The sequence below is a fragment of the Impatiens glandulifera genome, chromosome 1 (genome assembly GCF_907164915.1).
Source record: "Impatiens glandulifera chromosome 1, dImpGla2.1, whole genome shotgun sequence".
NCBI classification, from domain to species: Eukaryota; Viridiplantae; Streptophyta; class Magnoliopsida; order Ericales; family Balsaminaceae; genus Impatiens; species Impatiens glandulifera.
In genome coordinates, this window is record NC_061862.1 from 43,473,904 (window position 1) to 43,545,992 (window position 72,089).

General features: G+C 30.3%; 6 protein-coding genes and 1 long non-coding RNA gene across 7 annotated transcripts; 2 read left to right on the forward strand and 5 right to left on the reverse strand.

The window, feature by feature from the left end:
- The first annotated feature begins 20,166 nt into the window (after positions 1 to 20,166).
- Positions 20,167 to 24,358, forward strand: LOC124922684 (tubby-like F-box protein 11). The gene is made up of 6 exons (XM_047463401.1): positions 20,167 to 20,260; positions 20,441 to 20,926; positions 22,067 to 22,154; positions 22,237 to 22,366; positions 22,458 to 22,637; positions 23,831 to 24,358. The coding sequence occupies exons 2-6, from the start codon at positions 20,621 to 20,623 to the stop codon at positions 24,312 to 24,314; spliced, it is 1,188 nt and encodes a 395-aa protein (XP_047319357.1). The 5' UTR covers positions 20,167 to 20,260; positions 20,441 to 20,620; the 3' UTR covers positions 24,315 to 24,358.
- A 5,894-nt stretch (positions 24,359 to 30,252) lies between these two features.
- Positions 30,253 to 30,697, reverse strand: LOC124922707. Its single transcript, XR_007097857.1, has 3 exons — positions 30,584 to 30,697; positions 30,442 to 30,474; positions 30,253 to 30,349 (listed from the first exon to the last, which is right to left on the reverse strand). It is a non-coding gene; the product is annotated as an uncharacterized LOC124922707 (long non-coding RNA).
- A 142-nt stretch (positions 30,698 to 30,839) lies between these two features.
- LOC124926138 (putative receptor-like protein kinase At5g39000) lies at positions 30,840 to 33,752 on the reverse strand. The gene has a single exon (XM_047466316.1). It carries the CDS (start codon positions 33,744 to 33,746, stop codon positions 30,840 to 30,842), a length of 2,907 nt encoding a protein of 968 aa, XP_047322272.1. The 5' UTR covers positions 33,747 to 33,752.
- Positions 33,753 to 33,758: 6 nt separating this feature from the next.
- On the reverse strand, positions 33,759 to 34,532 carry LOC124926148 (receptor-like protein kinase FERONIA; the record flags this gene model as incomplete). Its single annotated transcript, XM_047466327.1, has 1 exon — positions 33,759 to 34,532. A coding segment is annotated over exon 1 (774 nt), but the record flags the coding sequence as incomplete, so codon positions are not given.
- Positions 34,533 to 36,319: 1,787 nt separating this feature from the next.
- Positions 36,320 to 39,282, reverse strand: LOC124926157 (lipase-like). Its single transcript, XM_047466339.1, has 10 exons — positions 39,058 to 39,282; positions 38,782 to 38,851; positions 38,248 to 38,342; positions 37,957 to 38,022; positions 37,802 to 37,849; positions 37,645 to 37,712; positions 37,454 to 37,526; positions 37,089 to 37,250; positions 36,609 to 36,892; positions 36,320 to 36,536 (listed from the first exon to the last, which is right to left on the reverse strand). The coding sequence occupies exons 2-10, from the start codon at positions 38,846 to 38,848 to the stop codon at positions 36,320 to 36,322; spliced, it is 1,080 nt and encodes a 359-aa protein (XP_047322295.1). The 5' UTR covers positions 38,849 to 38,851; positions 39,058 to 39,282.
- Positions 39,283 to 59,509: 20,227 nt separating this feature from the next.
- Positions 59,510 to 66,958, forward strand: LOC124922687 (ISWI chromatin-remodeling complex ATPase CHR11-like). The gene is made up of 24 exons (XM_047463403.1): positions 59,510 to 59,821; positions 60,149 to 60,280; positions 60,378 to 60,481; positions 60,626 to 60,738; positions 61,188 to 61,285; positions 61,368 to 61,547; positions 61,666 to 61,887; positions 61,976 to 62,110; positions 62,560 to 62,842; positions 62,921 to 62,994; positions 63,868 to 64,088; positions 64,173 to 64,260; positions 64,340 to 64,433; positions 64,543 to 64,731; positions 64,812 to 64,843; positions 64,924 to 64,997; positions 65,080 to 65,169; positions 65,242 to 65,311; positions 65,402 to 65,459; positions 65,547 to 65,605; positions 65,771 to 65,936; positions 66,008 to 66,186; positions 66,292 to 66,507; positions 66,605 to 66,958. The coding sequence occupies exons 1-24, from the start codon at positions 59,591 to 59,593 to the stop codon at positions 66,695 to 66,697; spliced, it is 3,201 nt and encodes a 1,066-aa protein (XP_047319359.1). The 5' UTR covers positions 59,510 to 59,590; the 3' UTR covers positions 66,698 to 66,958.
- A 503-nt stretch (positions 66,959 to 67,461) lies between these two features.
- LOC124926167 (probable serine/threonine-protein kinase PBL7) lies at positions 67,462 to 69,902 on the reverse strand. Its single transcript, XM_047466350.1, has 5 exons — positions 69,788 to 69,902; positions 69,094 to 69,311; positions 68,821 to 69,010; positions 68,050 to 68,441; positions 67,462 to 67,974 (listed from the first exon to the last, which is right to left on the reverse strand). The coding sequence occupies exons 1-5, from the start codon at positions 69,900 to 69,902 to the stop codon at positions 67,462 to 67,464; spliced, it is 1,428 nt and encodes a 475-aa protein (XP_047322306.1).
- Between the last annotated feature and the right edge of the window lie 2,187 nt (positions 69,903 to 72,089).

Genomic DNA, 72,089 nt, shown 5'->3' on the forward strand with positions numbered 1-72,089 from the left:
TTTATACACAAATTATTTTTTATCTCAATTCATAATTTCTCTCTCTTAATTAACTCTATAAATTACTCTACTTTTTAATTTTTTTTTTTTTTATATATTTGACTATCTTTCTTAATCTAATTATTAAATATATTTTTTTCTTATTTTTACTATATAGATATTTATATTTTTTCACACTAATAATATAAAATATTTTTTATATTAAAATATATAATATTACATAACATATTTATTTATATATATATAATAATTAATTAACTCTATAAATTACTCTACTTTTTTTTTATATATTTGACTATCTTTCTTAATCTAATTATTAAATATATTTTTTTCTTACTTTTACTATATAGATATTTATATTTTTTCACACTAATAATATAAAATATTTTTTATATTAAAATATATAATATTACATAACATATTTATTTATATATATATAATAACAATATATAATAATGTTTAATAGATGAATATGAATGTTTATACACAAATTCATTATAATTTTTATGTCAATTCATTATTTTATATTCAAGAATTTTTTCATTTCATAATTTATCTTTCTAATTAATTCCTAATATTACTCTTTTTTTTAATTAATTTTTTTTCACTTTTTACTTATCATAATATATAAAAATTTAAAATTATATATATATTAGGTAAGTTAAGACTATTTAAATAGGTGGTTATATATAAATAAATATTTTAAATAACAATATTAAATATTTCTCTCAACTAAAATCTATATATATATTAATTTCGTATCTAACTTTTTTTATCTCTAATCTTTATATATATATATATATATATATATATATATATATATTTTTTGCTGAGAATTTTTTTAATTTAGTTGTTCAAGAAATTATTTATTTGTGGACAATATTATTTTTTTATATCACGGTTTTTATTATTTGGTAATTTTCTACATTTTTCTTAAATATTATGGTGATCACTCTACTAAAGCGTGGTTTCATCTCTAAAATGATCGAGTGTGATGTAAACTTTTTAACAAAGTTTTATCTCTAAAATATTTTTATTTTTATCTTGACTCTTGTATATCTACACTATCTCACTTTATTAAAAATACAAAGGTCTAAAGAGAATTTGATTGAGCCAACTTATTTTTTCTTTAAATAATACTATTATTTTAGTTTGAATTGTTTTAAGAGAATTTTCTTAATTTGGTTGTTGAAGAAACTATTTATTTGGGACAATATTTTTTTTATATCACAATTTTTATTATTTAGTAATTTTCTGCATTTTTTTTAATGTTATTAATACCGGTAATCACTCTACTACACTACTACAGTGGTTTCATCTCCACAATGACCGAGTGTGATTTAAACTTTCAAACAAAGTTCTATCTCTAAAATATTCTTTTTTTTGTCCTGATTCTTGTATATCAATATTATCCCACTTTATAAAAAATAAAAATGTCTCAAGAAAATTTGATTGAGCCAACTTATTTTTTCTTTAAATAATACTATTTTTTTAGTTTGAATTTTTTCAAGAGAATTTTCTTAATTTGGTTGTTTAAGAAACTATTTATTTGTGGACAATATTTTTTTATTACAGTTTCTTATTATTTGATAATTTTTCTACATTTTTCTTAAATGTTATCAATACTGGTATTTATACTACAGTGTAATTTCATCTTCACAGTGACCGATTGTGATCTATCTCTAAAATATATATATATATATATATATATATATATATATATATATATATATATATATATATATTTTTGTCTTGACTCTTGTATATCTACACCTTCTAACTCTATGAAAAATACAAAGGTCTCAACAATTCTTTTACTAAATTTATTGAAACTCATTGCAAAAAATTGATGCAGTCAACCTTAAGAACTAAAAATAATTAATATACATATGATCGAAAAATATTTTATATTATATAAAAATATATCTTACTTTTAAGTTAATATTATTATTAGAATTAAGTTACTATTAGTAGTGATATATTTTTTATTGAACAAAATATATTAATACTCACTTAATCTTTGATTATAAATATATAATTTGTATCATTTGGTTAATCTTCTTTTTTACAAGATACTATTCAAGAGATTTTTTTTTTATAATTTAGTGAAGGAGTTTTATTAATCTAAATTTACCATGACCTACTTTCAAATTTTTTGGACTAGGTTGGTCTTAGAAAAAAGAGATTTTTTGAAAATTGGTTATAAATACTTATTTAAATGCTGAATTATAATATCAAACTATATCAATGATTGGTAATACCAAATGATAGGTAAAATGTGTTATATACTATTATATCATTCATCCCGTATGAGTTTATCCACTCTCTTATCTTCGAGTAAATTACTTCGTTTCTTTTGTGATGAAAATTTTTCTAACAAAAATTAACCTTTTATTAAAAAAGGATTCTAATTTTTTAATTACATTTAGAAATATATAAAAATAAAAAATATATTTAATAAAATAGTTTAGAAGTCTAATAACAATCCTCTTTTTTCCTACATCATTCAAAAGATAAATTAAGTTTTAAGCCAATATAATTTATTTATATTTATTCATTTTTTAAGTTAAAATCGGGTATTGACTATTGAATTATGTTAGTTTTTTTTTATAAAATGAATTCTAATTTCGTTTTTTATGAAGTTCGTAAAATGAAGAGTAATGTTATCTTCATTTGATTATGAATTTGTTTTTATTATTGTATAACAATAATTTATAAAATAAAATATTTTTTAAAAAACAATCAACAAAATTATATAAAAATTCAAAGGATTCGCATAGCACTTTGACACAAGAAATTAAGACGAAAAAAAAGTAACTAAAAATTAGAGTCAATAATCTCATATTTAAGAATTAAGAACCATCCAGTAAATCTACAAATGTCTATAAATTAAATTAGAGTTGAGATATTTAATTTAATATAAGAAAAATAATAATATATACTTTATTTATTCTACATAAAAAAAGATTAATTATTTTTTTAAAGTGAGATTTAATTTTTTATGTTTTTGTTAATAGTACATTTTTATATGGGTATAATAATTTTTATAATTAAAATTACAAATTTATAAAATATTTTTTATTTAAAAAATTTATATAATGTAAAAAAATGATATGAAATGATATAACCTTTATTTATATAATAATAATAATAATGTAATTTAAATTTTATCTTTCTTCTTCAATCAAATTTTCTCAATTTTTATTTTAAGTTTAAATAACTTAAATAAAAATAAATTATTTTTAAAATTATAGTTATAAACTCATAATATTATTTATTTATTTAATTATATATATATATATTAAATTTAAATGTTATTATCTCATATAAAATAATATTTAATATAAAAAAATCAAAAAATTTATATGATTTAAAAAAAATGACATAAGATAATATAACTTTTATTTGATTATATCTAAATTAAGTTTAAATATTTTCAAACATTTATTATATAATAATAATAATAATAATGTAATTTTAAATTTGATTTACCAAATTTGTATTTTTTTATTTTTATCAAAATTTCTTAAATATTATTTTAAGTTTAATTTATTTTTTTATTCACTTTTTGTTTTCTATCTTATAATTTAATTATATTTTTTGATTCATTATGTATATAAATATATGAATTATATTTTTTCTTGAATTTAGAATTGAATAATAAATAGGTAGATAATGAATCTAAAATAAATATTATATCATTAAAAGTTAATTAGAAAATTACATTAATTTTGAAATTTTTATAACTTTATTTTATGTTTCTAAAAATATTTAGATTAACCTTTTAAAAGAACTTATTTTTTTTCAAATAGTTTGATAATGTAGTTTGTATTTTGTAAGCAAAACTTATTAGTTAATTTTTATTGTTTTATTTTTTTTATATAAAAAAGTGCCTAAAGATCATATTTTTTTATAACTATGATATTTTTTATATTATAATCTTTGATTTAAGATATTTAAAAATATATTTTTATTTTTTTATAATAAAAACAATGCAAATATTTTCACATTTTATACAAATTATTCTAAGGATAAGAAGTAATTGTGAAGCTAAATTGTGCCACCTAAAAGTTGAGTAATATAATATAATGGTGTTATTTAAATTTTATATTAAATTTTTTTATTAATTCTAAAATTTGTTTGATTTATTTTTTATAATATGTCAAATTATAATATTTTTAGGTCAATAATAAAGTTTTTATATCTGAAATTGATCCTAATAATGAGGTGGACCGATTAAATATAAAAAAACGGATAAGCAATAGAGAAAAGGCCAGGAAAAGCTCGGATATATTCTTATGAATTACAGTAGGAACTGGACCAATCTATCTTGAAAGACTGCCATGTCTCGCTAACCTTCTAAAATGTAAGGTCATTAAAACAGCTCATAGATAGTAAAAGTTGGGTCTCACATAACTGGAGCGACTCCATGTGCTCTCCTCTCCTCTCCTTTAATTCTATAATTGTTATTTGTTTATTTTATTTATAAGATTTTTTTTTTATTATATTGTTAAATTTTTTTGATTATTTATTAATGATTAATTTCAGTTAATTTTTTTTTAAAACATTTTTTATATCTATAATTTGTCATATTTAAAGGTATTATATGAGTCTTCTCTTAAAAGTTTAAAATAAGATCTATTTATCTTTTAAAGTACTTAATATTATAAAAATGAGAAGAAATATTTAAAATATAATTTATTAGTATAAAAATATGTCATTTTTTTTTAAACTCACTCAATTTTGTTAATAATATTCATGAATGGTGGTGTGATTTATATAATATTATAATTTTAACGTTATAATGTAATTAATTTACACTTATCTTTTATCTTATTCTAAATTGTAATCAACAATATTTATCTTTAAAAAATTGTTTATCATGTGTAAAATGACCCCTACAATGTAGGGAAATAACTCTAGTTAATATATATATATATATATATATATATATATATATATATATATATATATATATATATATATATATATATATATAAATAAAGCAATCTAGATATTAAAAAAGGGTTGATTAAATGTAATAGTATTGAAATATATGATTTTTTTTTTATTGTGGATTAAAATATAATTTAGACACCAAACAATAGCACTGTGACGTTAATATGGTAGTAAGAAATTTTGTGAGAGACTTGTAGGACATTACAACTAAAATAAAAATAGTTAGAAAAATAATAATTAATTAACTTGAAAATTCTCGAGTGAATATGTTCCAAACGAATTAACATATTTTTTGAATTTAATATCTGATAGGATAATGATGATGACAATGTGAATAATTATAAATACATATTTTTGTGTTAAATGTTCTACTATTTTTTTCTAAACGTTCGTCCATTAGAAAATTATTGAAACAAAGATTATATTGTAATCTCACTCTTTCTTTTAACCGACTTGATTCATGATATTCAATAATAGTCTCCAACATAACATAACTATGTATAATAATTATTAAATGTGACAGTGTGATTTTAAGCAATACTGATCATTTTATAATTGTGAGAGGGTTCTTTATTTTTCGAAGTCCACTATTAAGGTATAATTTTTTATAAAATTAAGTTGTTATGCATTATTTATATTTTTTTATTAGACTTCATGGGTAATGGAAATGATAGTTACAACTTAGAAGTAAATGTGAAATCATTTGAAATTAGATTCAATTATTTCACAATATTTATAAGTTATATCCCACAATAGAGCAAATAACTCTCCCCTTAAAAAAATGTAATTGCAACAATGAGGTTCTAACTTAATTTGCATTAGGTTTCTAATTATTTTAGTAGCATTATAGACCCTTGCAACGGAATTTGCAACCTGTATAATCATTTATGAGTTTATTTTTAAGAGGATCTCAATTCTTAAAACTTGAATTATTCTTTTATGATTTTTTTTTTATAATTATAGTATAATTTTATGGGTAAATAAAATATTTTATTTCATTTATGAAGAGATGTATTAATAAATTATTATTATACAATAATAAATAATTAAAAAATTTATAATCAACCATGATAATGATAGTTAAAGAGACCAATGCGGTTAAAATTGAAAGTTTACGTGAAATCGTTAATTGTAAACTCGTAAAATATAGAGTTTACTTGAAATTGTAAGAGTTTAATTTAAAAAATTATAGTTATATATTATTATTTATATATATAATTAAGTATTTTATACTTAACAATTTAAAAATATATATATATATTTAAATATAAAATTAATTAAAAATTAACAATAAATAAATAACACTACAAAAAAAAATTATATTTACAAAATTAATTATATTAATTAATTGGTTTAATAAATAATAAAAAAAATTAATTTTATATATAATTTTTTTTAAAGTAAAATCGTATAAAATTGAAATTATTTATAAATTCGTAAAATCATAAAATTTTATTATCGTAAATTTAAATTCGTAAGAATTTATCTATTTAAGAGTTACTTAAAATTCGACTCGTTAATCTGATGTGAAATCGTATAATTTTAAGATTTTAAGAGTTAACTCGAGATCTTAACTGTTTTGAACTGTGAATGATTATTTGAGATTATTTAAAATTTTAATTAAATTTAAAAAATTTTAAATGAGAAATATATTCTTAATTTTCGTAATCTAATTTATATCACTTGAATTGAGTTAATAAAATTTAAAATTATTTGAAAAATTGAAACAAGTAAAGAAAGAAATACATTGCATGGGAGTACTTTTGCTGGTGGGTGAGGAAGAAAAAGGTGTGAAGCACAACCCACATCATGATTATGCAAACAATATATGTTTCATAAGTGATGGACAAGATCACCGGGATTCATATTAACCAAATCATTTTAAATTAATGGTCCGTCCACCCACCACAAAAATAAAAGTTAGCTAGCTAGATTCTTTTCGTCCAAAATCTCCTCTTCCTTTTCAAAAACTAACTTTCCATTTTAAATTATATATATATATATATATATATATATATATATATTTATTTATTATAGGTTAATTCCATTTAAATGTTTTATCTAAATTTTTTTTCATAATTTTAAACCCATTAAAATTAATTATTATCTGAACAACAAAACCACCTTCTAGAATGCGCGCATGATGATCATCGCAATGGGATCCACCGTGGCTGGGCTGAGGCAGCATTAATTATTTACAATTAATTAAAAATGAAGATCAATATCAATTGTACGAACATTGTTTTATTAATGCTGGCTTTAACAAAAATTAGAAGACACAAATTTAAGACAGACTTGACAGCTTTGCTTTGTTTTGCTCCTCCTGAGAATTTTTATGTGATCTTTTCTTAAAAAATGGATAAAAAAAATAATTTATTTGGATTTTTAATTGTTTTAATTATTAAAATTTTATTTTATATTTAAAATAAAATAAAAATATTTTAGTCTATTAAATGATTTATTTGATAGTTCTAATGAAATTGATGTGATAAAAATAAATTTTTAAAAAATGATAAAAAAAAAGCTTTTTTTACCAAATCTAACTCTTAGATCTGTAGAGCTTGTTTGATTTTGGGTTTTTTATGGGTTTAGGATAAATCTTTGTTTGATTTTTTTTTTTAAAATTGGATTTTTAGAATTTAATAATTATTCTACTCTTTAAATTACAGGAGATTGAAAAGTGAAAAAAATATTAAATAAAAATTAAAAAAAACTCAATATCAAACAAGTTCTTAGAAATTTATTTTTGTTGGGATTTTATGAGTTTTTTTTTAATAATTTGATTAAGAAAAGAGTTATTTGTGTTTTTGTGTAAGAAAAAATATATTTAAAATTTAATAAAAATAAAATAATTATTTTTTTTATTGTAGTTAATAAATTAGATAATTGCTACATAGAATATAGACGTGTGATAAAATGTTTTATTTTAAATTTAAAGCACTCTTCAATTTAAATTATTTAAATGACTAAAATTTATTATATCACTCATTTTAGTTAATTAATTAAAATATTAAAATATTTTATATTTTAAATAATTATTTTATATTTTATTAATATATATTAATACATTTTAAATCTTTTTATTAAAAAAAACTTTATATATTCAAAATAATCATCCTTCATTATTTTTCTTAAATTAACTGTACTAAAAGAATTTCGAACAAATCTAAAATAGCTTGAATCAAAATGGTTCTTCTGAATTGGGTACTATAGAATTTTAATTAAGAATAACAAATAAAATATTTAAGTTTATAATTGATTAAATTAATATTATATTATATTTTTATTTAAAATATTAAAGAAAAAATATAAAAAAAAAGGTGATACATAAGCCGTTGCACGTTCACTTCTTCGTCAGCGGCCACGCGTGTGCAGTGATCTCTCTTTGCTTTTCCCAACACCCTGAAACTAAACCATCATTACTTTGCATTATAGAAATAATATTTCTAATTACACAAATATATTAATATTAAATTCATTTTAAATAATACAACCAAGCCAACCATCGGGAATTCGAAAATTATAGCAATTAGACATCTTGTAATTAGTTAGGGAGAGTTATGTAAAATATTTATAAAAAGAAATCGAATAATATGAACGTGTTTATGCATAATATTAAATTATAAGATTAATATGGAATTGATTAATACATATTGGTGTAACTAATGCATTTCCAAATTAAACAAATAATATAAATGATTTTTAACTTTATATTAAATTACATTATTAAAATACGTAAATAATATAATTATAAAAATTATTATATATCACACTTATATAAATATAATCTCATCTAGAATAACTAAATCCACATCCTAGACAAGATATCTTAAATATTTAAATCCATGTTCATATATATTCTTATCACATACATCACCATTTTTAAAAAAATAATTGTTGTCAACATATATTGGTATCATTTAAAATATTTTTGTTTGTTTACAAAATTTTAGATTCAGAGACACAAATATAATTATTATTATTAAATAAAATTAATAATTGTTAATTAAACATTATAAAATATAAAATAAAACTATATTGTTATTTTAAAATTGTTAATTAGAATAAGTATAACAAAAAAAAAAAAAAGAAGAAGGGAATGTAGTTCAAATGATATAGCGTTCGCTTTGCATGCGAGAATTATATGGTTCGATCTATCACATCTCTAATTTTTGTGATGCATTCACAGCAGCTCTAATGTGAAATGCGCGCTTTACACGATAACTGATATACATCACTCTGTTGTGAAATTATTCACACCTTCATGTGAAACGTTAGTTTGAAGTTAGTTTACAACAACTCCTCTAATATAATGCAAACATTATATTAGAGTTGTTTTACCACATCAACTCTAATGTAATGCTCATATTACATTAGAGTTACTTACATAGTTTTGAAACTCGGCTCAGTCATCAATCCGATGAAGGAATTAGGTCATTATGTTACTAGTTCAACCGGTGTGTCAACTAGTTTAACAAGTGAGTTTCATATAAAAATAAAATACTACAAAAATAACTAAAATCTATCAAATTGTTTATATAATAATAGTCAAAATAGAAATCAAAATTCAAAATATTGTTTCAGTGTCTATAATTAGAAAACGATAATCTACCCACATTGAACTAAAAATAATTAAACTCAATAAGAACAAAAATAAAGGGGAGAAGGGAACTCAGAGAGTAAAAAGTGAGAAGGTAAAGAAGTGATTTATATTTTAAATAGGATAAATCTGGGTTGCCGAATTTCCGATCCAACCGGCGGGTTGACCGAATTTAACTAGTTGATTGCATTTCCGATTTTTTCATCAACCCAATCTGGTTTGATGACCAATTCACCGGGTTTACCGGTCCGACCGGTGGGTCGGGTTTCAAAACTATGGCAACTTACACAAGAGTTGTTTTACAACCGCTCTATTACATTAGAGTTGCTTTACAATAACTCCTCTAATGCAATGCTCACATTACATTATATCAATTTGCAGCAACCATTATTATTAACTTTGAAATATTAGAAACATAATATTAATGAAATACCTTATCCCATCATTATCATTGTATTAATACTCTGAGGTCATTGTTTGTTTCTAACAAAATATAACATTTCAGATGAACAAAAACAAAACCATGTTAGTTCTCAAAAGCGTACCATTTTCGAACTACAGAGTTTCTTTCCGCAAAGATTCATGAAGTTTCGACAAACTACTAAACTTGTTTCTAGCAAAGATTCATGTAATAGGTTCCTGACAAAGAAATTGTGAATGGTTTAGAAAGGAAAATCGTAAATAATAATAAAATTGTGAATTTGTAAGAGACGAGAACTGATGATAAAGATTGATGAAATGACGAAACTGAAAAAAGTAAATTTGGGTTACTAATGGATTGAAGAATGACAAAACGAGAAAATGAACAGGTCGGGCTTGGGTTTCGGATTTTATAATTATTTTTTAAACACAACTTAGTTTTAATAAAATAATATTTAAAAGCATTTTGATTGGTTGATAATAGGGGCACATAAAAGTTTCAACGAACTACTAAATTTATTTCCAACAAAGATTCGTGTAATATGTTTCGGACAAAGATATTGTGAATGGAATAGAGAGAGAAATCGTAAATAATAATAAAATTGTGAATTTGGAAGGGATGAGGGAAGTAATGAAGATCGATGAAGTGAAAAAGCGGAAAAAATAAATTTGTGATATTAACGGAATGGAGAATGATAGAACGAGAAAATAAACATGTCGGGCTTGGGTTTCAGATTCTTTTATTATTTTTTTTAAATCTAGGATAGTTGATAAGAAGCACATAAATGTTTGAGAATAGAAGATTCAGAAGGTGAACGAAGCATCACCAAAATATTGACCAGTAACAACAAATTTGACAACTTTTAAATAGTAAATAAGAATCTTTTAATAAATTTTCATTTAATTTAAGGTAGTAATTTTAGCAACTAAAGATAAAAGCAAAACCAACCTTACATCATTAGTTTGTGATTATTATAGTTAGGAAACTCATTTATATTAAACAGTTTTTATTGTAATTTTTTGTATATATATATAATAATGCTTATAGAAATTTGGGTCACTAGACCACACTTCACAACTCATCATGTGAGAGAAAAATAATTGGGTTAACAAATGGTTAATATATGAGTCAAATAACTTGAATGGTAACAATCTAGCAAATTATCATCTAGATAAAGAAAACTTGTAATATTGTAACTTGGTTTTCATATATAGTGGAGATAAAAAAGAAAAAATTAGTTATAAAGTAAACATTAACAAATAAGGTTATTAAACAATAATTAACAAAAAGAAATATAAGTTACCAAAAAAATTTAGTTCATTCTTAGGATGGGTATATGGGTTCATGATCATATCCGCAATGATGAGAGCACAATTTCAAATGCGGTTTCAACTTGGAAAAATAGGAAGATTACTAGAATATTGTAAAAAACGAAAAAAGTCTTAGAAGTCACGTTTCAAAACAACTCTCCTAATTCCAAAACAAACAGCTAGATATATGTGTAAGGACAGATCTATATATAAGGCTATCTGGGCTTTAGTAGCCCAAAGTATTTTAGATATAAATGACAATAACGACGAAAAATAAATAATGTCGTTATTAACAACTTTTCCGTTACTAAAAGGAAATAATGACAGTAAATAAGTTTATTTTTTTTGTTTGCTTATATTATTCTCATTCTAGCTTGGATAAATTTTGTGAAATTTTTTTAACCCGGGTTGATTTCTAATCCTATCTTCGTCCTTAAATATATGTGCAAACTTATCATTTGGGGATCCAAATATACATTAGCTCATTTGAAATGTTATGTTGATTTTACATTCTTTTTGCTTAATAACTTATAACTGTTTTTTTATATAAAAATTATGTTTATTTTGTCAATTTTATCTTCAAATCTGATAATAATGGGAAAATGTATCAAGTAAAAAAAATAATTCATTCTAAATTTCATAAGAATATATAAACATAATCAGAATTAATTTTAAAATAAATAAGTGATAAACTCATATTATGATTAAACTTGTCGTGTCAAAACTCATTTTCATCTATGTCGTGTCGTGTATTGACACACTCAAAATATAATGATTCACGGGTTCATTCGTGTCATTATAACTCGTGTCAACATGTTTATTTATGTCGTGATAACTCGTGTCAATATATTTATTTGTGTCGTGCTAACTCGTGTTCACACTCGTGTATCCTGTTACGTTTACTAGAGTTGGTCATGGTGTCAACACAATTCGTGTCTATTAATTTATTAATTAAACTAAACTAATTAAGTTAATATGTGATATGTTTTTAAACTATTAATATATTAAATTAATTAAATATAAAATTTTAGTTAAATATCACACGTAATTATTAGAAAATATATGATATTTAAGAGATATTTTTATTTATTATTATTTTGTAAGTGATTTAATTTTTCATTTAAATAAAAGAAAAAATTTAGAAAACTCACCTATATATTTTATTTATATAATCTATTTTTTTATGTTTATATAATGTATTTATTTTATTTTTATTACTTAAGTTACTTTTTATTTTTTTTAATTATTTGATTTAGTTGTTTCATTTTAATCATACATATTATATTTATAAAATTATTATTTAGAGAGATGTGAGTAATTTGAGAATGATAATATAAAGTGAGTAATTTAGAAAATAAAATAGGAAATCGTAAATATAAAAGGAATAAATTTAGAATTGACTTGTCATGATTATGACATATGACTAGTTGTGCTCATTTCAATTCGTTTGTAGACTCATTCTCATGTTTATGTTCGTGTTGTGTTCGTATTTGTGTTGTGCCCATTCGTGATTGTGTCATTATCGTGTCAATTTATAATCGTGCCGTGGTCGTTATATCTCGTGTCTTTGTCGTGTCCAACTCATACCCCGATTGAACTAATATTCTATCATCTTAGATTGTGCTGGTCATATTGACTCAACCCATTTCTTAACTCTAATCGTATTATTCTAAAAACAACAATTTCTACACTTTTCAAATTAAGAAAAATCGATTATCAATTGAAAATATGTACATAGAAGCATTAATAACCGAGATATTATTATCGACAATTAGATATTTAGATATTGATGAAAAAATATTGTATTTTTAAATTCATAAAAGTTTTTCTTGAGATCAAATATCCCATTAAAATCTCTCACTAATACCCACCTTAAATCCTTGTCGCTTCCTCTATCGCCACTCTGAGATGACTATCCATTTTCATTTCCCTCAGACCACCTTCTCAAATCCACTTAAATATCAAACTCTTTCCCTAAAATCCCTTCCTAAAACCAATCCATTATCTTCTCATGAAATTCACCCCCAAGTACTCGTCGTTCCAACTACACCATCTTGACTTACTGATCTCTTTCAATTCCACCATAAAGCACCTCTTCAACCTCCGTCTCCAAAGAGACATCAAAAGGGTATTTTCCCTTTGCTCCGCTAAAGCCAAAAACGTCACCTGTCGTACCAAAGATTTCATTAGCTTCGTCACCCATCGTAAAAGATCTTCGAGCAAATGATATCCGATTGCATCTTTTTATGTATATATTTTTCTATGTATGTAATTTTTTAAAATCTGTGAAAAATATAGGATTAATAAGAATATTGAAAGTTTATTAAAAAATATAGTAAGAAAAAGTAAAGTACAAAACTTTTATTAACTATCCTATCTAGATTGGGCATTGTGACTAGTCGTACTCAACTTGGGCAATTCGTATAAGAGTTTCAATCATGCCCGTGTTGAAACTCATTTTAATTTATGTCGTATCGTATATTGACTCGTTCAAAATATCATAATCCACAGACTCATTCGTGTCGTGATAACTCATATCAACATGTTTATTATTATAGTGATAAATCGTGTCAACATGTTTATTCGTGTCGTGTTAACTCGTGTTTACCCTCGTGTGTTGTGTTATATCTACAAGAGTTGATCATTATGTTGACACAATTCGTGTCTATTAATGTATTTTATTTAAATTATATTATTTAAGTTAATTTTTCATTTTTTAAAATTATTTAATTTTAATTATATATTATATTTATAAAGTTAATAGATTTAGTTGATATGTCATGCTTATGTTTGTGCTCATTTCGATTTGTTTGTAGACTCGTGATCATGTCGTGTCTATGCTCATGTTTTGTTCGTGTTTGTATTGTGCCGACTCATGATCGTGTTAATTTATAATCGTCTTTTGATCGTTCTATCTCATGTTTGATATTGACTTGAGGCTTATTTAAAGGTGCAATCGGACACTTAGAAAACTAAGTCTTTGTCTTGAGAGTATCACTTTCTTGTGAATTGTGTGAGATCTTTAATTGTGAGAGAATCATTATAATACTTTTATAATATTTTTGATAATAAAGTTGAGAGTCTTTTGTGTTTCGAAAGTGGATGTAGGCCCGTTTTGGTCAAATCACTATAAATATTGTGTTTGCATTTTTTAGTTGGTTTTTTCGTTTCCAAAATTGTTCGGTGTTGTTGTTGTTATTTCATTAATGAATACTTTATCTCTTGGTATTCCAACATGTGGTATCAAAGCAAGGTTGTTCGAGAGGGTTTTTGACAAGTTCTAGGGAAGTTTCTAAAAAATATTCAAGTCGTAGTTCTTGTTGATATTAATGAATTTCATGTTTGAGGTGTAAGAAGTACAAGGTATTTGATGTCCAATAACAAACCAAGAGGGTGATTATAGAAAAAACAACGAGGAAGGCGTATTTACAAAAGGTAAACAACATAATGAGAAAAAAGGAAAAGCAACACGACTTATAAGTCTATGTTGAAGACTAAAGAAAACATGAAGTGTTTTTGGTGTTAAGAGGAAGGACACTACAGAAGAGACTACCTAAAACTAAAGAAACATACTAGAAAATGTTATGTTTAGAAGGCAAGAGATGGCCCATTGCTAGTGAGAAAATTTACTTTAGTTGTCATAGAAGTAGTAAAGAAAATAGTGTGTATTCTCTAAAGGTAAATCATAAGTATGTTTAGTTATTATCTCTGTGGTCACTAAATATACATCAAGGTTTTGGCATCCGAGGCTTGGCCTCAAAGACTTGTAAGATTTTGAGTAAGAAAGTGTTGAGTTATGGAACATACACTTATAATAAACTCTACATTATTAATTAGAGTTTATTGGGTTTTCTTTTTGGTTTTGGGCTTGGGCCTGACCAAAGTTATTAGGTTTATTACCTGAATATTTACCCTATAAATATGTGATTATTAAGAGTTTACATTGTTAATATATAATTTTAGAGAGATAAAATGTGAGGCAAAAACTCTGTATTCCTTGTTCTTCTTCATAGTGAAATCTGGTGGTGGCTGAAGTGGACGTAGCTCAATTTGAGTGAACCACTATAAATCTGTGTCTTCTTGTGTTCTTCTTTCTTGCATTTTTACAGATTGTTTCAAGCTAATCGGATTTGGGAGATACAAATCCTAACAGAATGGAGTTCTTGGTGCAAGAATTTAACTTATAGTAATGCATGTTTTATGTTAGGGTTTAGGGTTGCTTCTTGCTTGCAAATGGTTCATGTGTGGTTTATGTTAGGGTTTATGGTAGGTTGCTTCTTGTTTGCAAATGGTTCATGCATGTTTTATGTTTAGGGTTGCATCTTGCGGTTGCGTCACTCAGTTTCGTCACTCAGTTTCGTCACGCAGTTGCGTCACGCATGTGACGGTTGTTTCTAGTTATTTTGACGGTTGCTTTGCTTCTTATTTGTTTATATTTATTGTGAAAGGTTTTCACAAACATTGTTATTTTTGTTTTCCTTTTTGTAGATGGCAGACTTCACGGTTTATGATTTTCCTAATAGGATTTCATTGAAATCTGTCCTAGCCCTAAAAAAGTATCTGATAGGTTTGAAGCGCTGGATCTTATGGAGAGGGCTCTAAATTCCCAATTTCAGTATTTATTGAAAGGAGTCCCAGACTTGTTGTTCTCAGGAACAATTTTACATTAGTTGCTGCTTCGGAAGGTTAAGGCCAATTTGAATAGGATGATTTTCAACTTGAATGGGGAGGAACATACTTTTGGTATGAAAGAGTACGCATTGATTACAGGCCTCAACTTCGACATATTGCCTGAATACAAAGATGAATGCCGAGGTTGTCCACCATTGCTGATAAAATATTTCAAAAGGAATACGACAATTCGAATGCAGGAGTTGGAATCTATTTTTATGAAATGCACCGATAAGGAAGACGCATGAAAGATCGGGCTGATCTGCTTGATTAAACAGTACCTCTTCTCATATGACCCAAAACGGATTTTAAAAGTCAAAATCATCCATAGGAAGGAGGAAGAATACCAGTAACAGCGGACATCTCCTTCGTTGGGATTCCGCCGTCTTCGTCGGGGATCGTTGTCGGGGGTGGTTTTTTTAGAGAGAAGGAGGAGAATGGGAAGTGAAGAAAGAGAACAAGAAAGAAAGAAATGAAAAGAAATGGAATTTTTTTGATTATATAGCAAGGGCATTGTGGACTTTTCACAATGCCCTCGGGTGCGTCACGCAACTAGAGGATGCGTGACGCAATAAGAGCATTTTCGTCAGAAAAAAAAGGGGGTCACCAGCGCTATTTAATTTACTCACCCTCACCAAACGCATTTCACCCTGTTTTTAGGGCCATTTGCTCAAATTTCCCTTCAAATTCTCTCCCCTATCACTCCTCATATTTAAATACAATTTTTTTATGTGTTAATGAAAACATAATTATTTCTGTAAAATCATTATAAACACTAATTTGGTTTGCTTTATAATTTTTATGATATGATTATTGAGTCAAAACTTGTTTGATGTGGGATTAATTTTTTATTTACATTATTCAACCCATTCATTAATAAAAATATATTATTTACTTCATACAAGTACTCTGTTCAAAACCAAAATTATACAAGGTATGGGGAGAACTCAAATCTAACAAGGATAAATTAAAACCTAAAAGAAATTAATAAGTGATTATTATATTACCATTTTCATATATTCTAATTAATTTCTTATAATAGACTAAGAAATTTTAAAAAAAATAAATCTTGCAATATATCAGTTAATAGAAGTATCTGCTCTTCACTAGGACCTTATTTGACAGATTTTTAGTAAATTATATATCTCTATAGAAGTCTTAATGATTTTTTTCCCCTCAATTCATTGTATATAACTAGCATATATATATATATACCCAATGAAAAGGCAAATTGTATGTGCCGAATCTTGGAGGCCCGTTAGAGAAGTGGTTGAATATTTGGGCCATCATTGGGCCTGAAGTATATCATAAGTTAAATAAATAAAAACAAAAAAAAACACACACAGTTAAGCAATAATGAGACTTTTAAGAGAGATTATTGAAAGGAATATCCATTTTTCAAAATGGGATATGCACATCTAAATTTCTAATATATAATTATTAAATTTATAAGGAAGATAACTAACCACTAAACTATCTCTTTTTTTTTAACATTAAATTATTTAGTTAATTCATCATGATGTGTATCTTTGGAGGTCAATAGTAATTTTATTCTAATTTTCACAAGGTGTATTTAAATAATAATATATATATATATAAATTGAAATGAGAAGGTGAAAATTATAGATAAGTGGTATAAAGTATATTTATTAATTATTATAAGAAACAAAAGATTAGCTAGCTGTGTATAAATGTGAATGTTAATGGGACCATTATTGAAGACCAACTCTTATCTATCCAGCTAACCATGTTGTTGGTGACAACCATGATTCCTTTGTAGAATAATTCCTCCATTTAGATATATCTTTATTATTTAAATCAAATTCATTTATAATAATTACCTACTTCATTATTTTTATTCCTATTCATAACTTATCTCATTTATTAATTATGAATTTGAACCTAATTTCCATAGAGATACAGATCTTGTGTTAATTGATTTTTATATTTGAATCAAACAAAATTCAAATTACATTAACCATTTCACACTTAGACCTTATTCATAGATTTAGAATACTTGAATAATTTTTAAACAATTCAATATCTTTTTAATCATATTATTATTAATCAAATATTATTTTTTATTATATATTAGTACTCTTATAATCTTTTCATAATATAATTCATTTTTTTCATAAACATAATTTGAACAAAGTTATTAATTAAATAAACTTAATCAAACAAGACCCTAACAAGAAATTTGACCCCAAAAAGTAAATGTTTACAAATGAAAAAAAATGTCAAGAAATATATAAAATAAATAAATGTCAACTAGACACTAATTATCTTTTTTTATTGATTCATGGTCAAAAGTTGTTAATATTATATGTATGAACCAAGACTTATTTATTTATTTAGGTAGATGTATTTCTTTATTGTAAGTATATATTTAAAACTTATTTTTTAAGAATAGATAAATCATCCATCTCCATATAATGTGTGTGAAACAATTTCATTATTTCAAGGAATAAATAAAACTATTTATAGTTTTAATTAAAGAAAATAATGATAATTATTAGGAATAGACTAATATCATTGAGAAACTCAGAACATGTATTACTTTCCTTGACTATGACTATTGCCTCAATGCCTTATCTTCATTATACAACCCCACTTCATTTCAAAAAATAGTTTAAAAAATAAATAATTACATAATTTAAACTTAGGCTCAAACTCTTTGAGATGTGAATATAATAAATTTTGAGGCTATAATCTTATATTTCTCAATTTTATTAAAAAATAAAATAATATATATATATATATATATATATATATATATATATATATATATATATAATAAAATCCCTTGAAGTATCCAACCCTCTTGACCATTGCCTTGATGTGAAATATTTCATTGACATTTGCATTTTGTTTTAACAATAGATTTGTCCATTTTTGCTTAAAGACACATTTGAATTAAATAAACTTGTTTTTAAAAAGTTGAATACTTATCTTGATGAAAACATTATTCTAAAGGTTAATTTGAGGTTGAGTATTTAAATTAAAAAATGAATATTGATGCAAAAATAGCAATATCTCTTTTCATTTTTATTTTTTTTGAACGAAGAAGGCTAGCATGATCCAGTAGTCATGACATTCACTCAACTTAAAGTGTTTTAAGTGAGAATCGAACATGTGACATTTGGTCTCTTAGAAATTATTATTGTCACTTGAGTTACCTTAGTGAGTTATTTCTCTTTTAAATTTTAGAATTTATCATTTTTCTATATGCAAAATGATCACGGAGCAGAACGTGCTTCTCTAGGCTTTGAGAATAAGAGTCAATTGACGCGCTTGATTTTAACTTCACGAAGATCTTCATTATCTTGTTCGATATTTGAATTAAGTCTCTCAACAATTCACTTGAAGGTATTATGGATCTATTTGAGGATTTTAGGGATAAGTAATGAGTTTCCTTTTTGAGACTCTCCATCACGATTTTTTTTTATTAATTTTCTTCCACTCTCATTTGAATTCCAAAAAATGTCTAGGTTTTACAATAGTTTTTACTAAATGGTTTTAATTATTATGATATTTTTCAAAAAATATTATATGTATTATTTTAAGATGTTGATTTCCTAAAACTCTACAAATATAAATTTTAATTTTTTAAAATACTTTAAAAATATAATATTCCAATAAAAAGTGTTCACACTTCACATCATACGTGCGGAGTGTATCATTAAACACCACTAATTGGACATATTAAGCCTATCACTGTAATGATTTATTGAAAATGAACCTATTGTAACTCCTAATCAAATAATATATCATACCATAAAAGTATCAACTTTTTAGAACCACCACATGTGTATATTTATAAGTAATTTTTTTTAAATAGAAGGTTGGGTTCCGCTTCTTCATTAGAGTGCGACTATTTCCTGTGGATTAAGTGTATATATAATTCACATACACACTTAACTATTTAACTAAACACAAAATTTGTCGTACGACGGATTTAAACCAGAACCTCAAGGAGGTTGGGACATCCCTAAAAGAGAAATTTTTATAACATTTAAGAATCCCGGTCTTATTACATTAGCCTCCAAGTTCGGAGTAATGATTAACATATACAGTTGGGATATTCGTATTTCATAGTTGGAGGTGAAATTCTTAAATTTTTAAAAATTTATGAGTTATTAAAATTAAAGAAAATATTTTTTTTTATAAACAACCCCATAAGAACTCGAAAAGGTATTTTCCCACGCAGAAAAGGAGGAGGAATAGAAGATTTCTATTGCTTGGCTCTCATGGAGCTTCTTCTTCTTCTTCTAGCCGGTAGCAGTTTCAGCTCATCAGGTTTATCTCTTTCTCTCTCATACATATATTATTATTATTATTATCTGTAATAATGATACAATACTAGTGATTTCCATCTATGCATCATGAAATTATAGTGGAAGACTAGTTCTCACCTCAATGATTCACGATTTTCTTCCGTTTCCCGTGTTCTTCACAATCCTTTTCTTATATTCTCAGTTAATTCAAGCTTTTTAAGGCGTTTCATCTCTGGCGGAAAGTGAAAAACGGTTGTAAATTTTGAAAAAACAAGAGAAAACATGTTCATCACCTTGAATATAGTCGAATTTCTCTTGTATTTGCATCGTTTAGGAGTTTAGGAACATCTAAGTTTGGAGAGTTTTAGTTGTTAGTTAGGATATGAAATTTGGCCGTGCGTATAGATCGAGGTCGCTCAAGGTTGTTCAGGATTGTTCTGTTTCACTGGCTCCTCCTCCACCTGATAAGGAGAAGGATGTAATTAGACAGAGTTGTTGGTCGAATATGCCGCAGGAGTTGTTGATTGAGGTATTAGCGAGGATAGAGGCGTCGGAAAACAGTTGGCCTCTGAGAAAGAATGTGGTTGCTTGTGCCGGAGTTTGCCGGAGTTGGAGAGAAGTTATGAAAGAGATTGTTAGAACACCGGAGATCTCTGGAAAGTTAACCTTCCCAATTTCCGTTAAGCAGGTAAGAATTCTTGCTCTTTCGTGGCACCAATTGACGGTTATTAGTTCTTCTGCCTGTCTAATACTTAAGATTTCTTATAGTTTATGAGAAAAAATTCAATTCAAAGTTGTGAAAGCAGCATAATAATTGATTTGTTTTCCATCCTTGTGCGTTTTCTAACAAATCATGCTTGAGCCTTGAGTCATTGGAGTTTGTCTGATAAATTGTTCTTGCTAATTTAATGTTTTGGATATGTATTATGTAGTCATCATTTGTTGGATTCGGTAGTACCATCTCAATAATTATTTCTCTGGGAAGTAATCATGGCTCCATCCAGATGAGGATACATATCCATTCTGGTTAACTAAACTGTGAGATTGTGATTGAAACCAAATTATTGACCACCTGAGGCCCCACTTGTTGTCCTGGATTTCTCTTGTTACACAAATATGGGGGAAACAACTTCATGTGCTTCCCACCTGATGTTATTGAAATGACTGCAAAATACCAACCCTCTTTAGGCAGGAAATACTGTTTTTTAAAGTACAGAATAAGAGGAAGCAGGGAAGATGTTCATGTATTGGATAGGTGGCCAAATCCTAACCATCTTCTTGACAGGGACCTGTTAAGGAATTGGAAAATTAACCCACATACTTGTATATGAGAATCTTAATAACTTCTTCAGTTTTGAGGGAATTTATGAAAGCGATATGAGTATAGAAGAGAAAATGTTCTGATCAACTTATGACTTAGATAGTTTAGCCACTCTTGAAGAGGATTCTATTTGTTGTTTACCACTGTTGTTTGTTAGGTGAATTCCTTCATTCATGTATTTCTTCTCTCCGAGGCTGTTTGATTAGAACCTTCATAATCACGACTCACTTGATTTATTGTAATTGAACAATCATGGCAAGAAGATCTTCTCCAAACTTCCAAAATGGGCTCTCAATTGCTGAAACTATTTTCATAGATGTCAATTGTTAATCAATTACTCTTGCTACTAAAGAATGAGAGCATTTTATCTCTTTCTGTCTTATTTATAATGATCTTTTTTTACAAGAAACCTTTAGTAACTTATGAACCTGTGTAGATTTTGGATCAGCTCCTTCCACATATATATATTTCAGTTTCTTCCCTTAATTGCTTGGTTTGATTTTTCAGCCTGGTCCAAGAGATTCTCTTTTCCAGTGTTTTATAAGACGGAATCCATCTACACAAACATTCCGTCTTTACCTTAACTTAACTCAAGGTGAGCGCATTGGCATCTGTAAAAGACTTTCTACTATTTATGTTTCTAGGCTATTTACATTATTTTTCTATCTCAATGGCAGCACTTGCAGATGATGGGAAATTCCTGCTGGCTTCTCGAAAATTCAGGCATGCCACCTGCACCGACTACTTCATCTCATTGAATACTAACGATATGTCAAGAGATAGTCGTGCTTATGTTGGGAAACTAAGGTAATAATCGTCTGTGGTTACTAGCTCACAATGTCTTGGTTTTCTTTTTCATGGGTGTTGCTGCTATATTTTATTCTTTATTTTTGGTTAGAGCCAATTTCCTGGGAACCAAGTTCACAATATATGATAGCGTTCCACCTCATGCGGGAGCAAAAATGTCAAAGAGTTGCTCTGCTAAGCTTGTAGGTTCAAAACAAGTGTCCCCCAGAGCTCCTGCAGGCAATTATCCAGTGGCTCACATCTCCTACGAGTTGAATATGTTGGGTTCCAGGTAAAAGTTAAAGACTTGCATGTGTTCTTCAGAATCCAAACTTGAAAAATCCTAGGTAATAGAGGACAGATAACCCTATTTTGAAACTCTGGATTTGGATCTGATAGAGAAACCGCCAATATATTTTTGAATTGGTAAGAATTTTACGTAAGAGACCAAAGATGTCCATGACTTTGGGGGTATTCCCCTTTCACCAAAATATGTTACAAATAAAACTTTGGCCTTATTTATCTTGGCTGGGTTGTTTGAAACTTTAAATAACCAAGTGGATATTTCCAATTAACCTTGTAAAGGTTTTTTTTTTTTTTTTTTAACTTTTACCTAAAACTCAATATTTTCCCAACTCTCACTTCTTCTGTCCCATCAATCCTCTTATCCATAAAATATTAAAATACTATTTATTTAATATATTCTCTCTCATCTTTTCATCTCATCTATTTAAATAGTAAAATAAATAATGATCACTAAATTTTAAAAAACTAGTTTTTAATTAAGTCAAACAAATATTTTGTCAAAATCCAAATAAAACCCAAGGTCAAACAAGCTCCAAATGTAAGTTATAAAATACCAGGTTATTATTTGTGTAGTTACATTTGTGGTTATAAATATATAATGATTTTTTTAAAAGGAAAATAGAGTTTGAAGACTTATTTTGGAATATTTATGTAATCTTAATCTTGAAAAATCCTAGTCAATAGAGGACAGATAACCCTATATTGGGAAACATTTAGATTCGGATCTGACAAAGAATCCATCTTCATATTGAGGAGTTGATTGTTTGATGTGGGATTATTTCCCCAAATAACCCAATCAACTAATGAATTAGATCATTCGATTAATGAAATAAAATCCTAGAATAAATAAATAAATTATTCATTATATATTTATACTCCTAATGTCTTTTTACTCAAATAACATGTTTTTATCATAATCTACCTATTAAAGGGGTTATTTGAAAATACCCACCAGATTATTCAAATAAACCAAGATCAAATCAAACAAGGCCTTAGTTTTCAAATACGATCCATCCGAATTCACACATGAGTTTCACGAGAATTATGCCAGAAATGGTGTTTCCAAATGAAGCTATATCGACTACTTTTGTAACAGACTATTATATTGATAGGATATTTATAACTTGTAAAAAGATATTGATTGATACCATATTGAATACATTTTGAAAACAACTACAGGGGTCCAAGAAGAATGAACTGCGTGGTGGATGCAATTCCTGCTTCAGCTATTGGACCTGAAGGAATGGCTCCTACTCAGACTGAGTTCCCTCATAGCAAAAACAATGATTCATTGACTCAACCATCTTCCCTATCAAAATCAATCTCTATGGAGAACTCCTCTTCTTCTAGTGGACATTACTTGAATCTTCTTGATAGAGACAATAACAAACCACTGGTACTGAGAAATAAGTCTCCAAGATGGCATGAACAGCTTCAGTGCTGGTGTCTGAATTTTCACGGAAGGGTAACAGTTGCTTCGGTTAAAAATTTCCAGTTGGTGGCTTCGGCTGATCAGAATGGTCCAGAACAAGAGAATGTAATCCTCCAGTTTGGAAAAGTTGGGAAAGATGTGTTTACTATGGACTACAGATACCCAATATCAGCATTCCAGGCGTTTGCAATTAGCCTTAGCAGTTTTGACACCAAGATTGCTTGTGAATGACACAAAATTCGCTGCTGTTGTCGTCACCTTCAGAGCAGGTTTGTCTGATTTTCATTAATAGTTTTATTAATCTTCAGATAGATATATCAATCATCTAGGCCTTGTTTTGATCTTGGGTTATTTAAAAAGTATAACCTTCTTTTGGTGTGTGCTCATTCAAATAACCTGGTTATTTGGGAGTTCTATTACCAAATTGCCCATTTAAATATTTGGTAAAGAAATAGAGCATGCTCTACAGTCAAACAACCTCCTACTAGTTTTTTCTATTTGCATTTGCAAGTGTTCTGTTACAATACCCAGATGTTTTGTGTCTCTCTTTAATGTGTAGATATCAGGAAGACATGAAGATGGCTGCATATATTATGGGGACCGAAGCAAATTAGTAGCTGTAGCCATAGCTAGTCCTCCTCGATCCTTCTCTCTCGATTAGGTGAGTGTTGTTGTTGTTGTTTTTTTTTATACATGGCGCAATTAATTGTGTGTACATAAAAGTGATAGAAATGGCAACAAAATTCGGTACTAGTGATTTCAACAACCTTCATTTGCGTGGCTTTGTGAAATTGCAATATAACTAAAAATCTCAATTCCCAGCACTTATAGAGAGCTGCTGCTGCTGCAACTATGAGATTATTGTCTTTGTCCCTTATAAGAGCAGATTCTTTTGTATATAGAAGTTCAAATTCACTATGATTATACCCTTCATTACCCTCCCTCCCACATTCTTCGGGATACCATTCTACTTCTTTCTCGAGATTGTCTTCAATCTTGTTAAAACTTACAAGATACTAGTCGAAAAGAAGAAGATGGCGAAGGGGAAAGGAGTTAGGACAGTCGTAAAAAAATGATTACATAGGGATGACAAAGTCGGGTAAATTGGGGTTCGTTGGGGTCAGGTAAACTGAATTGTTTAGTCCTTATTTGTTTGTGTTAATGTTTATGAAACTTTTTTCTTGAATTAAAAAATAAATAAAATATCTGTGTGACAAAATTATTGATACAAGGCAGCCGCTGTCTTTTCAAAAAAGAAATTCAATATTTATAAGTTTAACACTCAGTTTTAGGTCCAATTAATTGATATTTGAAGCACAATTTTGATTGTTTTCACTGAGGTTCCAACCGTCAAACTTAATAGACAAAACTTTAGTAATCTTATTTCAATATATCATTTTTGTTTTTCTATATCTTTTAATAAAAGTTAATGCAATATGATATAAATGATAGTTGTTTAAGCATGACAACAAAAACAATACAAAAAATACGAGTATTTATTTTGTCATCAAACACACTCAAAACATATCTGATGAAGAAAGTAAAAGAATAATTCATTCATGCCAAAGAAAATAGACAACCAAAACCAAACAAATCATTAGAAGGTAACCCTCCTGTCAGAAAATAGCAAGAATTGATGCCATGTTCAAGCCTGTTTCGAAATAAAACTATGATCTTTACTAAGTCTGAAATGAAACCATAAACAGGTAAACAAAGTTAGAAAGATACTATCAATCGACAGACACTGTAACAATGAAATTCAAGTACTCACTATAAATGGTCTGGGGTGCGTCACTCGGTTGCGTGACGCACCTGCGTGACGCACCCGCGTTACGCACCTGCATTCACGAGACGCACCCGGATTCCGCCGCAACGATGCCATTTATCTAATCAATCCCTAATCTCTAAACTTTAACCAACAATGCGTTCAAAAAAGAAATAAAGGAAGAAGTAAGCATACAGCAGACATCCTTCATTCGTTGGGATTATGACGTTTTCGTCGAGGGTCGTCGTTGGGGGTGGTCGTCTTTTTAGAGAGAAGGAGGAGAATGGGAGAAGGGGAAGTGAAGAGAGAGAACAAGGAAGAAAGAAATGAAAAGAAATGAGAAGAACTGAAAATTTTCTAATTATATATTAAGGGCATTGTGGACTTTTCACAATGCGCTCAGGTGCGTCACGCAACTGGAGGATGCGTGACGTAATAGGGACATTTTCGTCAGAAAAAAAAGAGGGTCACCAACGCTATTTAAATTATGCGCTCACACCTAACGCATTTAGGCCTGTTATTAGGGTCATTTCCTCAAATTTCCCCATTTAAGCCTATCAGTAGGGTCATTTCCTCAAATTTCTCCCAAATGTCAGGATAAACAAATTTAATTTAAGTTAAAAAGATTCAAAGGACATAAAAAAAATTAATAAATCAATACCATGTGAGATTAAAATTGAAAGTTGAATTATTTTTAATAAGAATTGACCATGAAAGACTTAAAGTTCTGCTCAAAGAAGAAGATAAGACTTCCAACACTGATCAACTTACATAGTTCGGTCTCAGATTTAGGAGTTTAAAAAAGTTTACTAATGTAATAAATTTAATTTGTCATTTTTTTACAGTCTGTCAAGCTAAGATACAGAGAAAAGGTCAAGTGAGAATATAGAAAGTGAATGATAATAATTAGGGGTGAGCAAACGGGTAAACTCAACCCGTATTACCCAACCCATATTCAACCCAAATTAAATTTACCCAACCCATAATTCAACCCATATTATTTACTAATATGAGTTGGGTTGAGTATGGGTTGGGTAACCCAAATTATTTTATTTTTATTTTTTTATTTAACATTTATTTGACTCATTTAACACATTTTTATTCGTTTAACACGTTTTTCATGTTTTTGACAATTTTAACACGTTTTTCATACATTTAACACGTTTTTGACACGTTTAACACGTTTTTGGCACGTTTAACACATTTTTGACACGTTGAACACGTTTTTCATTTTTTGACATGTTTAACACATTTTTAACACGTTTTGACACGTTTAACACGTTTTTGACACGTTTGACACGTTTTGACACGTTTTTTCACGTTTTCGACACATTTAACACATTTTGACACATTTTGGCACGTTTTAACACGTTTAACACGTTTTGACACGTTTTGACACATTTTTTCACGTTTTCGACACATTTAACACATTTTGACACATTTTGGCACGTTTAACACGTTTTGACACGTTTAACATATTTTTCACATTTTCGACACGTTTCACACGTTTTTGGCACGTTTTAACACGTTTAACACGTTTTCCACGTTTTTGACACGTTTTAACACGTTTAACACGTTTTCGACACGTTTAATACGTTTTTCACATTATTGACACGTTTCACACGTTTTTCACATTTTTGGCACGTTTTGACACGTTTAACACGTTTTCCACGTTTTGAGACGTTTAACACGTTTTTGACACGTTTTTTACGTTTCTCATGTTTTTGGCATGTTTAACACGTTTTTAACACGTTTAACACGTTTTTGACACGTTTGACACGTTTTGACATGTTTAACACGTTTTCGACACTTGTAATACGTTTTTCACATTATTGACACGTTTCACACGTTTTTCACATTTTTGGCACGTTTAACACGTTTTGACACGTTTAACACGTTTTGACACGTTTTCCACATTTTGAGACGTTTAACACGTTTTTTACACGTTTTCGACACATTTAATACGTTTTCGACACGTTTAATACGTTTTTCACACATTCAACACATTTAACACATTTGACACGTTGGACACTATTTTCATGTTTTGACATGTTTAACACGTTTTTAACATGTTTGACACATTTTTCACGATTATGACATATTTAACACATTTTGACACATTTTTCACGTTTTTGGCACGTTTAACACGTTTTGACATGTTTAACATGTTTTTCACGTTTTCACATTATTAACACGTTTAACACGTATGTAACACGTTTAACACGTTTGTAACATGTTTTCACACGTTTTTCACGTTTTTGACACGTTTAACACGTTTTGACACATATTCCACTTTTTTGGCACGTTTAACACGTTTTCCTCATTTTTGACATATTTTGATACGTTTAACACGTTTTGACACGTTTAATATGTTTTTCACATTTTTGACACGTTTAATACGTTTTCACACGTTTAATGTCAAACGTGTGAAAAACATATTAAACGTGTCAAAAATGCCAAAAACGTGGTAAACGTGACAAAACGTGTTAAAATTTATCAAACCGTGTTAACGTGCAAAATAATATGCTAAACATGTCAAAAATATGTTAAATGTGTAAAACGTGTTAAAATGTCAAAAACGTGTTAAACGTGCCAAAAACGTGAAAAATATGTTAAACATGTTACAAACATTTAAACATGTTAAGAATGTGGAAAACATGTTAAACATGTCAAAAACGTATTAAACGTACCAAAATGTGAAAAACGTGTTAATGTGTGAAAAACGTGTCAAATATGTCAAAAACGTGTTTAAAATGCCAGAAACGTGAAAAACATATTAAATGTGTGAAACACGTGTTAAACGTGTGAAAACGTGTTAAACATATCAAAAATGTGTTAAAATGTTAAAAACGTGTTAAACGTGCCAAAAACGTGAAAACAGTGTTAACGTGTTAGTTATGTTAAAAACGTGTTAAACGTGCCAAAAACGTAAAAAAACGTGTTTAATTTGTCAAAAACGCGTTAAACGTATTAAACATGTCAAAAACGTGTTAAACATGACAAAAACGTGTTATTAGTATGAAAACGTGTTAAACATGTCAAAATTTTGTTAAACGTGCCAAAAACATAAAAACGTATTAAACGTGTGAAAAACATGTTTTAAGTGTGAAACGTGATAAAAATATTAAAAACGTGTTAAACGTGTGAAAAACGTGTTAAATATATAAAAAAAACGTGTTACAATGTCAAAAACGTGGTAAACGTGCCAAAAACGTGAAAATCGTGTTAAACTTATCAAAAACGTGTTAAATATGTTTAAAACGTGTTAAACGTGCCAAAAACGTGAAAATCGTGTTAAACTTATCAAAAACGTGTTAACGTGTTAAATATGTTAAAAACGTGTTAAACGTGCAAAAACGTAAAAAACGTGTTAAACTTGTCAAAAACGTGTTAAACGTATTAAACATGTCAAAAACGTGTTCAACGTGACAAAAACGTAAAAAACGTGTTATTAGTGTGAAAATGTATTAAACATGTCAAAAACGTGAAAACATGTCAAAAACGTGAAAACGTGTTAAACGTGAAAACGTGTCAAAAACGTGAAAACGTGTGAAAAACGTATTAAACGTATGAAAAACGCGTTAAACGTGTGAAAAACGTGTTAAACATGTGAAAAACATGTTATAAGTGAAATGTGTTAAAAATATTAAAAACGTGTTAAATGTGTGCAAAACGTGTTAAACGTATGAAAAATATGTTAAACATGTCAAAAACGTGTTCGACTTAAAGTTGGAAGATGATTAGTTTATATTGGATTAATAATAGAGAATTAAACTAAATTTATATAATTTGAGTAACCCTAACCCAACCCAAATTAAACTCAACCCATACTCAACCCAACCCATACTCAACCCAACCCATATTAACCAACCCAAATTAATATTTTGGGTTTGGGTTAGGGTTGGGTTTAGATAAATCCATATTATGCTCAAAAGAAGAAGATAAGACCTCCAACACTGATCAACTTACATAGTTCGGTCTCAGATTTAGGAGTTTAAAAAAGTTTACTAATGTAATAAATTTAATTTGTCATTTTTTTACAGTCTGTCAAGCTGAGATACAGAGAAAAGGTCAAGTGAGAATCTAGAAAGTGAATGATAATAATAGATCATGGATTAAACACTCATGATACAAAACCAATGAAAAGAGGAAATTTGGTAATAATACAACAATTTTGAGACCTTATCAGGTTCAAGAACTAGCTGACAGAATGCATCAATAGGCCCTCCTCCTGCATCTATTATGGAAGGTGGAGGATCTTGTTCAGTTAATGATGGTAGACCTGGATGAGGCCCTGTTGTCTACCTCAAAGAACTAGCAAACCAGGCTGCATTCATTCATTCATTCATTCTAACATCTATTTTAATCGTGCACTTATAATAACTAAATTAAGGATTATTATAACCTGAAGCTTCATCAAGTCTGAACAAGACCCATCAATAACATCAACTCTTCCATTAATCCTAAATTGCTCCCAAGATTCAGTAAAGTACCAGCAAATCTGAACAATATTGGTTGGGTGGGTTTTGATGTCTAAATTCATCACATTCATATCATGAAGTAATTATATCGATAGAAGAAAGGATTAATTACCTCAGCATATGGACAGTGCTTAAGATCGTCAATCTGCTTCCATCATAATTCATTATAAATCGAAATGGAATTTTACAAACAAAACAATAATAATAATATGAAGTTGGAGGAGAGGAGGATTAAGAAGAAAGAAAGAAAGAACCTTGCGACTTCTGCAATCAGTATTGATCTGGATCTTATCGGTCATTTCTTGAAATCCTCTGATACCCACAACACAAATATCTTTTATACATTAAACATGAGTAGAGGAGAATTCGTTGATCTGGATACGGAATCCTCCTCGTAGGCTGGATGTTAGTCCAGCCAAGCCAAGCCAAGAGACTAGATACTATTCAATATTATACAACATTTCTGCTGTGGACTGAATGAATATCCTACCTTGAACTCACTACATAATACTAGAAAGTGGCGATCCATTCTGTTTCGGACACATCCTGAGAGAAATTGGCAAGATCATCATCATCGTGTGCCACCGTGTTCTTCTTGCTGGACCGCTCAATGGCCATCATGTTGCTGAACCATTCTTCTGACGCCGCCCCAGAAGGTGGATCTGCTGCTACAACCGCGTCTAACTCCCATCTCTCTTGTAACTCTAGTACGTTACTCAGGCCCGACACCACTGCCTCCATTGATGGCCTATATATTTCCCTACCATTCACGCAATTCATCACAATCCGCAAGTACTGAATCAAGCACTCCGGAGCAATCTTTCCCACTAGACACTGGTCCATGGCATCGTCTATTCTATTCTCTTGGATGATGTTTCTTATGTAGTCTACTACAAAGACATCTTCATTTTCTTCGTCTAAACGAAACAAATCATAAGGTTCCCTGGCACAAAGTACCTCCAGCAATACCACACCAAAAGAGTAGACATCGGATTTCAGTGTAAGATGGCCGGTCGTGAGGTAATTTGGGTCTAGGTAGCCAATGGTACCACGTACCGCCGTGGTGACATGGGTTGAGGATCCCAATGCTGCCGATGCCAACTCAAAGTCTGAAACCTTTGCGACCCAACTACTGTCTAGCAGGATATTACCCGGCTTCACATCGCGATGGATCACTCTTTCGTGCGACATCTCAGAATGAAGGTGGCGTAATCCCTGGGCAACACCAATGCATATCTCCAGCCTCCTTTTCCATGGGAGACGATTCTTCTTCTTATCATGGATATGATCACTTAGGGACCCGTTACTCATATATTCCAACACAACCAACATTCTGCCTTCCTCATTGCAGTACCCAATTAAATTGACCATGTTACGATGATGATTAATTCTTGACATAATCAAGATTTCATTTACCCATGGCAACCTTATCTCTTTCTCTTTGATTGCAACCAAGGTGGTTCCATAATCAATCATTCCTTGGTAACATTTTCCAAAACAACCTCTTCCAATAACATTACTGAAGTTGTGTGTTGCCCTTGTAACCTCAGCAAGAGAAAAACGACGGAAGGATAGAAGCGCATTCTCTAGACGAGGCTCCAATTCCATAACACTGGTGTTTTCACTGCTCTTTCTCAGTCGAATATCTATTCTTCTAACTAAAGATTGGAAACTCCTTTGGAAGACGTTGCCATGCTTGGTCATCTTCTTCTTTTGCTGCATTTTATTATCATCCAGTTGCAATGGCCCAGAAGAGGTTGAAGAGATTGAACCTTGAGATATTGCAGAAGCCGCCGCTAATACAGATTCAAGGCCATGTGTGACTTCAGCCATTGTAGGTCGTTCAATAGCCTGGTTATGCAAGCATAGGTTTGCAAGATTAAGGTACAATTTGAGGGAAGGAGTTGATATTTGTCCCCTCAAACTGGAATCAATGATAGAGTCAACTATTCCTACCTTGAAGCAGTTTTGAACCCACAAAACGAGGCTGCGCTGTTCCCCGTCTAATCTAGTATCAACGGCTGGCCTCCCACATAATGCTTCCCACAAAACCACACCGAACGCATAAACATCAGATTTTTTGGTTAACCTACGGGTCAAGAAATACTGGGGATCTAGGTAACCAATAGTCCCCTTTACATCGGTACTGATATGGGTGGGAGTATCGATCGCAGTTCCCACTTTGCATATGCCAAAGTCTGCAATTTTGGCAACCCAATCCCTATCCAACAAAATGTTTTCGCTCTTGACATCTCGATGTATGGTGTCCTGATCACTATTGGTGTGCAGGTAATCTAACCCGCGAGCAGCACCCAAGCATACATTGAGCCTTTGCTCCCAAGAAAGAGGAGTCACTTCTCCATTGCTACTACCATCACGATTTTTCTTGTGAAGATGATCTGCGAGAGTTCCATGCTCCATGTACTCGTAAACAAGAATCATCTCACGACCCTTGTTGCAGTATCCTATCAGAGAGACAAGGTGTTTGTGTCGAAGCTTGGAAAGAATATCAATTTCTGACCTAAATTCTTTCTCTCCCTGCTTAGATTCAGAGCTTAACCTTTTAATTGCAACTGTTTCCGTCTTGCCATCAATAACTCCTTTGTAGACCTTACCGAAGCCCCCATGTCCAATCTCTAATTCTTTATCAAAGTTGTTGGTTGCGGATAAGATCTCACCAAATGAAAATCTACGACAGAATTCTCCATCTGTTAGTGATGGCGAAATGTTTTTACTCCAAATTTTCTCTCTCCATTCACAAATTTGATAAACGATGACATTGAGAAGAGTAATCACAATTATAACCAGAGTTGTAATGTAATTTCTACCTGTTGTAGTCGGCATTTTAAGTATATGGTTAATCGGAGCATGAGGATGGGAAATGACTGGATTCACCCCAGCAAGATTGTCATCCGGATTACTCAGTTTAAAAACCTCGATTCCCTTGAGAACTGCATCAATAAATTCAGTTGATTGATCCTCGTTACCAGGGTACAAAGCTACACGTATATCTTTCTTGCCCATCATTCTGTCTCCTCTTACTGTCACCAAGTAATCTTTATAGATTGCAACTCCAATCTCACCGCCCCACCTGATCAAGTCTCCTCTAGGCTCAACGATTTGATTGTTTATTAGAATACTAAACTCTTTTTGCCCACTCTCCTTCACCTCATAGTCAAGCTCACAAAAATGCAGTCTGATAAGATACCCGAAACCCAAATCAACAGGCAACTTCCATGTAAAACTAACTCGTTCACCCACTTTCGTATTTTTGTTCATAGACCATGACGTCTGGTACACTCGTTGTGGTGCACCATTTTTTGATGTGTCAGTATACTTGATCCGATTTGATGACGTGATGGAAAAAACACTTGATTCTATCAGATGGTTTGAGTCGTCAGTCCACTCCCTGTGCATACTTGTGTCATGTGCAGCAGATGTAAGTGAGCCGCCTCCAACGTTTAACCGATGGGCCATCTCCATTGCAATGGTTATACCGATGGGAAGTCGGTAATTCTGCCCTGCATCATAAGCCCCTCCATCTCCCTCCATGGTGTAGTAGAGACCAAGCGGCATGGGAACAACTTCAATTCCATTTACAAATGCAAATGTATCATCAGACGGGATTGCTCTTGAAGGGGAGAAAGTAATTGATAAGGGCTCGTTGTGGTCAGGTACATAAAGGGTGAATTCTTTTACAATGGATTTGAGGCCGAGAGAATCGGCTGTTAGGAAAGCACTGAAATTGTTGAGGAGTGTATAGGGACCTGATTTTACGGTTATGAAGGCTGTGGACGTCTTGAAACCAGAGTATGAAACTGGGTAGAAGTGAAGGCGGATGAACTTGTAGCCGGAGCCAACATGGAAGGTGTAGGTGAAGGATGCCCGAGAAGCTCTAGCCGTCCTATAGGGAGTGGGATCGAGGAGGTTGTGAATGGAGTAAGGAGGGCTGACTGATTGACTTGCAGGTCCATGAAAAATGATCATGGTAGCAGAATCTGTTTCTCCAACCCATTGTCTGCCGTTAAGTGCTGTGGAGTTGCGGGGGAAGCCGCAGTTGACGGCGATAGCATGATGTGAATCGTAGTGATGAACAGGTGAGTTGCCGGCGGCGGGTATCGGTGGTAGGAGAATAAGGAGAGAAAAGGGGAAGATGAAGCTGAAGCTGAAAGTATTGGGGAAATTGAATGGAGGAAATGCCATGGTTATCGAAGAGAAAAGACACCTTCTTCTTCTCTTATCGACCGACGACGCAAATGAGTGATCGATGGAGTAGTTCGTCTTAAATTTCATGGAAACCTCCCCAATTTCCACATTCTCCCGCGTTCAGGATGGGGGAAATAAGTGTTGGTTGAGCATTCAAGTATCCGGGTCACTATGATTAAACTGGCAAAGAGATGAAACTGATAAATATTAAATAACACTTTAATATTTTACTTTTCATTTTATATTAATATTTATAATTATAAACAATTCACTTTTCAAAACGGAGAATTTGAGCAAATGACCCTAATAACAGGCCAAAATGTGTTTTGTGTGGGGGCATAATTTAAATAGCACTGATAACCTTTTTTTTAATGACAATTATACTCTTGCGTAACGCAACTCCAGTTGCGTGACGCACCCGAAACCCTATAAAGTCATATTTTTTTTTCATTTTTGATTCATTTTCACTCTCATGGTGGCGGAGAAGACTTTCTCTTCTTTTTCATCGCCGAAGAACCAATCGAAGAGGCACCGTGGATCATTCCACTATATTCAATGGCCTAGAGCGGCGAACGACGACGACCGAAGATAAAATTTCCACTATATTCGTTTATATTTTTTGTGTTGATTTCGTTTACGTATGATTGTTTGTGTTGATTTTATTTACATATGATTGTTTGTGTTGATTTCCTTTACAGAACGTCATTGATTCGCCCTGATTCGTTGAATGCAGGTTGGAGGGTCACCAGCGATATTTAAATTATGCCCCACACCATATGCATTTAGGCCTAACCTAGGGTCATTTCTTCCAATTTCCCTGTTTGAGAGGATACTTGACATTATTTATTGGTTAGAAAAAGAAAAAATTGTTAAGAGAGATTTTTTTTTTTTTTTTTTTAAGTTCTTGGTCAAGCTCATTTTATGAAACTGAAAGGAGCAAATTCACCCCTGAAATATTTTAATTTGAATAAATTAGCCTTTATGCTTATTTTGGCCAAGATTGCCATCTAACTAATTTGGTTGATTCAGATTCAAATTTAGTTTTCCTTTTTTTTTTTCAAAATTAAAAATAGATAAAATGAAACACAGTACATGGAAGGAAAAATTGAATAAGTAAATCATAAGGAATGAACTTGATTTTAAAATAAATAAATAAAATCACATAAAATTGAGACACAATAGTAAGGGTAAGCACATTTAAACAGATTTGAACCACTAGTTTGATTTATACACAGAAATATATAATCTTGATATTTTATATTTTTTTAATAAGAAAAAATATTTTAAATTATTATCATTATGTCAGTATATATTTTTATAGTTCATTTTATTTAATTATTAATAAAAATTATTAAAAATATAATTTCCAAACTTGTCATGAATTATTAAATATATATGGTCAAATATTCAAAAACAATTATCAAACCAATTTAATATTTAATACGCAGAATTTTAATATAACATAACCAACATAATATGACCAAATTTAAATTTATCTAAAAAATAAAAAATCAATGGAAAAACTCCAATCCGCAATCATCACAAACAAACAGTATGTAATTTATCTACTAGTATTCAAGATGATAAAAATATGTACATAAAATATTCCTGTGATGACACAGTCCGTCCCATATATGTTAAATATTAGGTAGGTTAGGTTATAGAATCATAATTTAAGTAATGAAGGAAGAATTAATACTTATTGATGTTTTTGATTCCAATAATATAAATTAAAAGGTCCCAAGAATGTATATTATATATATCTACCTTAGATAGATAGATAGCTAGCTAATTAAGTAGTCATAAGTACTCTTATTATTATTATTAACATTAATAATAAGATTAGGATACCTGGAGAAAACCGTATTTCCATCAATATCTCGTCTGGTAAATTCATCCAAACGAGGATCAACCACAATCTTGCATGTACGTGGATCATAACATCCCATATCCAATCCAAAATATTTTAAATGATCTGGAATGCTCCGTCCAATCACCGATCTGTATGTAGAATTAATTTCATTCCAAACCTTAATTAATTAAGTAAGTAAATACTAATTAATTATTACGTACCTGCTACAAGAAGGGTCTTCACCGGAAGTATCACATAGTTCCTCAAGTGTGTAAATCAAGCAACCATTATCGATTGAATGAATCCAGACTTCTCTTGGGAAGTGATGATAAGTCTTTTGAGAGAAGTAATGATAGTGTGGAGGTAAATGAGGCACGATATCATGTTCGTGTGTTACTCTTATTGTTCGCGGTACTCGCTGTATGTAGTGACTTGCAAACGCAGCGTTTCCTATTCGAGGTTGTCCGAATGTCATTACTTGAATGTTTCCCGTTTCTCCACTTATCTGACCATTTTAATCCCATATTATTCTCCATAACATATGTTTTATTAGAATAAACAAAAATGAATGAATTTCAAGTAATTGATATATGTAAAAAGTTAGTTTGATAAAAATATGGAACTAATATTGTGAAAACACTTAAAAGTTATCAAATGAACTTAGTTTAAATAAGCAAAATTAATCACTTAATTAAAAATACCTTAAGATCCAGTGCACAAAAGGCAGCCATGGCTCCTCCCATGGAATGACCTGTAATTAAAAGATCAATGTTTCCATGTGCTTCCTTTGCTCTTCTAATGGCATTTAGAACTGCTGGACGTACGGTTGTATTGTGATAAGCATAATAAAACCCATGATGCACCTGATCAAGCATAATATAAATAAGTGTAGTAATTGACAAAAATATTACAAAAACACGAGTAGTCACAAATACGTCCGAGATTAACCATTTGGGAAGTAAGAGTGAAAACATAAACAAAAAAATGATCACCAACGAACAAACATAACATAAAATACAGCTTTAACGATCATTATAAACAAATATTTATGTTTAATATTAATTACCATTGCATCAGGCATATCAGGGTAGTGTAAGTCTAGTTGTGTCCAGTACAGATCTTGAACCCAATTCTGTAAGCTGCAGTAATGTATGCATGCACCTTCATCCATTAAAAAAGGCCATTCGTAGACATGACTTGAATGTGACCAAACCTAATCAAGTTATGGATCTAAACTACTTATAAATTATAACCAACCTGTTCCATTGAGTTCCTCTAAATGCAACAATAACAGCATTTAAATTCTTTGCATATCCTACATATGCCTGCCAACAAAACCATATTTTCTAATCATTATAACCAATGCTGCAAGTTTTTATCTCAAAAATATATAAACCAAGAGTCTAAGACCAACCTGTAAGCAATGCTTAACATCAACAATCAGCTCGATAATTTCGAACCCCTGTGTAGTATTCATAAGCAAAAAGCAGCTCAATAATTTCCATATAAAGTTCATTAACCAGGTATGACAAATTCCAGAATCATTCATAAGCAGTTGAAGGATAGTACCTCGGTCAAACCATTGCATCTTGAACATGTCCATGTGAATAGCTCTGTTAAATCTGTTAGATAAACCTGTCAATCGTGAAAAATACTTATTTATCGATAGGAAAAAGATAACATTTCAGATATCAAACCATCACATTAGTATTGAAAAGGTTTGTGTTAGATCTGACCAATGATAATGGAATAAAGCATTTACATGAAAATTTTCTAAGCATTATAAAAATCTTAGTGCTTCCCTCCTGTGGTTGATATAATATTATCGCAATGATTCTAGTATTCGTGAGCAGAACTTACTGCAGAGGCGTATTCAGCTATAATTGTTGCAAGAGTGTGATTGTATACAGAATAATTTTCTGTTTGCTTCATCTTTAGACAGTCATACTTAGAACCTGTCACAAATTTCCAAATGAAGAACATAACGGTTATTATAAGAGAAGCAATCGTATATCTGCCTAATTGCGTAAATAGCAGGATTAGTCAAGCAGCCATATACAATTATGAAGTAAAGTTGTTTAGCGATGCAGATTAGCGTTTATCAAACCTAGTAGACCAAATCATTTCCGCATTGTGTATTCATCGCTTACGTATGTCCTCATCTAACCTAACTTAAACAATTTTGCTCATCTAACAATTGCACATCGTTTAAACTCATCATAAGCACAGATTCCATGGCTACTAAGCTCAAATACGTTAAGAAACTATACATCTACAACACAAATTGGTCTATGTGCGGTTTACTTGAGATTTCTATCTGATATGAAATCATGAATCTACGTCAATATTGTGAGGATCGACACAGTTATGAACAAATTCAGTAACGAAACTAACCTCTACCGGAAGTCAAAACGAACAGACTCAAAAGAATCGCGAACTTCATCCATCTTATCTGCTTCATGATCTGCGATATGTAATACTAGCTCAGATGTAATGCAATCAACACAAACTGTTACTTACTACAGAAATGAATTCCTAACAACTTATATTAAAATGAGAAAACAATCATCTAACCTAATCTCCATAATGTGAAATCGTCTCGTTAAACTAGTTCTACATAAATCAATCAATATAGTATACGAAATCAAAATGCAATTACAGGAAACGTACATGAGAAGCCAAGGTACCGGCCGGAACTCTCCAATGGACGGCGACGAAAGCAGAATGGTATATTAGATAGATGAAGAGGTTGTAGAGAGGAGGACGACGGCGACTGATAATTGCAGCTTGGAAGAGAGAATACCTGGATTGTTTGATAATGATGAAAGAGAGATGGAAACCGCCGAGAAAACCAAAAATAATAAAGGAGAGGGAAACTTCTCGTTCAGTATATAATACTCAGCTTTTCTCTCTCTCCTTCCAGTAGTCGTTAGTTAGTTGTTTCTTTATTTAATTACTTTAATATATATTAAGAGAATATTTTTAGTTTTAATCAGTTTTAGTCATCTTGTTGGAAACAGCTAGAATTGGAACTTTAACTGAGTTTCATCTAAAGAAAATATTATTAGAAAAAAGTTTTTAATATACAGAGTAAATTTGGGAGTTAACTGAAAGAAGGTAATGAAAGAGTATAAGAAAAGAAAAGAAAATAAAGAGAAATATTTTTCTTAATTTTTTTCTTGTTCATTCTCTCTCGTTCTCTCATTCAATATATATATTTCAGAAACGGAAACTAATAAGTCCAGTTATTTTTCAGCATTGATATTGGCAGGGAAAAGAAAAGTTTTAAATAATTTTCATATATATATATATATATTTATTATTTTAAATGGTACACACCAGGCTGTAAGCAATTTTTTAAAAACATTTTAATATGGGAAGTTTGTATTAAGAATTTCAATATGTGAAATCAAAGTTGGGTGGATTTACATTATTCCCAAGTAAAATAAAATTTTATAATAAAATTATATAATATATCGCTTAACTTCTAAATCGCTACTAAATTTAATCATTATTAACCTTGAATGAATTCATATCGTTCTAGCTCAATGAGTCCCTCTCTCGACCTGAACTCGATAACCTCAAATACAAATTAATTCCTTAGGTAAAAGGTGATCCCTCGCAATGACTCCGGTATGAACAATGAAGTTCGATTAATGGTGCAATAGTAATATCACCACCAACATCTTCTTTTATGACGTGTTTGGTAACTTTAGAATTGACAATGGAAATTGGTCCAATTTTAATTATTAAGTTATAGAACCCTCTAATATTAAAAATTAGAATTGAAATTAAAATTCCAATGGAATTCAATTTAATATAATTTTATAGTTCTCAATTTCACTCATTTTAGGTCGGAATTAGAATTTCAAATTTTATTTATTTTATGTTTTTTAAAATCATTCAAAACACGATTAAAATTTTCAATCGATAATTATTTTTTGAATTTAAAATTTTAAAATATCGAACCGATGTCTTTTTTTTTTTTTTTTTTAAATTTAGTAAGTTAAAATTTTGAACTGATATATATTTATTATATTAAGTTAACATGTTGAACATATATTAATTTTTTTAATTTAGAAAGTTAAAATTTCGAACCGATATATATTTTTAATCTATGAAGTTAACAGGTTAAACCAATATTTTTTAACCGAAAATTAAAACTTAAAAAAATTTGATACTTGAGTTATTGTTGTGTCACACTAATATATATATATATATATATATATATATATATATATATATATTAAAATTATTTTTATTATATTTTATTTTTCAAATATAAGAATTGAGATTACATGTTTATATTTTTTTCAATGCTCATTTGTATGAAATTGTAAACGTCCTATCACCTATGTACCATTCTATTTTAAATTTTAAAATGTGAGATTATATGAGACTCAATTGTAAGCTGAAAATGATTACACGCATAACTGTACCAAAAACCTCTACTGATCACAAAATTTACCATGGTAAGAGACTATGCTTTACCGACGAGATAAACAATTGGCGGTACTGCTAAAATGTTGGTTTTGAAGAATGATAAACTCAGCGAAGGTATAACAAAAGTAAGTCTATGAATCCTATATAGCGCTAGACACGTGGATAGGAGAAAGAAAATAAAAAAAAAAATTATGTATAAATACAATCCAAAACCCGCCATTTATTTCTCTCTCTCAAACTTATTTGACGAAAATCTTTTTCCAACCAAAATCTTCCCCAGCAAAAATTTGTATGGTATTTCGTTTTTTTAGATCTAGTTATTTAACAATATTGTTTAGATCGATTTTGTATGATAACAAACTGTTTGATCTTTCAGAAAACTAGCAAAGAGAACAATATAGTAGATGAGCACTGAACTTAAACAAATCGCCCTTGTTGAACCTGAAAGGTACCGATTATTGGTGCAAATTTTTTTACTACATTTTATTTATAAAAACGTCTAGAAATGCACATTTCGGGGGAAATGTCCCAAAATTTCCAATTTTGGGATAAAACCTAAAATGTCCTATTTTGGGTCCTGAAATGTCCAATTTCGAGTCCCGAAATGTATACTTTCAAGAGAACATGTCCCGAAATATCCAATTTTAGGAGAAAAAATCATGAAATGTTCGATTTTGAGTCCCGAAACATCTAATTTGGGAGAAAATTTCCCGAAATATTCTACTTTCGGGAGAAAATGTCATGAAATATCACATTTCAGCTCAAAAAATAAGACATTTCAGGACATTTTCTCCCAAAATTGGACGTTTCGAGACCTGGAATAAGACATTTTAGGACATTTTCTATCGAAATTGGACATTTCAGGACCCGAAATTGGACATGTAAACTTAATGATTGGTCGATGATTGTTTGATGGTGGAAGGGTGATGGAGTATTTATACTACCATAAGGTCGGCCAGGGAGGGGTAATTGAAGTCAGATTTGCCCTTCTCCGATTTTATCCCTAAATTGTGGCAGTCTTATCTACGGCAGGATAAGGCTAGAGGATAAAGGGGAAATGTAGGCATTGACGAGGGAAGTCATGACTGAAATTTGAAGCGATAAGGATGTCTGTAGCATGAGCTGGGGCTTCTAGAAGAATCGAGTCGGTGAACCCTAGGTCCCAACGAAGAAGACGCTTGAAACGACGTCGTTTCGGCTAACGATGTCGTTTTGGCTAACAACGTCCGCATTCCGTCCACGGTCAACGATATTAACTAACAAGGTTAGTCCTCGTTAGTTGATTTGGTGCGGGCGAGTGCACGGGGTTTCGTTGTAGCGGGGTCTAGCGCGTTTTGGACTGTTGGATGAGATCTAGGCGCTCATTTGATGGTTCAGAATCCTGTTGCAAAGATTAAAAATAATTTCTGCTACACAAAATTATCAGATTTTATTTTTATTTAAAAGGTTTATTAAAATCGATTTTTATTTCCTTTTAAATTAATTTCACCAAAAATTTCACAAAAAATATTTATGGAATCATAATAAAAATTATGATCATAATTTATTTATTTTTTTGATATTTTTGGGAATTTTGGGATATTTTATTTAATTCCTTTAGACCACCCACAACAGGGAGTTAAATAAGGTGTTAAATGGGGACTAAATGGTGTAGCATGGTACAAATGGGTATCAAATTTTGAGGATTAAAAAATGGGTATCAAATTTTGATACCGGTGCAAATTTTATTTCCAGCTGATGTGGCGCAATGAAAGCGCCAAGTGGCAGCGCTGGTGGGTTATTTTTTTGTTTTGTTTTATTTTTTAAATACTACTTTTGCATAATAATTGATCAAAATAAAATATATATATATATATTTATCATTATTTTTTATTTTTCGAGAACTATAAATATAGACTTGGTTTGTGTCATTTGGACACCAAAAAATTTCTGAAATTTTCCACCATATTATCATCCTTGTTTGTATCACTTTTCTTTTGAAATCTTCAAACTCTTTAATGGATCTTTCATAAAACTATAACTTCTTTCTAAATTACTTCCCAAATCAAGCTCAAACCCAAATATACAACCTTCGAACTAAAACATTGAACGCCCGGAAGATCTCATGAATACCGGAATCCATCCCAAATATATCCTTGTGTGTATATGCTTAAATGATGTGGAAGTGAGAGAAAGTAAAAAAATAATTTTGATACCTTGAATAACACTCTACTGTAGGACATACTAAAAAATGAGTGTTAAAATAGGTGTTAAGCTGATGTGGCAGGGTATTAATTGAAAAAATTTAATACCCTATCGTGGATAGTCTTACACGAATTAAACATAATTCATGATTAAATCACAATTAAATATTTATAACATCTTCTTTGGTCTAATTTGAGTAAAATAAATATAATATTGAAGGGTGTTAAACTAAATGTTGAAGAGTATATCAAATTCAATGTGAATTGACAATCCAACAAACAACATCAAATAATAACACTCACTAATTTCCCACACTCCACCCTACCCTCTATTTATGCAAAGGGGGCAGCAGGTAGCATAAATTAATTTAGTAAATACAGGAGTTTTAGAAAATTCTTGAAACAAGCAGACAGGGGTGGAAGCTCCAAAAGAAATCCAGGTTAAAATAAACAAGGGAATCAAACACAATAATTATTAGATTCAACTAGCATGTATCCCGTGCATTTGCACGAGAGATAATATAAAAAACCGTGAAAAAATATTACGGTAAAACTTTTATGGGCGGGTCAACCCATAATCCGACTCAAATATCCATTTACTCTCACATATATCCATATTAATCACAGCTCTCGACTCGGCAATCCGGACACTTTAAAAATTAAGCATCATTATATATATATAGATTAGTTAGTTAAAAAGTTGAACTTATATTGTTAAAATGTCACGCGTTTATCAAATTTTGAGTTGAGTTTAAAATATAAAGTGTTGTTAGCCTAGTTGTTTAAAAAGTTGTACTTGTTTTGTTAGGTTACAAGTTCGAACCATACCTATAACATTTTTAATTTTATTTTTACCCGTTTTAAGTTTATGGACGGGTCAACCCACAATCCGACCCAAGTATCCATTTATTCTCACATATATCCAAATTAACCACAACTCTGGACACTTTAAAAATTAAGCATCATTATATATATATATATATAGAGAGAGAGAGAGAGATTAGTTAGTTAAAAAGTTGAACTTATATCGTTAAAATGTCACGCGTTTATCAAAATTTGGGTTGAATTTAAAATATAAAGTGTTATTAGCCTAGTTGGTTAAAAGGTTGTACTTGTTTTGTTAGGTTGCAAGTTTGAACCATACCTATAGCATTTTTAATTTTATTTTTAACCGTTTTAAGTTTATGGGCGGGTCAACCCACAATCCGACCCAAGTATCCATTTACTCTCACATATATCCAAATTAACCACAGCTCTCGACCCGGCAATCCGGACACTTTAAAAATTAAGCATCATTATATATATATAGATTCTAGACTAATTTAACGGAGGCCAGAATTGTTGTAATAGAAGTATAAAACTCAAAAGTTCAACAAGCAGCACATAATGCAGTATTCAAAATCTGTATAAAGAATTTGATAAAAGAAAATAAGAAGCTGATTTATCAAAAACCAATCTCAAGAATCTCAGCAAAATTTAAATGAGAATTGTCTCAAAGCATCTCATCACCACAATATCTGAAACAAAACTTATAATATGTACTGATAACAATCTTAGCGTATACCACAAATCTCAAGGAGAAGCATATTCACAAAATTAATCCATAAGAATGGCTTAGTTTGAGCTTAAAAAAATCATATCAATAACAAAAACTTTTTGGTAGCTAACTCCAATAAAGCACAGTAATTAAAATTGGAAAAATTACCAGCTTAACAAAGAAATTAAACAAAAAATGAACAATACAAATTAGACTAAAATTAGAAAGAAAGCAAATTAATACAAATTTTGTGAATCAAAATCTCACCACAGTACTATTTCTTTAGTCCACTTCTCTTTTTCATCTAAACTTTGCATCTATTTGCTGTATTTATAAATGAGATAGATTTACCTAAAAACATATAAGTTAAAAATCAACTGTAATAGAAATGAACAGAAATCTTAACAATAATTAGAAAAAACTGTACAAGTATACCAGTAGAAGAGGCTTGTTGAACAACTCAGAGTCTTGTTTCTTTGAGATATCTATAAATTTTTAAGATACATAACAAGATATAATGGAAAATATGAATGCAAAAGACACGTGAATACCATTAATCGATGAATTTCATAATGATAGTTTAAGAAGAGCGAAACAAACAATACAAGAAGAGATTTGATCATGAGTTTACGTCGATGACATCGTCGTCCACATAAATGTCCGTAAGTAGAGAACTAAGGAGTCCCGATAGGCCGCGTTGGATCTAATAGCCTAAGTGGCTATGAACGTCGGGGAGAGTTTGCCTAATAATCATGATTAGACGACGCTAAATGATGACTATCTTTTTGAAGGTCACAGATACTAGTAAGAAAACAGTTGATACCCACCAAATTAGCCATTGTATTTTAATTATTGTCTCTATTAAACAAAATAATAAATATTCACACTTTAATAGGACACTATTTATTTATTAGTATCTACATACATTTCATAGTATCCACATACATTTCATCTCGTGGCCAAATGCCCATATTTTTAATTTTAAAAACCTAAATATAAAATAAAATTTATATAAAATGAAACCTTTTAATTTAAATATATATAAGACTTTTAAATTGGTATTCTAATTATTAAATGTAGGAGTTAGAGAGGGAGGAAAATTTGACGAAATGACCTTAAAGATTGATATATTTGCTCTGGTGGTCACCGCTAATTTAAATTGATTTGGTGATCATTTTTATTTTTTTTGGACGAAATTACCCTTTTCGCGTCATGCGAATGGACTTCACGTTTCGCGAAAGAATTTTTTTTATATAAATACTCAAATTTTTTCATTTCGTTATTTTTTTTCTCTCTCTTTTCTCTCTACTCTCTCTTCTCGTGACAGCACGGCGGCGAAAACCTAAATCTAAACGAATACATTATACAGATCTCATTCTAATATCAGGTGATTTGATCAATTTATGTTATTATTTCCATTATTTCATCTTTAAACCCAAAACCATGAGGTTTTCTTATTGTTCATCTTTGTTCATCTTGGTTGTTCGTCTTGTCGATGATGATGTTTGTAGTTGATGATGCTCTAATCCGGTTCCGTTTCAGGGAAGATTCATTTGATTTTCGCGAAGGGCTTCACGTTTCGCAAAGATTTGACCTTTACACCTGTTTAGTAAACTGGATGCTGAAATAGGAGAATGAAGGACTCAGGTTATTAGTAGAGTTGAATATGTATAAGATGATTTTAATGTTGACAAATTGTGCTACAGGTTTGGTGTGTATTCATTAGTAAATAAATTAGTTGCTACATGCTTCTAACTTAATACATCTGAATTATCAAATGGTCAATGCACAATACGATACCTCTTACAAGAACCTCATGTTTTGATATGTATGTTTTCATTAGTGATCTGAATCAAGTTATAGCTACTGCTTTCACACTGTACCTGCCTTGCTCATCATGTGGATTTAAAAAACAGGGATAAGGCTCTTTACTCATAGTTGCTTTGTGAGTAATTTCTTAAGTGTGATGTTGTTTTGGTTTTTATTTTTTGTTGCACTAATTTGTTTACAAGCATCCATTATTAGAGGTTATCAGACCAAACATATGAAGTCTTTTTTATTTTTTATTTCTTCCCTTATTCTTCTTCCTCCCTCATATTTATGTTTCTTTCGATTGTTGCGTGTATGCAACTTTCCTAAACATATGGATGTTAAGGACATGACAATTATTTTGAGAAAATTTAATTAAAAAGGTTTTGGTGCCTTTAAGAGTTTAGTGGTTCTATTAATGGATCTCTGCTTAATGTTCATGCTATATACACGACGATATCCATGTAATTCAGCTACAACATATGCATGAGAACGTTGCTGAGTATAGAGACTGATATTTACTGATTTTAAAGGATATAGCTTCAGGCGAGTATTGGTGTTATTTTGAAATTGTGTGTAATATGACTTGTAACAGCATGGTAAAGGAAGCAATAAATTATCAAACTCTGTCTCTGAAGGATTTGGTCAAGTTTGTTTTGTTTGAAGGAGGGTGGTCAAACTTTCTAGTTAGTTTGTTTCTCATTGTCATCCCATTTTTGCTAGATGTATATAGAGCCTTTTATGATAATAGCAATGCAATATTTTGTTTCCCATATGTTGCTGTTTCAAATGAGGAATTTTCTATGGAGAAATCTCTAGTTTTAGAGATTACAGAGAGTTGTGGTAGTCCTTCCGAACCAAACAAAGTTGTTTTCCTGGATTCTTGCTCTTTGGAGGGTGATAATTTTGTAGAGAGGACTGGAAATATATCAGACAAATCTGAAGTCTTCTGTGATGAAGTTTGTCAGATCAAATCCTCACTTCTCTCGGGTCTACTTGTTGTAAGTATCCGTCTGTTTCTTTCTTGACCATAAAAGAGCCTTTTTCTGGATATCGATAATTCATATCTAATGATATTGTTTTGTGTCCAATTGTCTCTTCTTCTTATTAGGAAATTGTTCTGCTCATAATTTTGATATCGGGCCTTTGCTGTTTGATGGGCATTGACACTCCGACTAGATTTGAAGCGCCTCAAGAATCTTGACTTCATTTATTCTTGGGCGAACGACGATCCTTTTTTTGTCATTACAAGAATGTCTGTTTCCGAGACATAAATAAACTCAAATGTGTATCGTCTGTTAGTTTGAAATTACAATGTAACACTTATTTTATTGAAATTTGTTTATTCATTTGAGAATTCCTGCTCATTTTTATTACCCAGAAAGGGTAAACAAACCTCAAAGCTGGTTTGCAATATAAATTTCTTGTGCTTTATATTTTTCTACACAATGTTCATAGAAGAGAGCAACTTTCATATTTCATTTCAACTCGTAAATCAATCAATATTTATTAATCCAATCAAATATCATATAAAGATAAAGTTCACATTTCAGTTAAAAATTATACTAAATTCAATTTAAATATGCCCAAACTCTAGTAAATTCTTTCGGCTATTGATACAGGTTGTAGGAAAACAACAATAACTGTAATATTGTCTTTGCTTTCGCATTAAGCAGCCTCAGTTGCTAACCTTTTTGAGCACATTCCAGGTTCTTTAACAGTGTCCTTGATAATGCTCACAATGTCTTCACTGCTCATCACATCTCAAAGGTCATCGCTAGCCATTACCATGTATTCATCATACTCAGATAACGTCGTCTCAGTTATTTCTGGTTCAACTGTTACAGTCGGTTTTAGATCAAAATCACCAATTGAACGAGTAACCTAGAGAAGTAAAAGCAGAATATGGTCATTCATTTGTGATATGGAATTTTGAATTCGAGAATAAGGAGAAAGAACCTGAAGAGCAGCCGAACCAACCCTCCACGTATCAACTTGCCATTTCACATCTTCACCAGCCAAGATAACTCGATTTCCCTCCTCAACACAACTTGCCAAGTGATCCTATGTTATAATGTCGAAAAGAAAATTATGATTCTCAAGTTTTAATTGATGACGAGCTAATAATGGAAACTTCTTATTTACGTACCTTATTTAGAGGATATGAACAGCCAGAGCAAGATAAAATTACTCTGCAGTCACCGGCATTGGCAACATAAAGCTTGTTTCCAACAATAAGTGCAACAATGGATGTGCATCCCGGATGCTAGTCTTTATGAACTCCTTTGGACCGGCGACGCACCTCTAGTTCATTCCTAAACTCAAAGTCTGTTTGGATGAACGCTTCCACTGATGCATCAAATGATCTGCATATTATCCAAAAATAATTTAAGTAAGAAAACTTTCTCATAAAACAACAACACTCACATATGTATCTTGATGATACTTCAGAAGACAACCTTTTCTTTAGACAAAAGGTCGAAATAAATTTTGGTATAGCTCGAACAGAAAACTCCGCCGCTACAGCACCTGAAAATACTTTTTGTTACATGCATTATCTGGAGAAGATCAAATAACCCTAGACCACATGAACAAATCAGATCAAATAACCTAATATGGGTTTCGCGAAACGTGAAGTCGCGAAAATCAAATGAATCTTCCCTGAAACGGAACCGAATCAGAGCATTATCAACTGCAAACATCATCATTGACAATATGATCAACCAAGATGAACAAAAATGAACAATAAGAAAACCTCATGGTTTAGGGTTTAAAGATGAAATAATGGAAATAATAACATAAATCGATCAAATCACCTGATATTAGAACGAGATCCGTATAATGTATTCGTTTAGATTTAGGTTTTCGCCGTCGTGTCGCCGTGTCGTCGTGCCATCGCGAGAAGAAAGAGAAGAGAGAGTAGAGAGAGAAGAGAGAGAAAAAAAATAACGAAATGAAAAAATTTGAGTATTTATATAAAAAAAAATTCCTTCGTGAAACGCGAAGTCCTTTCGCGTGACGCAAAAAGGGTAATTTCGTCCAAAAAAATAAAAATGACCACCAGATCAATTTAAATTAGCGGTGACCACCAGAGCAAATATATCAATCTTTAAAGTCATTTCGTCAAATTTCCCAAGAGGGAGGCTCATCAAGCCCTAACACTCATTCATCCGCTCGACATGCCTCGTTTGTTTGATCTATTTTCATCAACGAACCCTCGACGACAAAGAAGATAGAGATAGAAGATGTATAGTTAGAGCTGGTCATGCTGTTTTCTTTGATATGGTTTTGTTTGGACCAATCTCGCTAGGTCTTTGACGTGTTGCAACCGAGTATACATTTGATGAGGAATCGCTGCGAAACTCTTCTATTTATGTATATTACTTCGATATCCTTGATCATATTCATCATCTTCTTTTTTGTTTGTTTTTATTGTTGATTTATTACTCACTTCAAGTTTTTGCCTACAAAGTGTTCGACAAAATGTACACAAGGATTTTGCAGCTAATACCATTAGAGATTAGTGACCACATCACTTATTCTTAGGTAACAATACCATACATAAATTCTTATTACTTTCTCATATATTTATTCTACTTTCATAGATCTCTCTTGGTCAACTTATAGTCTATATAATTTGTTTTCTGGATTCTACCACAAAGCATCAACTTGTTTTTTCTACCTAATGAACATCCATTTCTTATTAAATATTTAAGTTTTTGTATCAAGTGTTTGATCAAATTTTGTCTGAATAAAGAGATTATGTTTATAATTACCATGAAATTATGTTTATCATTATATGATATCATCTATTATACTTATGAAATTCTTTAATTTTAGCTAATGTTAAGAAGATGGACAATATTACTAGTAGTATATGTGATGACATATATATATATATATTACTTTAATTATATGTATTTCATTGCTTTCTTGTTCTTCCGATCAATTCAAAATTATATATATTTGATTTTAATGAACAACCCTTCATAATTTTGGATTGGAAATTGATTGATGAAGATTATACCATTGGAGATACTCACATTATAGGTCTTATATTTGCATCTTTTATTATTATTTCTCATTACAAATAACTCCAAACGAGATCAATTCAATAATCTGAATCGGATAGAAAAATCAAGTTGTTCATGAAGTTATTTAAGGATCTGTATTCTTGTTTATTAACTTTCTTAATCCCCATGAACAATTGACATGTATCAATAATAATACTTTCCCAGTCATGGTTGGGGATGTCAATGTATACTTATATGACTTGGATGATTCCATAAGGCCGAGATAGAAATTATGATTGCTGAACTTAAAATGTGACTTTTGCTTACCTTTTTTAAGAATCTGAATGTTTAATTAACTTTCTTAAGAATATAGACTGTGTTTGGTTTTTGGTTTTTAAAAAAGGTTGATGTTTATATTTGATTGGCATAGAATAGGTGTGGTAAGGGGATAGGAAAGGAAGCTGTTGTCATGATGATGGAATTTGTAGTTGAGAATATGGGGATACATGTCTTTACCACTAAAATTGAGGATTTAAATTAAGCTTCTCTTCATATGTTTCAAAAATTGGTATGAAATAGTTTCAAATTGTATGTCATTTCATTTGATTAGGTTAAGTTATATGACTAATTGGGTTTTTTCAATATAGGGATTCGAAAAAGTTTTCCACAGTCATGTCTTCAAAGAAGTAAGCTCCTCTTTTTTTTTTTTTTTTTTTTTTATCTATTTGAGAACTAATATTACTTGAATATAGTATTCCTATATAAATATGAATTGAATGGTGAGATAGTGTGCACCATATTTCTTAGAAGTTGTATACCAATATTAAATTTAATATTTTGTACTGTCATAGCTTCACTAACTAAAAGTAAATATTAGGTTTATTTTGTTGGTAGTATATACTTTGTTAAATTTTACACATTCTTTTGTAAAACTTTTTTCTACATTGATTCCAAAAAATATATTATTATGTTTTTTCATGACTTCAAATTTTCCAGTTCAATGATTAGCACATATACTATTAAATTATGTTGTTTGTAATACATCTTTTGATTTATTTCAAACTAAAATCAAAGTGTTACATCTACAATAGATTTGGTAATTTTACTTTTTAATAGTATGTGATAACATTCAGTAATGACGCTTTCAACTGAATGTGTGTAACATTCAACAAGGAAAGTAGGTTGGACCATGTCTCAAAATATACAATATCATCAAAGAAAGTAAGTTGGATCATGTCTCAAACTATTGTTAGTTCATTATTAATAATTACATGCATATTTCCTAATTTTAAACTAATAATTTTGAATGATGTCTTGAAAGCCTAAGAACTGATGTATTCATGAATGTTAAAATGGAGGTTGAAGCCTCAAGCTCACTTTAATCGGACATGGCTTAGTATAAGAGGAAGATGAGAATTCCGGATTGTAAGCTTTGTCTAACTAATACAACTTATCTATTAATCTTTCTGTAATTTGTGCAGACAACAAGATCTTTTTGGTTTTACATATATATAATAGAAAGATATCAATTCCTGTTTCAGTATCTGTTTAAATATGTTTTTGTAGGAATCTCTGCTGCCATCAAATCACATTACGTCGACAAAAGAATTGTTGGATGCCTTGGTGGTGAAGATGGTGAGTTTAGTTGTTTTGTTATCCAAATTAGACTGTATAAAAAATAAACTTGGTTTAGTAATGATAGCATTTTTACTGTAAACAAAGACGAGCATGAATGTTGTTTGGTTTTGGCTAGAGAAAGAAAAAGCACACAAATGTCTTGTCTTCTCACAATATTTTTAGGTGAGTCTTTTATTATTCTCCAAATCATTATTTACTGTAGAAAGTAATGACCATGGTGATGAATATGATGGGGTTATATTTTCCCAAATCTTAGTCATTTTTTCACTATTCTAATATTAAAATTAATCTATAGTTTCATCATTTCTATAAATAAATGCTAAATGAATTCATGTTCAATGCAATTGTTAATTATGTATTGGTTGAATGCATCATACATAATATGGAAAAACTGTAGGATGATTAACAAAATTTTAATTCTTCACAGATGATACATCGACATATTTTGAAATGTAAGTTTCTACTTCATATTGTGGGCATTTATCTCTATAATTCATTCTTCCAAAAACAAATTTATTTTGTTTTAAATGTATGTACTCTCTTTTATTTGATTTGAGGCATTTTTTGGATTAAATTGTGAACATTTTAGGTGCAAAATTGGAAAGAACAACTAACATTTGGGTTATAGTTGTGGATTGAATTAATTTTTGTTTTGTACATTTTATAGCTTGTGAGTTTACTAAATTTGATTAGCCAAACTCAATGTTAATAACCTAATTAATCATTAAAAGTTTTATATATTTTTGTTTTATTTAAATAGCCAAGTGAATGTTATATTTTTGATGCTATTATATTGATTAACTTTCCAAGCCTTATTTTGAACGTGACAACAAATTGGAATGTAGTTATTATGATTAGAAATGATCTTGATGAGCCATTGCTTTTAACATGGTATCATTATAATAAACAATACTAGAACTAAATAAACTTTAATATAATTATAGGAATGGGATACACCAAAGGAAGAACTCATGGCATGATGGAGAATTAGGAACAAATTATCCTATATCGTCTAGTTGGAATTGGACTTATCAGTTCCAGGTTAAAGATCAGATTGAGATTTTCTTTTACTTTGCTTTGGATCCCCTAATGGAACTATAACAATCTTTATTAGTGATTGGTACAAAAATAGTCGTGAGATTTTTTTGAATCTATATCTATTTGTCCAGTTTTAAACTTTAATTCTTCAGTACAAGTTAGTAAGCCAGTTTTATTTATTTGAAACTACAATAGCTTAGGAAGTATATTGACAAGATTAACAATCTTGGATCTCCTTATCACATTCTTTTTAACGAATTATGTTTTTATCGCTATGATCAATCTTTTGTTCCTAAATGTAATGTTTATGAGAGAATATTTATTGAACCAGGAAACAACTACCGTTTCATAGTTCATAAACATCTCCACTAGCTTGAATTTCAGAATCCAAAATTATAACCTGTTACTTGTGGAAACAGATTTACAAGCTCGATTTCTTAAACAGATTCATGGGAAGAACTCCGAAAGTTTATACATTTGTCATAAATGGAACTTACAAGGCTTTCATGGAAATTATATTTCAGAATAATGATACAAAAAATATCCAGACCTATCACATGGAGGGTTATGCATTCTTTGTTATTGGGTGAGTGTTTTTGAAGAATTTTGAAAGTTCTAATGTTTTTGAACTCTTTTGTGCAGAATGGATTATGGGGTATGGACGGAGAATAGTAGAGGAACTTACAATAAATGTGATGTAGTTGCTCGTTGCACGACCCAGGTAAAATACCGTTTTAGTCAGATTTGAAAACTAAGTTAAAGTTTGGAAAATTTTAATATATATAAAATGATAGGTGTACCTAGGAGCATAGACAACCATTTTAGTTTATCTTAATAACCTTGGAATGTGAAATATTTGTTCGGAGAGGTTTGATTCATGGTATTTGAGGGCAAGAAGCTTATGTGAGCATTCTTAACCATGAGAAAGATTAGAGGGAGGTTTCAATGGTTTTACTGAAATCAAAATAATGATTTATTTCCCGTTGTTCATGTCGAGACTCGAGATAGATGTGTCCTAAGGTGATTATTTTGAATATGCCATTTTATTGTTGTCATACAGAATTTGAGAAACTGAATCATCTTTGTGTTGTATCAATACTAATTGACGGAGACATTGTTTTGGCTGACTCTCTTACGGTTCTTTTGGTTCGTAATGAAATTTCTTTTGTTCATTCATTATTTCATATAGAGATCATTTAATTGAACTGAATTCTAATCTTAGAACAATTTTGGCAGTATTGGAAGAGAAGTATCTAAGAAATCGGTAATTCAATTAACCTTTTTTGTCTTTCGTCCTCTAGATTGAACAATGAATGACATCTAATCATGTTTGATCTTATTATTTTTTTGATTTATGATAGGAATTACTTTGATGACTATATGGATTACAATAGTAAAAGGAGATTTAAAAAAAACGAATTGAATGGACTTGTTAAAGAGTTCAAATTTAAATTTGATGTATTTTATACTCACTTTATAAGATTTGTTATTTGAGTAATATAAATATTTAATTTTAATATTAGAAAATTGTATTTTAGTTTTAGCATTCTTTTTAATTAATAATAGGTATATTAGTTAACAATTTTAAATTTATGTATTCAGCCTTTTAGCAAAAAAAAAATTCCTGTAACCACCATTTAGCGATAGTAATTTAATCCTGCAACCATTCTTTTAGCGACAGTATTTCTTCCTGTAGCCAATTTTAGCTACGGAACCAATAGCGTCAGTTGGTGACGGGCATTTAATGTGGCTATCGACTTTTAACGACGGATGTGTGTAATAGCGACAGTATTTACCGTCGCTATTGAGCTCTTTAGCGACAAATGAAGTCACCTTTGTGTGTGAACACCAGGAACATAGCCTCCTCCTTGAAGCTCACTTCCAAGAGAAGATTTTCTAGGGTTAGGTCCACGTTAAATTTATTTAAAATATAATTAATATTTTATAAAGAGAAACAAGCAACAATATAAATTTTTTGTAGCTATTTAAATATAACTTATTTCTTTTATCAACAAGCGACAGGAATACTTAGACTGTGGTTAAATTTGTCGCTATTGACTCTTATTTTATTAGTGAATTGAAATTTCAATTTCAATTCATTAGAAATGATATTGAATTACATTTCAATGATTGGAGAAACTATAGAATTATAATTCAATCTTAATTCATATGTTTGTAAAAGAAAGATAATACAAATAATTTTAAGTGAAATAATTTGGGCAACGTAGTTATAATGAAAATAAGACCACAAATTTGACGTAGTCTGCCACATGTGCAAGAGAAATAATTTTTTTTGGGGGGGAAAATGGTCTCGGGACATTTTTGTCCAAAACATGACCATGTGCAGGAGAGGGAGAAACAATTAATTTGTAATTTTTTTCCGGGAAAATGACCTTGTTTGGGAGATTTTTTTTCTATTGCACAAATGACAGACCACGTCAGATTCGTGATATTGTTTTCGTTATCAAATTCGTTGCCCTTATCACGACTCTAATTTTAATATATATTATCTATTTTATTAAAATATTGGTTTGACATAACCAATTAAGACATCTTAAGGGTAAAAAACAAAATTAGTTTCGATTTTCATTAAAAAAAAATAATGGTTCAACATGCTAACTTCATATATTAAAAAAAATATAGATTCGACATTTTAACTTACTAAATTCAAAAACAAAATATCGGTTCAACATTTTACCCCTTAAATTAATATATATATATATATATATATTAATTCAAAATGTTAACTTACTAAACTAAAAATATATATATAAACTAAAAATATATATATCGGTTTAATATTTAACATTTTAAATTAAAAAATATATATATATTAATTGAAAACTTTAATTGTGTTTTAAATGATAAAATAATAAGTTATTTTGTTTGAAAAAATATAAAAAACAAAATTTGGAATTACAATTTCGACATAAAAATAGTAGAATTGAGAACTATAAAATTACACTAGATTGAATTTTATTAAAACTCTAATTTCAATTCTTAATATTAAAGGGTCATCCAAACTTAAAAATTGAAATTGAACTCTCTAATTTCAATTATAATATCAATTTCAGAGTTATCAAATATACCTTTACTGATATTAGATTTTAAAATGTGAAATTCTGTGAGATGTTAATTAAATATATATTAAAATATCCTCTTTAAATTTTGAATCATATACAAAATTCCATATATTATTTTAGTTAAATTTATTTAATTTTGAAAATCTCAAAGTAGGTACCTCTAGTTAGACAAACTAAGCTTTACCGACGAGACAAAGAGTCGGCAGTACTTATCGACATTTTATCTTAATGTTAGGTCGGTAAAATGCTGGTTTTATTGGTGAAACTAACTCATGTTAATATTGATCAGTGTGTCTATTTTTGAAATTTAAGATACAGTAAATTGTTTGAGCAGCATAATAAAATCACAAACAGTGAAGTTCACATGTATATAGATAGGAAAGAGTTATTTAAATAGCAAACTCCAGGGTATGGTTGTAAACGAATTGAATCGAAGCGAATATTACTGTATTCGATTCGTATTCGTGAAACTATTCGAATTGAAGTTGAATGTTATTAGATTTATTAATATATACATAATTAAAAAATATTTTAAAACATTATTTATCTAAATTAACACTAATAAAATATTGTAAAATTTTTAATTTAAAGTATATTTTAAAAAAATCTATCCAAATCCAACTCTAGAGCAGGACAAACTAAACATAGCCATATTTTAATAATTTAAAGCTATTATATATATTTTAAATTTAATTATTAATTTAAAAAATAAATAATAATTTTTTTTAAGAGAGAATAGTCTTTAAAAACAAAATTTTAAAAAGATAGATGGTTACCAATTATAAAATTTGTATAGGAACATTTATAATATTAACTCATTCTGCATTATTAAAACAAGACATTGCAAAGGGGTGATATCTTCAAAATTATTTAAACTTAACCAAAAACCAATTTAATCGATCAAACTGAATTATTTACTATTTATAAAACTGCTAAAAAGAATCCAACAATATGGGTTAGTTAGTTTAGTAAACCATCAAATATTACTCTCCCATTATGGTTAAACTTTAAAAATTATATGATATCTTAACATTTCTCTTAATAATTAAAATTTAATTATTAAACTATAATATATATAATACTTGTTTTTTAAAATAAATATACATAAGTGGTATTTATTTTTCAAAATAATTTTAGTATTATTGTATTATTTAGTAATAGTTTTGTAAACAAATAAAATCGATCGAATCTACCGAGCCGATTAATAAATCGAAACCAAATATCTAAAATTATGTCAAACGGATTTAAAAATTTTGGTTGTGCATTTAATTCTACAAACCAACAAAAATGAAAATCTTATGACTTGCACCTAAATAACCAACACTGGAATGATGTTTGGAGCACTTATTTGATTGGCATATATATATATATATATATATATATATATATATATATATATATATATGCCTTGTTGAATTTGTGCTAAAAAAAAAACATTGACTTCACAAAACTTTAACAATGAATAGGTTATTTAAAAATTTGGACTTAACAACTTAATTGGATTTATGCAAAACTCAAATATATTTAAATGAAAGATGATCATACTTCGCTTAAAAGACTAAAAGGTACAAGTTTCTCAAGAAACGACTAATTCACCCACTCGAGAGCATATTCAGACAAGAGGAAATGATATCAAATGGGGAAATGTTGGCCAATTTTCTAAATTTGTTTATAGGGTCAATTTATTATCTACATTATCTTTCAATATGAAACTTTTTTTAAGAGTTATGAAATGTACATGATGATCCTTGAAATGACCTAGAGTGTGGTGTAGAGTCAAATAATTGACCTAGGAAGTTACATATTAAAGGATATCCTATAAATGCTCCATTGAAGTAACTATATCACAAACATATAGAACAAAAGAAATGCGAACAATTTTAATATCCCGTGTTACGATTTACATAGCGGAAGCTGAAAAAAAACACACAAATAATCATATTAGTTGACTCATGTAAAAGTTATCAAAAAAAATAAAATAATATTTTCTTAACTCATCCCTACATAAACTCAATTTACATTGCTATTTATCTACATAAACTCAATTTACATTGCTATTTGTCTTTAGGCCGATCCAATACAGAACCAACTAAAGTTCTGGTAAGGACATTTTCAAATTTAGAAACCAACACAAAATTTCAAATTTAGAAACCAACAAAAAATGAAATAGCAAGCAACAATCGGGTCACATTCATCAAAAGAAACCTAATATCTATAACATAATCTCGAGCCATTAAAAGAACAATCATCCTCGGGCCATGGGTTGTAACCCTAAACACGCTGCAAGTTGGGGTCGAAAACAACATTCGAAATGACGAACCCAATGTTTATTTGTTCTTATTGACTTAAAAAATGAAATACACAATGTTCTTTGCTTATAAAAATGAATACAAGATTTATATTATAAGCTAATTAGCATATTTATAAAATTAATTCTTCAACTTGAATTACACGTGGTGGAGGCGCCGTAATAACCTAAATATAATAGGGCTTTCGGAGTGAAGTAACACGTGATGGAGGTGCTGTAATGACCTAAATACTATTGGGCTTTCGGAGTGAAGTAACACGTAGTGGACTTTCGGAGTGAAGTAACACGTGATGGAGGCTCTGTAATGACCTAAATACTATTGGGCTTTCGGAGTGAAGTAACACGTAGTGGATGGAATGTAATAACCTAAATACTATTGGGCTTTCGGAGTGAAGTAACACGTGGCGGAGGCGCTGTAATGACCTAAATACTATTGGGCTTTCAGAGTGAAGTAACACGTGGCGGAGGCGCCGTAATGACCTAAATACTATTAGGTTTTCAGAATGAAGTAAAATGTGGAGGAGGCGCCGCAATGACCTAAATACTACTGGGCTTTCGGAGTGAAGTCACACTGACCTAGATACTATTGGGCTTCAAAAGTGAGATCCACATCCTCCGTTTGGTGGAGGCGCCGCAATGACCTAAATAGTTTGACCTAAAATGATTAAAGAATAACCTATTAACATACCATTTCAACATTGTTTGGTGGAGGCGCCGCAGTGACCTAAATAGTTTAACCTAAAATGATTAAAGAATAACCTATTAACCTACCATTTCAACATTGTTACTAAGTTGTTCAATAATGTATGTAAAGAATTAAATTGAAACCAAACTCGAAAATTTGAATCTGTTATGTAGAAAGAATGTTACCTAAAAATGTACTAATTTGAATGTGTACTTCCTAAATTGAAAGGAAACGGCATATTTTAGCATTTCCGCGGATAAACGGGCGGGAAAACCATCTTTTTATTTTTTTATTTCCCAGTATTCACACATCATAGTCAATTTCTTTTCTCTTTTTCTTTTTTCCTTAAATTACACGTCGCCGCTCTACCTGAATATAAATAAATCTCGACAGTTGCGCCGATTCTTAGTTTCTTCATCGCTCGAAGACTCTTCTTTCTTTTTGCAAAACCCTCGTATCTGGATCCATGGGAAGTCAATCGGAATCGCAGGAATCGTCGTCTCAAGATGATCTTTCAAGCGAATCCAGCTCACATGATGAACAGCAAGAGAAGATTGTTGAGTCTGTCAACGAGGAAGAAGATGAAGAGGAACTAGAAGCCGTTGGCAGAAAGGCTGATTCGGATGAAAACGAAGATAAGCCGCTTTCACCGGATGAAGACGGTGTACAACGACAGGAGTCGGAAGAAACTGGCGAGGTTAGTTGGTACATAGTTAATGGATTCATGTTGCTTGACTATTCGTTTACTTTTACTGGTTTTGTTAGGGCATAAGTACTGATAGTAATTTTCCTTTCTTCCTTGCTCACAACATAACTGATGCTCGAATTGACACCTTTTGTTCTAATGTTTATTTTAGTTTATTCACAGTTTATGCTCCTTAAGATAAAGTAAAAATGAAATGGTCAGGTTGATGATACTCTTTCTTCCTAGATAAATACACAAGCATGTTTTTAGCCAATGCAGACATCTACAGTGTTAGTTGGAGATCTGACATAACATTCTGCTGTTCTTGTTTATTGACAGGATGATAGTGATTCGGATAATGCAGAAATCGGGGTTCGTGAGAAGGCTAGACTAAGAGAATTGGAGAAGCTAAAGAAACAGAAAATTGAAGAAATATTGGATGCACAAAATGCTGCTATTGATGCTGATATGGTCTGTTTAGAGAGAAGATCTTTCCCTTGATGGTTTTAAATAATTTATTTGTTTTCTTATGAATCGAAGGGCTAACTATTTGTTCATTTACTGTCAGAACAACAAGGGAAAGGGACGTCTGAACTATCTTCTGAAACAGACAGAGTTATTTGCTCATTTTGCTAAAGGCGGTCAATCTTCCCAAAAGAAGACTAAAGGAAGGTAGGATATAATGCTCTTTTGGGGGTTACACATCATTATGTACTGCAAAATTTCAGTTGAAGTTGTTTGATCTGGATATTTGTGCACTTAGTCTTTAGAATTCTACTATTATATGAAGTTGTATTTTGGAAATTGTACATTCAGGGGAAGACACGCATCGAAGATGACTGAAGAGGAAGAAGATTTAGAATGCCTAAAGGACGAAGAAGATGGGCTGTCTGGAACAGGCAATACTAGACTGCTCACTCAACCATCTTGTATGTTCTCTTTGTGCAACTCTTTATAGATCACATGCATATCTCTGTATGCTTTTACGTATTTGCCAGGCATTGACTGCAATGCTTTTATCTCATCATTTATACTTCATGTTTCAGTTATTTCACTCTACAGGGCAGTCTTCTTCTCATTCTCATTTGCAAATCAGTTACCAAATTACTTTTCTTTTTTATGTCTTCGCTATAAAGAAAATAAACATGACTTTTTTTCCCTTCTTTTTTTGTGTCCTTGATTGATTAATCTGTAACATATTCTTTCATTGTTCTGAAGATAAGGCAGTTTTAGCATCCCCCTTTTCTTTATTTCCAGTAAATTGGTTTTGTTTCCTTTCCTTGGAATGTGATCATCCTCTCCATATTTATTGCGATTGGTAGCATCAATCATAATTGGGATTCATGTTCTATGCATGATTTGTTTCTTCATTTTGTAGGTATTCAAGGGAAGATGCGGGACTACCAACTTGCAGGGCTTAATTGGCTCATTCGATTATATGAGAATGGGATTAATGGAATACTTGCAGATGAAATGGTGTGAACCAAGTTATAAGATAATTTTTTTGCTCTTGAGTTTAGTTTTCCTATTTGATAGTGTTTTCTGTTTCAACATGTAGGGTCTTGGCAAAACATTGCAAACAATTTCCTTGTTGGGCTATCTACATGAGTTCAGAGGTATAAGTGGCCCTCATATGGTAGTTTCTCCCAAATCTACACTTGGCAACTGGATGAACGAAATAAAACGTTTTTGCCCAGCTCTCAGAGCTATCAAGTTTCTAGGAAATCCCGATGAAAGGGTGAGTTTTCTTATTTTAGAGCCATTCCCCCCTGAATATACTCTAGTTTCTCCAGTTTGTTACAGTTATTGTATGTTACTTATCAACTGTCTTTTCTTTCCATGATTGTTATGAACAGAAACATATAAGGGAGAATCTTCTAGTTGCGGGCAAGTTTGATATATGTGTCACTAGCTTTGAAATGGCAATTAAGGAGAAAAATATACTGAAGCAGTTTAGCTGGCGCTACATCATCATTGATGAAGCTCATAGAATCAAGAATGAAAATTCACTTCTTTCTAAAACAATGAGGATTTACAAGACTAACTATCGTCTTCTTATAACTGGTACACCACTCCAGGTATACATTAGTATTTCTCTTGTTAGTAAAAGGTTATGATATTGTTGACAAAACATACTCTTCTTACTGAAGTGTTAAATTTTTGCAGAACAATCTTCATGAACTCTGGTCTCTCCTGAACTTCCTTCTGCCAGAAATATTTAGCTCGTCTGAGGCATTTGATGAGTGGTTCCAGATTTCTGGTGATGACGATCAGCAAGAGGTTGTTCAACAACTTCACAAGGTAAAAATTAAAATGTCATTTTATTTATTTGCCCTCTCTGTAGACTTTTTTTCAGAAAAGAAAATTCCTTTTATTAAATTTAGTTCATGGAAAGGGCAAACGTTTCAGAACATTACAAATGAGCCTGAAACAGTTACATTGTCTTAGTTCCTCGTCATTTTTGAAATTTATGTATGCCCTATTTCTTGCATAGTAGCCTGTTGTTAAACGAGTTTGCCTCTTTGCTCCAGATTCCATTGTGAATAAATGCAATCTTGTACCTGTTTCCAAATTTCATCATTGCTTGTATTCTTGCTCCCAAGGATTATTGTATTTCTTTTCTTTCAAATTTCATAAATTCAGGCTTCAAACGTACTCATATAAACTTGAGAAGTGCCTTTAGTTCTGATAATCATCCAGTCTTTGATCACGTTCCACTCTGAAGACTTTATTCTATGTGGTCTTGCTAGGTTCTCCGACCATTCCTTCTCCGGAGATTGAAAGCAGATGTTGAGAAGGGTTTGCCTCCCAAGAAAGAAACAATACTCAAGGTTGGTATGTCCCAGATACAGAAGCAGTACTACAAGGCTTTGTTGCAGAAAGATCTGGAGGTATTAAATTCTGGTGGTGAGCGCAAACGCCTATTGAACGTTGCAATGCAACTACGTAAATGTTGCAATCACCCATATCTCTTTCAAGGTGCGGAACCTGGTCCACCTTATACTACTGGAGATCATCTTATCACTAGTGCTGGTAAGTCTTTCTATTAAATATAGTTGCAAAATTTCAGTTTTTCACTATCAACTTTTTGACGATGTGATGTATATTCAGGTAAAATGGTTCTTCTCGACAAACTGCTTCCCAAGCTAAAAGAACGCGATTCTAGAGTACTAATATTTTCACAGGTAATATATTTCTTCTTTGTGTTTATGATGCTGTCTTTGGATTCTTATCTTCATTGTTTATCCTTTAAAGTTATGTTTGGAATTAGAACTATAATTCCAATTTCATAAATTGGAATTGAATTATAATTCAATTCTCATGTTTGGGGAATTATTGGAATTGCAATTTCGAAGTGAGAATGATGGAATTGGAACATAATAAATCATATTCATTCAGTTCCATGGGAATTATTATTCAAATTCAAAGGTAAAGAAGTTGGTAAAATCATCGAATTGGGTGGAAAATTCAAGCAGTTCAAGAATGGAGCATGAACAAAAAAGGTATGGAGGAAAGCCAGACCAAAACTTGATAGAGAGAATGGAAAATTCATAGCGGGGTTAACTATGAGGGGACCAAAACTTGATAGAGAGAATGGAAGATTCATAGCGGGGTTAATTATGAGGGGAGCAAATTGAAAGGAGCAAAGGTCGACAAAGTCAAGGCCAAGCTTGACTGGGACGCTTTTGCAAAGATTTTGAACTTCCATAATGATGATTTTGAGTTTTGAGTCATTTCTGTGGGGAATTTGGTCCTATCTGATGTTTCTTTGGGTGATGTATTTTTGAGGCAACTCATGTTATGAGTTGAACTCTGAATTGTTTTGCTTGGATTTATGCGGTTAACACACTAATTGTGGATTTATCTTTAGTGACAAACACAAGATTTTTATTTTTAGTGACAAACACAAGATTTGAAATTCAACCACCAGTTCTATTTCCAATTCTGCCCGAACTAAACATATCCTAGTTGTCATTCTGCTAGGCAATTAATTTCCTGTATATTTCTATTTTGTGATTGAGGCTGTAGAGGTGTTCTTACTTTTGGTTTATTCACAGATGACAAGGCTGTTGGATATTCTGGAAGATTATTTGCAGTTTCGTGGACATAATTATTGTCGTATAGATGGAAACACCGGCGGGGATGATCGTGATGCTTCTATCGAAGCATTTAATAAACCAGGAAGTGATAAATTTGCTTTCTTGCTTTCAACTAGAGCTGGAGGGCTTGGAATCAATCTTGCTACTGCTGATATTGTCATCCTTTATGACAGTGACTGGTCAGGACTCTACAGTTCCTTTTGTTTCTTTTCCATACTGGATCTCAAGTTTTAGTAACTGTTCTTCCTATTGTCACATTGCAGGAATCCACAAGTGGATTTGCAGGCACAAGATCGTGCTCACAGGATTGGGCAAAAAAAAGAAGTCCAGGTCTTCCGTTTCTGTACTGAGGTATGTTTGTTTATGTTTGATTAGAAAATTAGCAATTTAAAGTTGCCTGTTAATGATTTGATCATTGACTGTTGAACAGTACACCATTGAGGAAAAGGTTATTGAAAAGGCGTATAAGAAGCTTGCTCTTGATGCTCTGGTGATTCAACAGGGACGATTGGCAGAGCAAAAAAGTTTGTGGCTTTTCTTATAGTTCCATATGGTTATTTTCCTATCTTCTAGAATCTGGATATGAAATATATTTCTCTTTTTTTTTTTTTCTCTCCGCTCTACCATGCACAGCTGTTAATAAAGATGAGCTACTTCAAATGGTTCGATTTGGTGCTGAAATGGTTTTCAGCTCCAAGGATAGCACAATTACTGATGAAGATATAGATAGGATAATTGCGAAAGGAGAAGAGGCAACAGCTGAACTTGATGCCAAGATGAAAAAGTTCACAGAAGATGCCATTAAATTTAAAATGGATGACAGTATGTATACTTGTCAATTTGTGATTTTATTCTTGCCTGACCAGTTGGATTAATTACACATCATTTTTTGCCTTTTGTAGCTGCTGACTTGTATGATTTTGATGATGAAAAGGTAAAGAGTATACATTTTGATATGTTTTGCTTAAAATCTTAGTGAATCAAATGACAAAAACTCTCTTAATTTTGATGAAGGATGACAAGTTGGACCTGAAGAAAATTGTGAGTGACAACTGGGTTGAACCTACAAAGAGAGAGAGAAAGCGCAAGTAATTATTATTCTTGATTTTCCCTTTTTCTGTTAGTCCTTTTCCATTTTTTTTGTTCCTACTGATCATGTTCTCTTAATAGTTATTCAGAGGCAGAGTACTTTAAAACCACTATGCGCCAAAATGTTCCTGCCAGGACAAAAGATCCTCGAATTCCCCGCATGCCTCCATTGTAAGCATCTTTTTATTATGTCTCATTGCAGCTTCAATATTGAACTGATCTTTTGCATACTTTGCTGTTCAGATATGACTTCCAGTTTTTCAATTTACAAAGGTTACGTGATCTGTATGAGAAAGAAGTTCGGTATCTCATGGTACTTGATATTATTGTTATTATTATTTTCTACTTGGAATGAACCCCTTGTTCTTATCTCACTGAGCAGTTTTTGTTGAACTAACTGCAGAAAATATATCAAAGGGATCAGCAGGCAAAGGATAGTATTGAAGTGGATGAAGTAGAAGGTACTTGTTGATGGTTTTATTTCAGATCTGAGTTTACTTGTAACATGTTCCTACTTCCTATCTATACTGATAATTATCCCTGTTCAGCTGTAGGAGATCCCTTGACTGCGGAAGAGCAGGATGAGAAGGAGACCATACTAGAAGAGGTTAGCAGATAAAGTAATCTAAATTTTATTTGATTCACTTAGCCTATTTCGAAAAGTGCCATTTTGTCACATTTGCGATCTATTTGAAAAATATTCAGTTAAAATTGAAAAGTAATTTATATGCACTACTTTATGATTTTATAAATTATTATTGTTACTTGTCAGGGATTTGCTACATGGAGCAAAAGGGACTTCAACTCTTTCATTAGAGCTTGTGAAAAGTATGGGCGAAATGATATGGTAAATATAGCTTCTGAAATGGAAGGAAAGTCAGTGGAGGAAGTTGAAAGATATGCTCAAGTATTTAACCAACGATACTCAGAGTTGAATGGTAAGTAGTGAGAAGTTGATTTGCTACAACAATTTTGAGATTAAGATAAATGATATATCATTCTTCCACAGATTATGATAAGATCATAAAAGCCATAGAACGAGGGGAGGCTAGACTTACTCGCAAAGATGAGATAATGAAAGCACTTGGGAAGAAGATGAATCGTTACAAGAACCCATGGCTAGAGTTGAAGATACAGTACGGTCAGAACAAGGGAAAGCTTTATAACGAAGAATGTGATCGTTTCATGGTAATAAACTTCTGCATTCTTCTTGTTAATGAGAAGAAGCTGCTTGTGTATTTCTTTTGCATAATCATTTTTCTTATTACCACTAACTAACTAACTACTATGCAGATTTGCATGATTCATAAGATGGACTACGGAAACTGGGATGAGCTTAAGGCTGCATTTCGTATGTCCCCTTTGTTTCGTTTTGATTGGTTCATAAAATCTCGAACTACACAAGAGATTGCAAGAAGATGCGACGCCCTTATTCGATTAGTCGAAAGGGAAAACGCTGAAATTGACGAACAAGAGAGGAAGTTGCGCAGAGAGAAAAAGCTTGTTAAGGTTTGTTTGTTTGTTTAAACTTTGATTACTTAATTAATGTTTGAGGGATGAGTGGTTTCTTTCTAGACAAGACATTAGTTTTCCTGTTTCGTTTCAGAATGGAACGCCATCCAAACGACCATTGACAGAGAGGCCAGTTACCGAGAGCCCATCAACCCGGAAGAAGAGGAAGCAATTGTCAGAGGACTGACTGACTGACTAGCTGAAGAGATCTTGTTGTTTTTGTATTGTTTCAGCCTAAGATTATTTGTCATGGGATTCCTAGATTCTAGACATTTGGTACTGGTTAACCGACTTGAATTTACCAAAAGTAATGTAAAATTTTAGAACACAGATGGTTGTAACCTATAAGTGGTGAACTTTGTTTGAAATAGGTTATTTAAAATGAGGATATTTGAAGTTATTTGGGTAGAACAAACCTTAAATGCTAATGTTATGTTTCTTTGATATTTTAAATAGATAGTATTTTGATATTTTAGTAGGTTATGTGAAATTAGTCTTAAATACAATTATTTACTCAAATGATTATTTAACTTCATTGGGTGAAAAATATTGCAAAGTTGTTTTCCTTGCTGTAAAATGTAGCATTGCTTTTTTATTTTTCACTATAACTAATAAGTCTCCAGTGTGTAAGTTTTATTCATATTTAGAGCTCATTTGATGCAAATATTTTTATTCTTTTTAACCTTGATAAAAGACTATTTGAAATTATTTATGTTAAATGATTAGAATATTTTATATTAATAGTAAAATAAGAGCTGATAGAAGTCAAGAGACAGACATTTGGTCTAATGTTTGATTCCCATGCATTTTTTTTTTCTCTAATTGATTACAAATAAAGATGTTCAGTGTAAATTCAATTTACTTAAAAACTAAAAACGTTCTAAATTGAAATGAATAATTTGTGTGAACTTCTTCCACTTCTACGTCTCATACTCAAAACTAAAACAAAAACTAATAAAACATTGATATTTCATCTTCCATTATGGTTTCTAACTTCCCGTCCGAAGGCATTATGGTTTCTAACTTCCGGTCCGAAGGCATTATGGTTTCTAACTTCCGATCCGAAGGCCTTATGGTTTCTAACTTCCGGTCGGAAGGCCCCGATGGACCTAACTTCCGGTCGGAAGGCCCCGCTCCATCGGCCTCTCCCACGTTCTCGTTCTTCCATCGCTCTTTAAATTGTGTCCGTAAATCTTGCCAATCTAAATTCTTCAACTCCGACGATGCAACTAACAATTGCCTACTAGCTCTTCCCTTAACATCATTTGGATCATACTTTTGAGAAACTATATACATCAAAGATATCACAATTTCCACCATTGAAGGCCTAGAAACAGCCTCATCTTGCAAACACATAGCCGCAATCGCAAGAGCTTGATAAAGACCTCTACAAGGATATCTCCCTTCTAACATAGGATCAACCATTTTCACAAATTTTCTCCTATCTTTAAAAAGCGGTTTCGCCTAAAAAAAACACAATCACATGATCTTCAAAGTCAAAACCAAAACAGAGGAAATTCTCATAAATTGAAAACTTACCCATAATACAAGATTACGTTCATCTACTTGTCGGGTATCATCAATAGACTTACGACCGGTAATAATTTCGAGTAAAACGACACCAAAGCTATATACATCGGATTTAACATTGAGTTGTCCTGTCATGGCGTAATCGGGTGCACAATAACCGAATGTACCCATTACTCTGGTGGATATGTGTGATTTGTCGTCGACAGGTCCGAGTTTTGCGAGTCCAAAGTCCGATAACTTTGTCACATAATTGTCGTGTAGAAGGATATTCGATGTTTTGAAGTCTCTGAAAATGACTGGTGGGTCTGCCTCGTCGTGCAAATACTCTAATCCTCTAGCAGCCTCCAATGCTATCATCATCCGGGTATTCCAATCTAAAGGTTGTCTATCTTTATTCAAATCTGAAACTTAATAATCAATGAATATTGAGTTATTATGCAATCAATTTGGTATTAATAATTATTTGAAAATGGAGAAAATTATAGTTTTTTTTAGAAGATTGTAAAATAAAAGTATTGTTTCACACAAAAGTTTGAGGCTTGTTATTTTAAAAAAATTGGTGGGAAGTGGTTTTAAGGAAAGTATTTTTTATAAAAAATATTTAAAATGTATTAATATATAATAATAATTAATAACAGTAAATATAAAATATTTTAATATAAGAAATGAGTGATACAATTAATTATAGTGGTGGTTAAATTATTTTAAATATTTGGTAGTATAAACTTTAATGAAATAAAAGAATAATTTTATATTTTGGTTAGAGTTATAGGATTATACCGAACAAATGACCATCCAATGATCCAAGAGACATAAACTCGTAAACAAGAATGCGTTGGTCTCCATCTACGCAATAACCGATTAAGTTGACTAGATTCTCATGTTTCAAATGGCTTAGCATTAGAACCTCCATGAGAAATTCTTCATTTCCTTGAATACCATTTAAATCCAGTTGTTTCACCGCAACAATCTACAAAGAATTAATTTAAATCAACAATCAAGAATTAACTAAATCGTTCGTAAACTATACGTGCGTTTATATTTTAACTTTACCTGTCCCGTGCTCTCTAGTTGACCCTTGTAAACGTGACCAAAACCGCCTTCTCCTATGCGACACTCGGGCATAAAATTCTTTGTGGCTGAAGCAAGCTCTTGAAACGTGAAGGATTTGGCGGCAATTACTTCTGAATGAGGGATCTTTGCATCAATTTCCGGTATTGGTTCAATATTAGTTAGAGCTATTGAACCGTTTATATTAGGAGAAGAATCACCTATCAATTTCATAAATTCATTAAAAGAAGTAAGTACAACCAATTACAATTCTAAATCTATACCAAAAGAGAAAATACAAACCATAACCAAGAAATATAATTTATTTTCAAATAAAAACTCATAAATAAAATATCAAAATAACCTATATTTAGAAAAAGAAAAAACTAATTTATACCCATAAAGTTATTTTACCCTAACTTTTTATAAAACCACATATAGAACAAGGTTTAAACACAAATATCAATCAAGGCCCAAGATTAATCAACAATAATCTTTTCCAATTACTAATAAGTAATGATGAGATAAGACTAAATAAAGATACCTACAAAGAAAAAAAGACTCATAGATGAAGATCCAAGTCAATAGAAAACAAAAATCTAATTAGAAAAATGAATTGAATATTCAAATTATCTTATCGCAAAGAACATCAATTTGATTCAAAATGAAGATCAAATTAAACGGGGAGATTACTTACCTACACCGTCGATTGGGCTAGTAAAATTGCGAGACGAAGGATCCGAGTTAGGTGTTACTCTTACATCATTTGCTTGATTGTTTAATGATCTTAAGCTTGGAAGACACCCACCCATGTTGAAGATCAATGCCACCAAGAACCAAGATCTAGACCTAGGGAGAAAGAAAGAAAGAAACGAAATCAAATGAATACAAAATAATTAAATAAATAGTAGTCACTGTTTAGTTATAATTTGTTTTCAACAGAATTTTATAGTTACATATATAGTTATGACATGGCTGCCACATAAGCAAACTAACATTCATCAATATTATATAAATATATATTTATAATACTAATTAAAGATAAGCTAATATAAATACATATTAATTAAACAGCTAGAGTACAATCTATATTCTTGACAAGATTAGCTAATCAAGATCCAAGGAATACATCAGTCCTCAATAAAAATATTAGAACTCGTTTGATTTTTTATTATTATTAAGAACCCATGTATGACATCTTATTTATTTTTAATCATCTAATCACTAAATTAATCAATCAAAATATTAAAATAGTCTTAATTTATTTTAAATTTTAAATACAAAAAAATATTATCATAATTTATCCCATTAAAAATCAAAACAGTGACTTTTAATGTTTTATGAAAAAAAATCTCAAAACATCAAAATAAACTAAGTTTAATATCAGGCATGATTGTAAAAGTGTCTTATCTTTTACATTTATTATTTAAATGAATTTTATGATATTATCAAAATCATTTGTATCCCTATGTAGTTTTGTTTTGAGAAATATAGTCATCACACTTTTATTTTTTTCTAGAGAAATGATCAATTTATTTATTTGTGAATCAAATAGTAGAATTTAACTTTTTTAGTTATTTTTTACTTGAAATAATTTAACGAGCTTATTAAAAGTAATTATTTTTCTTCAATATTGTCGTTTTTTTCCCAATGTAAACTAAGAGTTTGTTTGGATAGTCTTTTCTTAAAATAATCATGTTTTATTTAAATGAGAGGTAATTTTGAAAATATGTGTTTAATTTTAGATAAACAGTTTTAAAGAGTATTAATATATAATAATATAATATATATTTTTGTAAAAATATAAAATAATTTATTATTTTAGTTAATGAATGAAATGGTTTAATTGATAAAAGAATGATGAAATAATATTTAATTATGGCTAAATTAAAAAAAAAAACTAACCCAAATAAATAAAGATTAGATATTTTGGATGGAAAAAGGGACTGAAATCAAGGAGGTTTTGAAAATATGTTTTTGACAATTATTAAAGGCCTTTATATATATATATATTGGTTTCATTTTATTATATGATAGGTTTTTAGAGATTTTATTCTTTCTTTTCCCAATCTGTAAAAGCAATAAAGGCACGGAAACATAATATGCTATATGATCATATCAACTATTTATTTATTTATTTTATTTTTGTAGTACGTTGTATTTATTATTATTATATATGCCAGAACCGACTTCGCATTCTTCTTTATCTTATTATAAATTTATAATTAATCTCTAAAGTCCACTATCTCTTCAACATAAATATGCCTTGAATTATTCTTGAAATGATTTTACCCTTTTAAAACAAAAATATTATGCCATTTTTTCTACCTCCCATAGTATGTATCCATATTCTCTTCTCAAAACCGCTAAATTATTCAAAACCTATTGGTTTCAAGTTCAACCGGATAAAAAAAATTAAAGATGAAAAGAAAGAAAAAAAAAATGTAACTTTCACACTTAAAAACCAAGAACAATTGGAGCACACAAATAATATAAGAGAGATAATAGTTAATTGGTTACTAGTCTAATATTTCCTATTATTCTATATTGTCAAAATAGAACACTGATGTAGCTTAAGTAATAAAAGTGGTTCTTAAGAGATCAAATGTTACGATTTGACATCACTTTGAACATCTTAAGTTAAGTTGAAGTAGGTGTCATAACGGTGGGATAATGCTAGCATCTTATATTTAATTAAAAAACAATGACAAAAAATAAATTAATTTTTAAAAATTAATTTTTTTTTTAATTAGAAAGTGCCAGAATAAAGGCCCAATCAAAACCCACTAACAATCAACTATTTCCATTGTTAGTATAAGCTTAAATAAAAGTAATTAAACTAAAAAATGAAGAAATATTCCTAATACAACCGACACATTTATTAAACATGTTGATGTTACAAATCCTTAAAGGTATCTTTTTATCTAGTATCTCTTATCTTGGCCAGCAATACACATTTAATTCTTTTGATAAGAATGAGCCACTATATATATTCTCAT

What these genes read in the sequence shown, in the direction of transcription:
- LOC124922684 (XM_047463401.1), top strand. Translation starts at nt 20,621, where the DNA reads ATGAAATTTGGCCGTGCGTATAGATCGAGGTCGCTCAAGGTTGTTCAG. An exon ending in TTACCTTAACTTAACTCAAG is followed by an intron (nt 22,155 to 22,236) that starts GTGAGCGCATTG and finishes TCTCAATGGCAG; the next exon opens with CACTTGCAGATGATGGGAAA. An exon ending in TTGAATATGTTGGGTTCCAG is followed by an intron (nt 22,638 to 23,830) that starts GTAAAAGTTAAA and finishes AAACAACTACAG; the next exon opens with GGGTCCAAGAAGAATGAACT.
- LOC124926138 (XM_047466316.1), bottom strand. Translation starts at nt 33,746, where the DNA reads ATGCACAGGGAGTGGACTGACGACTCAAACCATCTGATAGAATCAAGT.
- LOC124926157 (XM_047466339.1), bottom strand. Translation starts at nt 38,848, where the DNA reads ATGAAGCAGATAAGATGGATGAAGTTCGCGATTCTTTTGAGTCTGTTC. An exon ending in TAGCTGAATACGCCTCTGCA is followed by an intron (nt 38,023 to 38,247) that starts GTAAGTTCTGCT and finishes CACGATTGACAG; the next exon opens with GTTTATCTAACAGATTTAAC. An exon ending in GAAGACCCTTCTTGTAGCAG is followed by an intron (nt 36,537 to 36,608) that starts GTACGTAATAAT and finishes TTCTACATACAG; the next exon opens with ATCGGTGATTGGACGGAGCA.
- LOC124922687 (XM_047463403.1), top strand. Translation starts at nt 59,591, where the DNA reads ATGGGAAGTCAATCGGAATCGCAGGAATCGTCGTCTCAAGATGATCTT. An exon ending in GAATACTTGCAGATGAAATG is followed by an intron (nt 61,286 to 61,367) that starts GTGTGAACCAAG and finishes TTCAACATGTAG; the next exon opens with GGTCTTGGCAAAACATTGCA. An exon ending in TGAAGTGGATGAAGTAGAAG is followed by an intron (nt 65,460 to 65,546) that starts GTACTTGTTGAT and finishes ATCCCTGTTCAG; the next exon opens with CTGTAGGAGATCCCTTGACT.
- LOC124926167 (XM_047466350.1), bottom strand. Translation starts at nt 69,902, where the DNA reads ATGGGTGGGTGTCTTCCAAGCTTAAGATCATTAAACAATCAAGCAAAT. An exon ending in ATTGGATGGTCATTTGTTCG is followed by an intron (nt 68,442 to 68,820) that starts GTATAATCCTAT and finishes ATTAAGTTTCAG; the next exon opens with ATTTGAATAAAGATAGACAA. An exon ending in AACGTAATCTTGTATTATGG is followed by an intron (nt 67,975 to 68,049) that starts GTAAGTTTTCAA and finishes TGTTTTTTTTAG; the next exon opens with GCGAAACCGCTTTTTAAAGA.